This window comes from Furipterus horrens, unplaced genomic scaffold (assembly GCF_987537825.1).
Source record: "Furipterus horrens unplaced genomic scaffold, mFurHor1.1.pri manual_scaffold_5, whole genome shotgun sequence".
Classification (NCBI taxonomy): Eukaryota; Metazoa; Chordata; class Mammalia; order Chiroptera; family Furipteridae; genus Furipterus; species Furipterus horrens.
In genome coordinates this window covers 191,684,070-191,756,158 of record NW_028327175.1, presented here as the reverse complement: position 1 = coordinate 191,756,158, position 72,089 = coordinate 191,684,070, and the positions used below count along the sequence as shown (strand labels likewise).

At 41.2% G+C, this 72,089-nt stretch overlaps 1 protein-coding gene and 1 non-coding gene across 2 annotated transcripts; both read right to left on the bottom strand.

Moving 5' to 3' along the window:
• Positions 1-30,595: 30,595 nt before the first annotated feature.
• FHIP2A (FHF complex subunit HOOK interacting protein 2A) lies at positions 30,596-57,852 on the bottom strand. Its single transcript, XM_090278655.1, has 17 exons — positions 57,615-57,852; positions 51,619-51,697; positions 48,714-48,883; positions 46,754-46,858; positions 46,158-46,280; positions 42,996-43,289; positions 42,639-42,835; positions 41,496-41,610; positions 40,885-40,961; positions 40,617-40,809; positions 40,257-40,426; positions 39,745-39,888; positions 37,894-37,984; positions 35,550-35,693; positions 32,376-32,516; positions 31,910-32,013; positions 30,596-31,796 (listed from the first exon to the last, which is right to left on the bottom strand). Exons 1-17 carry the CDS (start codon positions 57,657-57,659, stop codon positions 31,691-31,693), a joined length of 2,298 nt encoding a protein of 765 aa, XP_090134781.1. The 5' UTR covers positions 57,660-57,852; the 3' UTR covers positions 30,596-31,690.
• A 1,528-nt stretch (positions 57,853-59,380) lies between these two features.
• On the bottom strand, positions 59,381-59,532 carry LOC150010670 (small nucleolar RNA SNORA62/SNORA6 family). Its single transcript, XR_016511527.1, has one exon. It is a non-coding gene; the product is annotated as a small nucleolar RNA SNORA62/SNORA6 family (small nucleolar RNA).
• Between the last annotated feature and the right edge of the window lie 12,557 nt (positions 59,533-72,089).

Genomic DNA, 72,089 nt, shown 5'->3' with positions numbered 1-72,089 from the left:
CCTCCTGGAATCTTCGCTTCATACACGTGGGCTCATGAAGCCATTAGATGCCCTCCCTTCTTCGATATGTGTATTATTTCCTTAGGGTTGCCATAACAAGTTACCACAAACTGGGTCACTTTACACAAAGAAAACTTACTCTGTCACAGTTCTGAACACTAGAAGTCACAAATTATGATGCTGGCAAGTTCACGTTCCCTCCAAAGTCTCGAGGGGAGGGCTGTTCCTTGCCTCGTCCAGCTTCAGAGAGCCCCAGGTGTTCATTGGCTTCTGACAGCATCGCTCTAATCTTGCCTCTGTCTTCACAGCATGATCTCCCCTCTGTATCTGTCTGTGCCTAGATTTCCTTCTTTCTTATAAAACGCCAGTTACATTGGATTAAAGACCTGCCCTATTGCAATATGGCCTCATTTTAACTTAACTAATTACATCTGCAATGACTATTTCCAAATGAGATCACATTTTGAGGTACTGGAAGTCTAGAGCTTCAACATATCTTTTTGGGGGACACAATTCAATCCATAACAACTGTGCATGCACATTTCTTTTAATTACAGACCATGTGATATCTTATCTCTAGAATTGTTCTACCTGCCATCCATAATAGACCCACTGGAGAATTCCTACTATCCTAGCCTGGTGGCCTCAGAAACTTCATGGGGTTCCAGAGGTGATATACCTGTATAACTCACCTCATGCTGTCATATAATCGAGGTACCTGCTTATAATTTTTAATGTGAAAAATAATCATTGAACATGCTGGATGTTTGTGTCGGTCTGATCTGTGAATGTTTTCCATATAGGCAGGCTACATGAGAAATCAAGTTATCAGATACTTGTTTGGAAAGGATGCCATAAACTGGAGGTGTAGGGGTGGGAGACAGGAGATTTATAATTGGAACATTTGGTGGCATCCACCCAGGACTACAATAAGAAGACAATTACAAAGACCGCATCTGTGATCAGTGCTTAGACGACACTGCCAGTATTGTCTCTGACAAAAGAGCTGTAGATCCTTGGCTGACCAAACCCTCCCCTGTCTCAATTATTTAGGTACATATTAATATTTTCCATCTGATTAATGTCTATCCTTACTGCTTTGGGAACCATTGGGTCCTGTTAAGGTACTTAGTAATGCCTGCTCTGATCTATTAGGAATTCAGTTATAGTTTAAACTCTGAGAAGGCAACTTCATTTCCATGACATTGAAGGAGGCGGCAGCAGCCACACTAATGAGAGTTTGTTTTTCTTCAGTTTCTTTGCCATCAAGAGAGCTGAGAGAGCATATTCTGATGGATCAGAGAGAAGGGGAGTACGGGATCCGGCAAAGGGGCTGCCTTGTTGGGACAGCAGACTACAAACTCTCGGGAATGGGGGGCGGTGACAGGAAGACCCAGAGGAAATGAGGACAAGTGAGGGTGAAGAGAGAATGAAAGCCAATCTCAACTTGGAATTTTCTTCTAGAGCTGATAATGACAGCGTCCTTCTGACTCTTCACAGAGGGCAGCCAGTGAAAACTGAGATGACCATGATTTTTTTTTTTCTTGTAAAACTGGGCTCAATTTGAGACAGAATAGAAATGGCAAAAGGCTCAATATCTCATTACCAATCCCCGTGGGTATATAGGCCCCAGAAAAGATAAATATTTGAAATAGATGATGATAATTTGTATGATAATTTGCAGTCAGCATTCCGCACATGCATTTCCATTGAGTCTTTCATTTTAAACTAGTGCTTCTGAGTGAGATTTGCAATAATTATATACATACGTATTCTGAATTCTGAACTCAGGATTTGAGGATCATTAAGCCCAAACACGCCTTCCAAAAGGAGCAGCCTCCTATTGATTTACCCAGGACAGGCAAAACAATGTCTAGATTCTCTTCCTTTTTTCTTTCAGTTCATTGAGTAAATATAGATTGAGGCTTACGCTAGCTTTTCTCAAAATTTTGCTTGAAGGTGAACCTGAGGTCACCCTAATAGCTATCAAACCCTTATTGTTTTAGAAAACTTTCCCCAGTTTTCTGTTCGAACTTCTGTCTTTGGAGGAGCCTTAACCTCCTCTTGACTTTTAATTAGCTTTTCCTCAATAACAAGAGTTCAATGAGAAGTGAAGAGTCAGAGAGTTTGCCTGGGGCATACAGGGTGCAGAAGTAATGGTTCTCTTCCTCTGAAAAAACGCCAAAGATTAATATTGTTGTCTTTAAAGTATTTTGGGGAACCAATCCTCCCAAAGGAGGACGCAATTCCCAGATCAGCCATGGGGGATTTCTGTGGATCCATGCACCTACAGTCTCGCGAATTTGTCTTCAACGACGACTCTTACGAGATGAGTCGTTCTTACATGGACTGTTCACCGACAGCCTGTTAGACATCCTTCCAAATCCCGGAGGTCAGTGCATTCTGGAGCCAAGTACTTTTCCATTAGGTGAAGAAATGTTCCTCAAGTGGAAAGGGAATCTTCCACTCGTTTGGATGCGGGGTAAGGATGACTGGCAGAAGAGGCTCTCCGTCCAAAGTCTTCATTCCAAAAGAAGTTCTTTGCTCCATTTCCACGTTGCTGAAAAACCCAATCAAGGGACTTCTAAAAATACAAACCAGTCTATTCTCAAAGAAAAATTTATTTATCTGTTGATTTATTCAACACATATTTACATGGTATCAGTGTGTATATGCTAGAAAAAGATACTAGGTATAAAGAATAACTAATTCTCGTAGACCTCACATTCTAGTGACTTAGATGAATAATAAGCAGAGAAAGACAGACAACCCAGTAGTTTCCAATCCTGACTGGTTGTTTTTTTTTTTTGTTTTGTTTTTGTTTTTTTTTAAGAGATGAATAGGATAATTGGAGGGAAACTGGGGAAGAAAACTTTATATGGGGTGATTATGTAGGGCTTCCCTGAGGTGATTTTTTGTTATAACTGGAAAGATGAGGGGGAGATAGTAATAAGTGAAGGAAGAGTCTTCCATGCAGAGTGACTGTCAAGAGCAAAGATCTAGAAGCCAGAAAGAGCAGAAGTGGAATTTTTAGAACATCCAAGGCCAGCATGTCTGACTGAAGGCTAGATGAGAGCGGAGAAGTGGATAGGAGCTTTACCGTGGGAGACCTGAAGACTCTGGTTAAGAATTTGGATTTTTCTAAGGCAATGAGGAGCCATCGGGGATTTCAATCATGTGAGCCACATGGCCTTACTGAAAGATGGTCTGTTCAATAAATTTATCCATTGACCAAAACCTTGTTCTTTAAAAGTCATTTATAGTGTTGAGACTGACACATAATGTATTCTACCAGCTCATTTTTTATAGCATCACAAATTGAGTACAATAGCTGTAACACCTTGTGAAGATTCTTGTGATGTTTTATATGGCTGCTTCTGTCTTGTCTCTGTAGCACCAACTTAAGGAACGGTCAGATAGTTAGCCACTCTGTATTACAGAGTTTATGATCAAGTCATTGGATTATAATCCAGCCAAATAGATTGTAGAGCTTTAGTCTTTTATGAATATACTTAATATCAAAAATCAACTATAACCAATAGCTTAACATTTCAATTAGGAATTTTTATGTTTGTACTGTTTTCAAGTCATGTCATTTTTAAAGTATAATTTTCTGTTTTTCTATTATTTTAGCACTTTTAAGATACTTTCTCCATATTTTCAAGTAACAAATCAATGTTTGTTATTTTTAGCTATTTGTAGCTTGAATTTATTATGTGATGTGATTGTTCTTGTCACTTTCTGGTTCATTCCTTGATTTAGACTTTTTGAGGTTTTTAACCCTTTTTAAAAATTCTTTCTTTACAATTTCATGTTTATAATTAAAGTAACTTAAGTTTGAAATATTAATCATACAGTACATTATACTAAGCCCTTCCAGGGATTCTTTCCATGAGTTGAATAATTTTCCTTTTTCAAATTGAAAGGAAAGAAAAGAATTTCTGCAAACTGCTACTGAGTTTATGTATACAATTTTTGCTGGTTAGAAATAAAAATTTTTCCACTCAATACATGGCAGGATTGTACAATATACTTCTCATTTGTTTGGGATATTCTTTAATTTAATGCTAATTTAATGTTTGAAAAGTAAAAATATTGAATTAATTTTTTAAAAAACAAGTTTGTTGATAAATCAATAAATTTGATAAATTCAGAGACTTGTTACTTGGTAATTGTCATTAGTGAATCGATTTTTTGTAAACTGGCATTTGGTAAATTGACTTTAACATAATTCACCCAAAAGCGATTCAGTTTCCATTAGAGAAGAAAAAACATTGACATAAACGTGAAAAATGTATATGAATTCAAACCTCTACCTTTTGAATCAAACACAACCTGCTTAGAGAAATCAATTGGTACTTCTTTTTTTTTTCTTCTTTTTTTTTCTCATCTTGACAGTTCTTAATGTTTTTAATCATCAAAGTTGCAGAAAATCTTAAAGTTCACTCTCAACGAGACATCTCTTTGTATGTGATTTTATCAAACTTATAAAATGTCATTATTTTCTGCTAGATTTTCAGGGCAGACTTTTCAAATGCTTGCCTTTCATAAAGAATTCCTTACTAGGATGAAAATTCAATTACTAAGGAAAATGGACAGATTCAATACAACAGAGACTTGCATTTGTTAGTGCTACTCATTAAATGCCTTCCTGGATTTTTTTTCTCCAGCAAAGTTCCTGGTATACTACCGGATGACTACCCAAAATGATGTTATAGTTGTGGGATTTTATGACTTAAAAGTAATTTAAAAATCAATCCCCTTTGCCATTTACTCTAAAACGAAAAACCACTCACTTACTTTGTATGGTTTTGAAATGTGGTCAAATGAAAAAAAGCTTTCCTTGACACCAGCAGCCTCCAAGTCAGAGGTTATACCTTCCTTTCAAGTTCCATTTCATGAGGAAGGCAAATATTTTGGGTATGTGCTTTTATCCTTTTTTATTTTTCCCCTCTCTCTTTCTGAAGCAAGGCTACAAAGATGCTTTTGAATTTTGTCCACCTCTATTATGCATCTTGCTCAAATCTTTCTATCTTTTCTTGTTCTTGTCTTTATTTCACTTTTCTACATTGTTCATCGGGCAGTATAAAAAGTAAAATGAGTTTTTTTTTTTTTTTAAAGGATGAGCAATATCAGTTCTACAGAGGAAGCAAATGTGCTTGAATTCCCCACCCAGGATAAAGCAGAATGACATACATCTGAGTTAGAGATACTTTTGCTTAGATGACAAACATTTCTTTTAAATGGGTGACTTCAAATTTCTTATTATTGTTTTTACAATATTATTTGGGTGCTACAGGCTTTTTTGTTGCTGCTGTTTTGACTGAATGAGTATGCTGGTTAAATGGTAGGCTAAAAAATTGCCTCCCTGGAACCTGTGGATTTGAACCTTATGTGGCAAAAGGGATTTTGCAGGTGTGATTGATTAAATAAAGGACTTTGAGATGGGGAGATTATTTGGATCATCTGGGTGGGCTCAATGTCGTCGTCGGCAGCCGTCCGTCTCGAGAGACGATGGTGTAGCTTCTCAAGAGTCTATCTGCACCGCCGAGAATGGCTGTGCAGTCCGACTCGGGAGTGACATCGTATCTGTCTCCTCCCGTGTTGAATCGACATCTTGCGATGACGCTGAAGCTACAGAGCCTGGGCAGGGTGATATGGAGGGTCTGCTGTTGCCCATGCAGCAGACCCCCCCTCTCTTCGCAGCTGAAGGGTCCAAGGGAAAGACGGAGTCAATACAGCTTGGCTTCAGGTGCGCCGCAGGAGTTGCCGGTGTTGACTACAACGTCAAACCGCCTTAGGGACTCCGGCTCCGGATTTTCTGTCGGGGTTTACTCCCTTAGCCTTTCCCCTGAAGAGGTATGCCGCAAGGCAGCGGAGGTTTTTTGGAGTCAGAGTTTTCCTTCTCTGATGTGCCCTGACTGGAAGATCGAACCAGCGACACTTAGCTCGCAGGCCGACGCTCAATCCACTGAGCCAAACCAGCCAGGGTTTACGAAGGTAAGGTATTCTTATTAAGGATTATACAGACTCTCCAGTTACTGCTTATCCACTGAAAATTTTTATTAATTCCTGTGCACCTCATAGTTTATGGAAAATGGCTTCTATTAATGGGAGTTGCTGCCACTCAGGCAACAAATGGGGTAACTTCTAAAGTCACGAGGAGACGCGGGGCACGTGGGCAGTCTGGTGTGGGAGAAATTGATAGCGCTCATCGTACCAGCCATCTCTGAATCACAATTATTTTTGCCAAATATTTCTTTCAAGTCATTTTTGGGAAATGGCTCACTGCCTTTTTCTATTGTATTAAATCTAAAGAACCTCATTATGTCAAACTATCAGTGATGCATTGTCAGCAGGCCGAAAATGGAGACAATCCTCTCTCAGCGTTTGGTCATGAAAACCTTCCTAACAAACCCAAGACAAACACATTTCCCTCCTACTGCCTATTCATATGAGATTAACTATTGTGTCTGCTCACAATATTCAATCATCATTTCTTACCCATTTAAGAGCTGCTCGCATGAATTAGGAAATGGAGACCAGCGACCAGCAGCCTCCAGGGTGGCTTTCCCCATTCCCAGCACTAGAAATATGACTTCATAAAGTGTAATTAGGACAGTGACACAATTTGTATTAAGAAAAGGAGCAGCTAATGCGCTCTCCCTCCAAAATAAGGAAAAAGAGTAGGAGAAATTGAAATTTATTTTCCATTCTTCAATACCCAGTCCAGGCTGTTCCTGTTTGTTTGTTTGTTTGTTTTTATTGTTCTACATTACATTATTTGCAGACCTGCCTATGCTTCACTTCTTGCATTTACTGGCTACATGGAGGGTCCCCACTAATAATAAGCGATTGAACGTGTTTGAAGGGAAAAACACAATTCCAGAAGCTCAGTGCAATTTATGAAAATGTCTTTTTCCACGTGGTTTTTGGAAAAGTGTTACATCCCTAAAGTGGAACCGCTCTCTTGGTATCTGAGTGTCTCGTCAGGTGTCTGGGGCAGAGAGGCACACAACAAGTATTTGTTGGAGGCCTTTGGGTTCATGCTATGGTGTGCTTCACCCGTGGGGGAATCTTGCAAGGACTCGTAAGGAGGTCCTAAATTTTCCTGATGGTGTTTACTATGAACTGGTTTAGTGCTCTAATGCTAAATCAAGATTTTTTAAAAAATGTCTTCCTCCCTCATTCTAGAAATGATAAATGGTCATCACAGATTCTTTTGAAAATAAAAAAAATAACGAAAGAAGATAAAAATCACCCACAGACTCAAATTCCAATGTAATCGCTTTTTAGCACTTTGGTTTATTTTCTTTCCGCGTCCTCTCTCTCTCTGTGCACACCCCCATCCCTTCCTTTATCTTTCTGTCTCTCTGATGAGGATCATGCAATACACCACTTTGTATTCAGCTTTCTCACATAATGTATTTTGAATACTTTTATTTGTCATATAGTCTTTGAACATAAAATTTTAATGAATGCGTGATATTTCGTAATGTTTGTATGTGCGTGTGTGTGTGCTCCCTAAGTGTGTCTATACACAGATACAGACACATATGTGCATGCACACACACACACACACACACACACACAGCTAAATTTACTGCTTACTGCAGTAAGGGAGAGAGATGCTGGTCAGCCACAATCTCATCAAGCAGAACAACCGGATACTTTTATACAGGGTTTTTTGGGAAGTGTGAAGTTCAGGGATTGGCAGCTTTTCAGGGGGCAAAAGTAGATTGACATAAGCTCCAGAAATGTGGTTATTCTAGCATGACTGCTGCTGATTGGTCAGCATGGAGAAGGATGTTTATTGGACTGACCGGCTCACTTTAGGATGTATGAGATCGTTGGTTACTGGTTGGCTTGCCAAATGCATGTTCCCTGCAACAAGTCACATTGATCGATAGAAAGGTTTTATAGCTGGTTATAAGTGGTACTTGTCACCATGATTACAAACAATGAGCATTCTCGTAGGAACAGGTGAAATGTTTGTATTCTCCATGTCATAACTTATTAATCATTCTTCGATTGTGGGATAACTAGATAATTTACACATTTCCTACTACTGTAAATCATGCTGCCATGACCATCCCAACCAGCCTTTGGGCACAACATTTAGGAAATATAGATGCATAAAAATTTTTTTAAAAGAAAATGAAAATCATTTTGAGCCACCCCCTGTTTATGCTTAGTACTTATCCTTCTGGTTCGTTTCCTGTGCTCCGGAGATCTGCATGAATGAACACAAGTGAGAGATCCTCATGGAACCCTTTTCCCACTTCTTTCTTTACCTGATTAATTGTCACTGTATAGTCTCATTGAATGACTGAATAATAATGTGTACTTATATCTGTATATGATACAGTTATTTCGTTTTTTTTCTGTTGTTGGATATTCAGGGCTCCTTTTCTTTTTCTTTTTTTCATGCCTGTGTGCCTATCTTCCTGCTTTTAAAAATAATTTTATTATAATTAGCATTATTGTATTATTTTAAAATGCTATCATAAGTAAGGACTTATTGCACATATTTGTACTGAAAGGTTTGCGCATACCTATATTTGTAGCTGTAGGATAGATTCATGGAATTCAAATTTCTGGGTTAACTAGTAGGCCAAAGTTTTAAGACTTTTGATAAACATGCTGCAAAAATAGTCTCCAGAAAGCTTTTAAAAAATTTAAGCTACCAGCAGTACTACATGTGGATGCCCATTTTCTGCACCCTTTGAAATACTTTTTGTTTCAATATTTTCCTGCTCTTTGCCAATTTTCTGAAAGAATTAATATCATTGCTATATTAATTTGTGTTTCATGGAGGTTTTCTTTTTTTCTATCAACTTTTTGTTCATAAACTATGTTCTTTTCCTGTAGGAAGGCTTATGTTTTTATACCTGATGGTTAAAATATTTTATATAAATATATTTACCCTTATGGCACCTCAAGTATCTTATTATTTGCTTTAAATTTTATTTTTGGTGTTTTTAAAACCTCTTTTGGAAAATTTCAAATTTATTATATTCTGTATACAACACTAGAGAGAATAGTATAATGAACCTCTATGAATTCATTAGCCAGTTTCAGTGATTATTATGGTCCATCTTATATCCTTTCTTGTCTTTTATAACTCCATTCTTCCTCTTACACTCTGATTACTTTGAAGTTAATCCCAGCCATGAAATAATTTCATCTGTAAGTACTTTGTATGAATGTATTCTAAAGCATAACAACAATATAACTATAACCACCCCCAAACCTGACACTAATTAAGAATACCTTAATATTATTAAATATCCAGTTATTATACATATTTTATATGTATTTTTATACATAGTTTATACATATTTATGTATAATCACAAAGCACTGGATGTCAAGAGAAACTCACAAAGATTTTAGCAAGTATGAAACTGCAAAAATAATTTCAAGAATATAGAAAATCTCTGACCTAAAGAGGACCAAGTCTCAAAGTTAAGTATAGAAATCATCACCCCAGGGAGCATTTAAAATATGAAACATCTCCATTTTCAGCTTACGTGACATTTTCCAGAAAGCCATGCATCATGAATCTGGGGCTTCTAGGTTTTTACTATGAGCAATACGTAACCAGGGACATGCAGTTAAGAACGCTCCATAGACAAAGACCCTCCCTCTAGTGTCTATCATTGGTTAATTCATCTGCATGTCATGTTGGCAAGGACATTAGACTGATCTCCTGACTCCTTTTCCCCTGAGAGAGTCTCCTGGGTAAAAGAAGTGAATGGATCACAGACTAGCCACTTTAAAAGCTCATTGGTATTAATTGGGGGTCCCAAAGAGATCTATACATTACAATTGATTCATACATCTCTCTAGTCTCTTATAACTTTGTACATTTCTCCTCTGTTTCACCTGGTAATTTTGGGGGAAAAGAATATGGTAGACAATCTCCAAAAATAGTCATCATCAATTTCTTCCCTCCTTGGAAGCTGCTCCTTATATTAAGAGACAGAGTCTGGGCAGGCTTCAGTGACTAGTTTTACCAGTAGAATGTGGCATAAGTGTCTTTCTAGGGCTTTTAAAACAAACTCATAATAAACCTTACACCTTGCCTCTGTCTTTTGGAACCCAACTACCCTATGCTATGAGACACCGAAGCCACAGAGACCAGTCATGTTGCATACGTACTATAGCCAGCAGGCCTACCTAAGCTCCCAGGCCCAAGCCAGCATTAACTGCCAGCCCATCCCATTGATACTTCAGACAGTTCTAGCCCTAGCCACCCTCTGCATCCTCACAAGGGACCCTGATATAGAAGTGCCCAAGGGAACGCTGTTAACCTCCAGAACCATGGAAGACAATAACAAATTGTAGTTTTATAGCAACCACTTTGGATATGACTCATTGTGCAGCTAAAGATGATTAGAACCAAGAAACTGAGACATTTGTCCTATAGATTTGCCAGCCACATCAATTTTGCTGATTGCGTCCCGGCGGTGGCATTTAACATGTTCCTCTGTCCCTTATATTTCCTATACATTTCTGGTTATGTCTAAAAACTAGAGTTCCATTATAATTTTATTTTGGCATTAATGTTTAATAGGTGGTTATGCAGCCATGGAAAAATGTGCCTTTCTCATCTTTGACCACGAGGAGTGCAATTGCCAGATCATGAATGTGCTCATGCCAAGGCCACACTTCCTGTGCCCTGCCTGCTTCCAGCCAGTGACCAAGCGCAGCTGCAAGAGCAAGGCACACCCATTCCTGGGGTTGTGGAACTCCTCCAATAGGCGACTTTGGCTCGAGGGCTCTCCATTGGCCTTGCCAAATTTTCTTAGACTCTTTCACTCAACTTCCTTTGTTCCTGCTTTCCTTCAGCCAGGGTCAGATCTATATCACAGTCTGGTGGCTCCTCCAGCTTTCCTTGGCTCACTCCTCCTTCACAGACATTTGCCCTAGTAAATTACTTGCATGATTAATCCCATTTCGGCCCGTGCTTCTCGGAGGACCTGGACTTACATGGTGCTAATGAGAGGGGTCTGAGAAAACTGTCACCCGGGAGACAAAGGTGTATTTTTCATTGATAAGTGGGGCATGGACGGTCAATATTGCACAGATAGCAGCTCAGTTACTAAAGATGTCACCTGTGGTGATGCAGGAAAAAGTGCTGGTGGAAGGAATGAATTTTGAGGGTGATTGACAAAGGGGATTGGAATGTTAGACTAGAAAAGCAAGAGCTCATTGTCCAGGGGCACTTTCTCTGGACTTGGGACTTAACACCTCTGTAGGACAAATGCTATTTTCTTTCCCCTCATTCTTCACTCATGACACTTGTGATACTGTATTTGTAGGGGTTCCACACCAAGCAATTCCACCACACCAGCTGGGTGTCCTACAACTTAACTCAGCTCAGACACTCTCTACCTGGAGGGAGCACCAGCCCACAGACTCAGGGCTCAGTCCCATGAGGTCACCTCCCTTCAGATGCCAACCATCAAGTGCCAGCTTGCCACCGTACTTCTGAAAAATTGGCTGTGAGTCGGGGTTCCCACGACCACCTCCTTGGGTTTGGTAATTTTCTAGGATGGCTCACAGAATTCAGGGACACACTTACTTGCATTTACTGCTTTGTTATATCATAAAAAACACAAAGGAACAGCCAGATGAAGAAACACCTGGGGGTAAGGTCAGGAAGGGCACCAAGCACAGGAGCTTCTTCTGTCCCCGTGCAGTTGGGGTGCGCCACCCTCCTGGCCCATGCATGTGTGTACCACCTTGAAAGGATTTTTACGGGGGCTCAATCAATATTCTTGCAAACATTTCATGTATATTTAATCATTTAATGCAATTATAATGTAAAAATGTAAAACACTGTAGTTATTGGTATTGTTATTTATGGCCACAACTGTGGTCTATCTTGGAGAGGCGTCGCTTTCCTATTTTTGAGGTGCTTCTGGCTGTTTTGGACGACAGTATTCACACAGTACAGTAACCGTGGCAACGTGCACATATGTAAATGTATCTACCTAATCTTGCAAGCAGACCTCAGAAGGACAGCACTGTGGAAAATGTACAGAAAATGACTCAACGGTTTCCCTCTGTGGCACAAAGCTGGCAGCTATAGGAAATGCGTGGAAGGATGGCCTGGGGGTCAGACAGATTAATGAGGGTTCAGATCCCACCCCCACCCCAGCTGTATAGATCTTAAGAAAATTCTTTACTTCTGTGATTCTCAGAGTCCTCATCTGTAAAAATAGAAGATAGCATCTATTTTGCAGGTTATTCAAAAACAAAATGAGATAAAGTCTGTGGTAACACCTAAGGCTATATTTGGTTCACTGTAGACATGCAACAAATGTGGGTTTTCTTTTTTTCTTTCTGAGAAAACTTTAAAGAACACTTTGTAGGTAAAAATAAAAATAGTAATAAATGTTTACTGAGTATCTGCTACCACGGACTCCAACGTGCACCGCTGATGCTGGCGAGGCCGGGTGACCTTCGGCGGGTCACCTAACCTCTTGATGTTTGTTTCCTTCCTCGTCTGCAAAGTGGGGATGATAATAATAATTCTCTCAGAGAACTGTTTTGAGAATTACATAACGCATAATATGTGATGCGCTTAGAATAATGCCACACTTCATAAGCACTTAGTGTTGGTTGCTTGGTACATGCTATTATTTTTATTTGATCAAGACGCTGCATGAGACACTAGATGAGATATCATGGTTTAGCCCACTTCCATTAAGAAAAGTGGGGTCTTCACCCTGAGAAGCCTGTCTAGCAGAACTGTGTTCATGACATTCTTTTATATGACTACAAAGTTTCTCTTGGACAACCAATCCTGATAGGTAAGGTAAACTATCAGGATAAATAAAGCCCTGAGGTAAGCAATGCACCACGGTAGCAAAGCCTGGCATTTTCTCTACACTCCCTAGTGGAAGAAGTGCCTGGATCTTGCAGTACCCACAGCTCCAGGAGAGAAAAACGAGGGAGGATTATTCCCGAAGGGGCTTCCGAAGGCGCATCAATACAATTAGTGTAAAGGCAACAAAGCTGGACTAATTAAGTGTCATGAACAGCATGGGGAATAGGAGCGAAGAGAACCACGGGTCCATCTGAGACAGGAGGCAGTACAGCTGCTTGATTCTACCTTGGCTTTGTCGGCATAGAATTTTTTAATGTCAAGATCTGGCACATCAACACCCAATATCATTAATTAATATTGACTAAGTGTCCAAAATCTGTTGGGGGCTTCAGAGCAAGAACAATTCCTAGTGTTAAGATGGGAAGAGGACAGAAAGAGAAGCTCACTTATCTTTTCACATTCATTTTCCCCAGGGAGAGGAGCAGTAGGGGAAGCCGTGGACTTATTTAGGGGCATTCATACAGGGGAATGGAAACGGTCACCAAAATGGTAACACTTGCAGCTGACATTTATTGAGCCCTTGCCATGTGTCAGGCACTGTCCTGGTACTTTACGCATTTAATACAGGTGATTAATCCTCATTCCCTAATGAATAGGGCTCGCATTGATTAAGCGCTTAGTAAGCCTCTGGCACTGTTCTGTGTTCTTTTATACACACTCTCATTAAATCCTTAAGTGGCCATTTTTTTCAGCTGAAGAGAAACAAATTCAGAAAGTGTAAGTCATTTGCTGAGGTCTCAGCCCTCATAAGTGGCAGATTAGTGGTACCAACCGAGCTTCGCCGGACCCCCCAAAAGTCATGCTATTTTTTTTTTTTTTACCACATTGCATTCTTCCGATAATATTACAGAACAAGCCTCAAAGTTGAAATAGTAGATGCCTTCCGTGGGCATTCACTTTTTGTCCAGAGAATATCTCCTTCCTCCTGGGAAGGGCTCATTTGAGCCATGTGGGGGCCACCTTCTTTATTCAGATCCTACCTTGTCATACCATGAACCTTCCCCTAAGTCAGCTTTGTTCTTAAGCTACTTCAAGTTGAGTTTCTGAGACTTGCATCCTAATGTATCCCAATTCAGCCACCACACAGTTTTAATGATGGGGCAGGGCGTTAATTCATTCTTGGCATATTACACAGTGTCAGGGACATATTGCCATGCACATGATGTGACTGTAACCAGTTGGACCTTCGTCTGTGAATGATGGAAACCAGTCTCTTTACTCTCATGTTACACCTTTTCTGAGGGAAGCATGATTTGACCTGTAGTATAAAAAACCTACCCCCGGCTGGTGGCTCAGTTGGTTGGAACATCATCTGATACACCAGAAGTTGTGAGTTCGATTCCCGGTCAGGGAACATAGCTAGGTTTCAGGTTCAATTCCCAGTGGGTTGTGTGTGTGTGAGGCAAGCAATGAATGTTTCTCTCTCACATCATTGTTTCTCTCTCTCTCCCACTCTGTCTCCCTTCCTCCCTTTCTAAAATCAGTAAACATATCCTCGGGTGAGGATTAAAGAAACAACAACAAAGAAAACCTATTGTGTTATATAGATGTTAAGCTGGGATGGAATATTGCCTTTGTTTTCATTCAGTAGAGACCACTCAGATGCCTTATCTCTTTTGCTCTCAAGTAGAGGCATAATCAAAATTGTTTAACAGTAAATAATTGGGGCTGTAGGGGTAGTGGCTTGGGGTTGGGGGAGGATGTTCTAAAAAGCATGATGTCTTTGAAGTCAAGGAATGACGCCAAAGAGGGTAAGATACCCAGGTGAAAAAGATAAGAACTAACACAGTTGGCAGAACCACCCCAAGTCTCAGCTCTTGGTTGGTTGTGTTCCAAGGGTCCCTTGTGAAATTGAGTGCATAAAATGTGGAATATCTTCCTATAGAAAAAATCTTATATAAGGACCTGCTACTCCAGGTATCCTCTACAAAAACTATTTAACTCTGTAATATCACAAAGTGATCCCAAACCCTCAGCCTCCAAGGCCTTGGCCAGTCTGGCCCTGGCTCTCCTTGTCAATCTCTCGGCGCCCCTCCTTCCCTTGTCCACTGATGCTTTCTCACTGGCTTTCCTTAAGTGCCTCCCATGCTGCAGCCTGTCACAAGCCTTTCACAGTCCCTGGTCCCTCCCCCAGATTGCTCTTTCCTGCCCCACTCCACCTTTCACCTTCACTAACCCTTGGTCCTCCTTCTGGGTCCGGCTCAAATATGACTTGCCCAGGAGGTGTTTTCTGGCGCTCAGACCAAGTCTTTGCTCCCAGCAGTACTACAGCATCTCCTGGCGTGTCCTTTGTAGTCCCTACTGCACCAGCAGGAATTTATTTCATGTCTGTCTCGTGTCTCTGAGCCTGGGTCTTCTTCTGTGAGATGGAGTATGTATAATGCAAGGTTGTTATGATAACAGGTTGTTATGTAAGCAAAGAGCGTGGCACATAGTAGGTTCTCCAACCAGGTGCCCTCCTGTCCCGTGACAAGAACAGAAATGCTGTGGGCCGGGTTCTGCCTTGTCCTTCACTTAGAGGTGCCTGCCTGAGGCTGCTGCTGAAGTTTCTCCGTTTCCCGGGAGGTGATGAGCAGATGCTGCCCAGCTGAGGCTGCTCGGAAAAAGGGCCATGAGCATCTCTTCTGCTCGCAGGCAAGCAGACACGTGCACACAGCAGCGCACGGTGCCAACTCGGGTCAGCAAGCCTTAGCTCGCGTTTGGGCCAGACAGGAAGAACTGCAGGCAGCATCTGTGAATGGAAGCCATTAGAACAAGCAGAGCACTTGCGCGCACACACACACACACATGCACACACGCACACACACACACGAGAAAGATGTACTGACTAGGTTTTGACTGTCTTGGAAATGGACTGGCTGTTACAGTAAACATACAAATAAACCATGTCATGTTTGGTCTTTCCGGGAGAGAGAGGGAGGGAGAGAAAGAGAGTCCATACGTGTGTGTCTGTGTCCGTGTGTCTGTCTGCTGTGTCCGTGTGTGTGCATGTGTGCCTAGCAGAGCTCTGTGATGCCCTGGAATGGTCCTGTTTGGCAGGTCCCCTGGGCTAGCCATCCTTGCAATGTGCCCATCTTCCTCCTCCCTCCTGCTGAGGCTCTGCAGCTGACAGGATGCTGTCAGACTGAATTAGTGACTCTGTGAACCCAGCTTCCGTGGCTAAATGACTGGGACAAAAATCTCTGAAGTTTCTTCCATCCTGGGAGGCTTTTTCTAAAATATTTATTACCAGGAGGCAACGTGGTAAGCCCAGGGGTTTGGAGATCTGGGTCAAAGACCCCGAAGGAGGCTGTTACTGGCCCGCTGGGTAGTCTGGGGTGTCTCTAAATGTCTTCTTTTTATCTGCAAAAAGGAGCTTTAAAAGCCCTGTCTACCTCATAGAGCGATGGCAAGGAGCCACGATGTAATCGGTGTCTCAGCCCCTGAAAAAATGACAAACAACTGGGATTGTTCTTCAAATATTGTTCCAATTTATCTTTCTTACCCTTAAAGGCTTCTGGAAGCCTCTCTAAGAGTCTATGACCTAGTAATCAGCTCGCATTTATTTGCAGGGAAGCTTCTGTAAATCAAGGGCATAAAAAGGGACTCAGCTCAGGAAAGCATTTCCGCTCCCTGGGAAGATGCATTTCAGGCCCAGGAAAGGGAGCTGGGAGCCTGAGAGGAACTTTCAGGCCTGTTGACTTCACTAAAATGCCCACGTGGATTGAGGCACCGTGAACGAAGTCTCTAAGCCGTCCTCTAGCCAGGCCGGTGTGTCCGGCAGGTCAGCAATCTGCAGTTGTCTCCAGGGATTTCTGTTACTTGCCTACTTGGGGTTTTCCCCTGGCCTCTGTAAGAATGGTATTTCCACGCGGTCATTGACATGGGCTTGTACAGAAATAAAGCCCCTGTTGCAGCTACTGCAAAGAAAGGGAGAAGGACTGACAGGGAAATGTATGAGCTAAGGAAGCCTTTGTCTCGTCTCTGAAACAGAGCCTCCTACAATGCTGCCCCAGTGTCTGATGCCCTACATACAGAGTCACCAGAGTTCTCCCTTAAATTACAGACACCCGAACCCCACCCAAGACACACTGAGCCCCAGGGAAGGGACTCTGCGAATCTGTGTTTTTAACAAGCCCCTCGGGGGATTCAGTTGCCCAGTGAGGCCCAAGAAACAGTGAACAGCAGCCTCCCCTAGGATGTTTAGTGCTCAAAGGACCTTGGCAATCGCTTGGTATAACCCAGGGCTGGACCTGCAGGGGTCCGGGGTGACTGGCTGTTTGGCCTCCTGAAAGCCAGTGTTATTTAAATATGTATTCCTCACCGGTTTTGAGGAGAAATATCTGGTATGAAGTGGAGGAGACTTTTTTTTTTCCTGCCTGTAGCAAATCTGCTCTTGACCCAAACTTGCAAACTTAGCTCTACAACGGGACAGTGTGTATGATTCCATTTACATGGACTGTCCAGAACAGACAAATCTATAAAGACAGCAAGCCGGTTTATATAGTTGGGGGTTGCGTGGGGGAATTGAGGGTGACAGCTAAGGGAATTGGGATTTCCTTTGGGAGGTAATGAAAAAGTTCTAAAATTGATTGTGGAGATGGTAGCCCAGCTGAAAAGACTGAAAGCCTAGTACACTTTAAATAGTATGTGAATTACATCTTAAGAAAACTCTTCTTTGAAAAATACCAGCCCAGCTTTACTCTGAAAAACCAAAACCCTGTAGTTAACCATGCCCGTTGCTCCTTATAAGGCAGCTGAGCACCATCTGCTGATACTGGAGGAGGGGGAGACCCCCTCCTAGAGATTCAATAAATCTTCTGTGAGGCCCCGATACCCGTATTTTGGACAAGTACCTCTAGTGATTCTGATGTAGGGTGTATGTATACACGCATATATTTGGAAACCACTATAAAATGGTCTATTTCAGAGACAATTTTTCTCTATCACTACCTTTCTAGAAAAATATTAATGCCCCAGTGTGTGTTGTGTGTGTGTTAGTGTTATCATTTCCATAGGGATTTATTTGCCAGTACGTTAGCCCTCGTATAATTCTGCCTTTTACAGGTGAAATCAGTTCTCTTCTCTAACCTGATTTTGGGAGCTTACCTAAGTTGAGTCTCAGGGGAAGGAGGTAAAACAAAGATTAAAAGCTTTTCTGGGCTTCTTGGAGACACTTTAATGCCCAGTTTTAGGAGAGTTCTTCAGTTGTCTGAGCCTATAGTAGGAGCAGGTCATTATACAATCATGAGCTGCCTGAGATGTCCTGGCATTGTGGAAACAGTAAAGGCTTTGGTGCCTGAGTTTGAATCCAGGTCTACCTTTAATAACTGCTCCTTTACTCTCAGCCTGTAGAGATGGAATATTGTACTTGGGTCATAGAATGATTCTGAAGAGTAAGGAAATACTGACTATGGGGAACCTGGCACACACTCTCTGCTCAGTAAAAAGTAGCAAATACTACTGTTATTTAACTCCTCATTTCATGCATGTTCCGTTTCCTTATTTGGACTCTATGCTTGTTTGAGGACAGTCCTTTGATTCCTACACAGCTCTTGATGTAATGTCTCATATGCAAAAGCCCTGAGAGAGCGGAATATTGTGGAGGACACCCGTGTGCCACCTGCTCAGGCTCTTTTTTCCCGGGAGCTCCCCTGCCCCCACCACCCACCCACAGGGTCACAGAATTGGGCTCCCAACAGCTTCTGTAACAGTCTGACCACGCCCCCCCCACCTCCCCTCTTCTCAGCCACAATTGGTTGGACTGGATGAGGACACCCAGCCCAAGCTTGGCCAATGAGTCCCTTTCCTGGGAATTTGTAATTGGATCCTAGGGATTCCACCCTGTGTCCCCAGGCCCCTTGGGAAAAAAAAAGATGTAGACCTAACAATAGTATGGAGCTGTTTTCTAATAGAAGCATAGAAACAGGACTTAAGGTGTGGTGCAGGCATAAAACAGATGCTTTTGTGTTCCACTGTAGTTGTGTGATTTGAAGGATATTCACGTGGTATGATTCTAGGCAGCCATTCATAAGGCTTCTAAAGAATCTTTTAAGTCATTTAAAAAATGTTCATATTATAATGCTCAGGTAAAACAGATAAACAAAATTATGTAGCCCGCACAGAGTTAAAACTATACATAGATGCATAAAAGACTGAGAAGTACATTAAAATGTCAGTAGTGATTAAGGGGTTGTGGATAATTTGATTTTATTTATAAACACTCTGACTTTTCAGGAGAAGTCTATATGCAGGGGTAGGGGAGATACCAGAATAAGTTATGTTCTCCCTTTTCCTTAAAACAATTAAGCTCCGCTGGCCTCAATTTTCTCAGAATTCTAACTATTTTGATATCTGGTAAGCAAATATGCACCCAGCTGCTAATAACTTATTAGGTCCCTAAGGGCATTACTGAAAAATGGGCTTCCAGAGAGAGGCAGGATGATTTCATGCAGAAGTTCTCAACCTCTGGTCCCTTTCAGAGCTAAGCTAAGCAGTGCTCCCTCTAAACCCGTCATCAGTAGTGACTTCCCAATTTGCAGAAGAAAACATCATCGATAGAAATTTCTGAAATTAACTTTATTTTCAGAAACAATGTTTCAAATAGAATCTTGTAGAGCGAACATTAGACTTAATGGAGAGTTTTATAAATATGCAAATACCACTGCTCCATCTTCTAGAGAGTCTTTTGTGGGTCCTGGACAGCTATAGCTTTATTAAATTTTTTAATGGTCCTCAGCTTCGGCCAGGATTTGGAACCACTGAGTGTATCTGATTAAATGTAAAGTTCGATATTCAGTTATTTTGTTGTTAAAAGCTTAGTATATCCATATTTCTTAGGACTTCAGAAGGAACTTCAGGATTTCCAAATGCCCTACTAAATGAAATGAATTTGGAAACTGGCTGGAACTCACCGCCCAGTGGGACAGGGACTGTTTGGAGACATCGCCCTCCAGTGGCGACATTGGGGAATTGCTCAGCCCTGCCTTGGTTCACCCTTCACCAATGGGTTGTTTCTCCACGAACAGGCCCCAAAGGCTACTCTGATCCTTGCTTGGCTGAGCCTCCCAGGAGTTGGCATCCCTTTCAGCCAATGACTGGTTGGGCCTCGGCCTGCCCTTTGAAAGCTCCTTTGAGTTTGCTTCTTTCTGACATGGCGGCGACCCACTTGGAACCATAAACCTGGGACAAAGTTTGCAGACTGGTTCTTAATTGTCAGGATAACAGTAGATAAAAGCTGCTGAGTTGCTTATTGACACTGGAATGCTGACCCGAGCTAGAATTACTCCTGTAACTTTATAGGAAAAAAAAAATGATGTCAATAGTTATAGGGCATGAGAAGGAGGGGAAGTATAAATATTTAGCAAACTCTTAAGAAGGTGCAGCTGAGCTTTTCCCTTGTGTGGAGGCAGAAGTCCGAGGTACTGGGGGTAGGCTGCAGGGAGTGGCAGCTGAGGGAGGAAGTGTCACCAGGCTGCACAGGAACATGGGGCCAGATTGTCGAGCTGGGTCCTGGAGCCAGCGTGTGGGGAGAGACGGGTCCCTGTGATGTGCAAACTTGATTGCACATCAGAACCACAGAGAAGCAGGTCCGGAAAGCTTCCGCCAAGTCCCGTTCCCTCCAGCTCTGACTCAATCAGCTAATGAATCTGGGAGGATTTTAAGAAGCAGTTAGAGCGGCCCGTTATTCATCCGGTGCCTCCTTGGTTACAGGCGTGGCGCGACAACATTGTCGCCCCCTTCAGTCCTCACAGCAGCTCTCTGAGGTGGGTGGTATCGTTCCCATTTTACAGATGAGAAAACCGAGGCTCAAGGAGGTGGCGGTGGTAGGGGCCTGAAGCCTCAGAGCTGGGCAAGAGAGGGAGCTGGGACTGCAATACCAGCTCAGGGTTAGTGCAGGAAGGTGATCACTGGAAGAAATCAAACCCTTAATTACTAGACCCAGTGTCAAAGTTCAGAGCAGGACCGGAATAAGTCAATGGATGAGCAAGCTCAGTCCAAACAGTTCCTTGGGGACCTTCTGTTCTCCTTGAGGACAGACCTGGTCCCAGAGCCTGGGATGGTGCCAAACCTAAGCTGGCGGTGAAGAAGCAGCTGGGCCTGAGGTGGGGCTCTAGGGAGGAGGGAAGCAGGGGGTAGAGAGAGCAAATGGAGGCAGGGATGGAAACCAGGCGGAAGCTGCAGAAACCTCAGCGGGAGGTGGGCGTGAGGGAGGCCTGCTCAGCGGGGCGAGTGTGGGGACAGGTGCCTCTCCTCTGCGTCCTTTTTCAGTTTTTCTCCCTGGGCTTCTTCCTTTCTTCTGCATCATTTTGTATTCCTCTCTTTCCTCCCCTACATCCTTTCTTCCTGTTGCTTCTCTTCTCTGTTGGAGGAGCGGTTTTGTCTTCCTTCACAGATCCAAGGCATACACTCACAGCGTGTCCCATGCCCCTCCCAGGGTGTCAAGGACAACAGGCAATTATTTAAGTAAAGGAAAAATCAGATCCGTCTGCAGTCCACACCCACCGCAGCCTTCCCTCCCTCAGTGCCCGCAGCCCAGCGGGGCCCTCCCCAGCCGGCCCTTCCCGCGGAGCTGAGATCATCTTGCTCTGCCAAGAGCAGCCTGCAATTCCCTGTGGCAACAGCACTTACCAGTGTCTCATGTTCAGTACAGACGAGCTTCTGAGTCAGAAAAGCTTTCAAGATCCAGCTTAAGATACGTAAATGCTGCCCTTTGCCGAGCAAACAGAAGCGTTCGAAATGGATGCGGGTTTTCCTGTTTCACAATAATTGTGTTCTCATCGGTACAGATTTAAGCAGACCAGTGCTGTCAGACGAAAGGAAAAAACCTGTACATAAGGACTTCAGTGGCCTAGAGAGTCCTAGGTCACCTCCACAGCCTGAGTTTTCCAGTAATTTTTAAATGAAGAAAGGCCAAAATCAGGTCATAAAAATTGTAGTTGATGGCAAATGCTTATTACCAGCAAGTTAATATATTTTTAACACAAAAGATCCAATGCGATGTAATTGTCCTAGTTACAAGCTAATTACAGGATTTGTAAAAAGGTGTAATTCATAATCCACCCACCGGAGGTCATGGGACACAGGTAGAAAGCAGTATTTTCAAAACTTCTTTCGGTCATGTCAGTAGATGATTCCTTTGGAAATAACCTAAAATGTCTAAAAGTAAAATCTGTTGTGTGGCCACATTTGAGCTAATAACACTAGTGACCGTGGAGATTTCCCTCCAGTGAACATGGGCACTCTTGTTTCTGAATAAACTTTATTGCTCCTCCCATTCTGAATATCTTCTAGTATATCTCTGTCCTAGCCTGTCTCACGATGCTCAGGTTGGAAAGGGCTTTAAAAATAGCACGCGTGTCGTCCAGCTGCCTTTCTTAGGCTCTCGGGACCCAAAGCTGCATGCCAAGTTCATGCCCTGCGGCAGAGCTCAGTTTCTGAAATGGCCCTGGTGCTCCTTGAAGAAAGTGCTGATTCTAGGACCAGGGCAGAAGATAAGCCTGGAGTGTCGGGCAATGCCAGAAAGGAAGAGAGGGAGGAACGCTCAAGCACACACAAGCAGAACCCCTACATCGATGGGAGTATGTCAGGGGGGCCCAGAAGCCAACTGGAAGAGCTCCCAATGGCCAAAGTTAGAACATGTGAGCAACAGAATCTATGAAGTATTGGATTATGATCCAAAGTATAAAATAAATCTCCATGAGTCAATTTGATACAAAGGCTTCAATAGATAAATAGATGGGGGTGGGGAAGACACAAACCTTCCTTGCAGATTCTTCCTTTCTTCTTTCATTCCTTCCCTCTCTCCTTTCTTCCTCCCTTTTGTCAAACTCATTTGTGCAGACACTTCACTCTGAAGAAGAGAGAGTGTAACTCCCCAATTGCTAAATGTGGGCTACATACACAGAGTGACTTGCTTCCAATGAGGACAATATGGAAGGAGGTGGGGAGTCATTTTGTTGTGGGAATGGAGTCAAAGGAAGATAAAATGTAACACTGAATCAGGCCAAATGTGTCTGGGCAGACTTATCTGAGTCTGGATTTGATGTGTTTGCTCGCCCAGCTGGAAGTGGCTGTAGGCATGTTCTCGGTGGATTTAATGAAAGGTCTACTCCTTGGTGGCCCGCAGTCAATGAGCTGAGAGAGCAGAACTTTCTAGTGTATAATGCATAAAGCTCATTCTAAGACTTGGGCAGAGAGGAATGCGGATTTATATGGGGCATGGATATCCAACCATATGATGGGGTCCAGATGACAATCTCTTCACTAAGATACTAAAAACACATACAGCACTAGCATCCTTGAAAAGTTCTGTGGTGGCTTTCTTCCCAGGGCTGCAGTTAATAGTGAAAGACACAGCCACTGACATGGATCCAAACAGGAAAAATAAAAATGTATCATAGAGATTTTTGCAGAGAGGGTTTAACGAGAGATGCTTATTACACCCGTGAGGGGGGGTGGGGGCTGAATGAGGGAGAAGGGTCCTTCCCTGAGGTCATCCAGAACTAGAAACCCAGGACGAAGCTACTGCTAGGGTTGAGAGAACAAGGAAGAGGCTGGGGTTACAGACCCAGAAGCTTGGGGCTCAGGCCGCCGTGAGGGGGCCCTGCCAGCCTGCTGCTGCTCCTCCTGAGAGCCCTGATGAGGCTGTTCTGGGAAAGTTCCAAGACGCACAGAGGCTGAGACCAGCTGCTGACCTGGTACATCAGGAGCAGCAAGCAAACTCAAAGAAGGAAGTTCCTTCTCCCCTCGTCCTGCTTCCCCTTCCCCAAGAAACCTTTTCTGACAAAACGTAGGGGACACCAGTTAGACGAGGAGACATCTTGTCTGTGGAATCCTGGCTCAATAGGAAAAAGCTGACTTTAGAAGAACGGATTCGGAACTGAAGGACGCTGGCTTAGTGACCTGCACAGAGCTGGCGTGATCCCCTCCACTTCTAAAGCAAACCTCTCCAAGACAGGCACTTTCTTGAAATCTCCTCTCCTTGCCAGAGCTAGACAGGGTTTTAGTAAATATTGGCTGACCATCATGGATGAGGTTCCTATAATCCTGAGACAGTAAAATCCATTTTGAACCTCAGACCTCAACCTTTACAAACACGGTGCCTGATGGTAATGCTTCATGTATCTAGCCAGGAAGCTTTGTTTCGCTCCAAGAAGGGTCATTTTGCAAAGTCATGTCAGGAGAGCGAGCTTTGCCTTTTGAACAAGTGGTAGCTTCTTGCTATGAGTGGTCTGATGTATAGAGGTACAGAGGACAGCTTAACTGCTCCTGTGAAATAACTTAAAAAAAAAATTCATTGCGAGAGACAGGGATCAGCTTCCCTGGTAATAGGGATATCTGAAGAGTCTGCACATAAAACAATATAAGGCAGGGTCTGAGAAACTTGCAAGGGCTTTCTAAAAATAACCCAAGAACCAATAGAAAAGCTCAGCATTTACATATAACCAACATTTTTCTTAACCCGCAAAGGCTGGTAGTGAGAATTTCTGTTCTAAGAGTTAATGGTATTAGACGAGTGATTGATCATACAGCTCACTGGAGGAAGGGCCCAAATACAATAGTTCTGTATCAGCAACTACAGCAATGGCAAGCTGTATAATGAGGACAAAGAACTTTCCTTAATGGCCTTAAAATGGCATTGCTACCAAAATGCTCAGCCTGGAATTATCCATGCCAAATTAATTACACTTCTCTAGTCTTTTTCTTCCTGCTGAAATAAAAATAATAATAAATGAGCAACACTGCTTGGCAAACTATATCACAGCTTTTTTCTTTGAAATACTCAGAACTTAATATCAATTATATTATACGCTACGCATGAAAAGACTCCAGTTGTTAAGAACTGTGCAAAATTATTTTTATTTCAATGTCCAATTCCAAAGAAAAACACCCAGAAATTGCTACACCCATCTGCACTTGCGACCTTTATTGTTTTCAGGAGATGGTTTTGAAACCAAATTCCAGTGAGTCATATGTTCCTCCCAACAGTATTCTCAGGGAAAGGTTTACGTGGAGCTATTTTCTATTGAATCTTTTCAAGAAAGATGTGGGTCTTTAAAAAATAAAGTGGAACTTGTTTATGTCAAGGAGGGTCAAGATACGAGGACGTGGGGAAATATGTATATCCTAAAAGTAACATTTTATTCTCAACTTTCATTTCTGTCGGAGCCCAACACCAATGTGACTTAAGGAAAAGATGTCTATTTCCTAATCATTTCTAAAACAGGAGGGAAGGTCGCAGGACCCTCAGGCAGTGGAAGTGGCCACAAAGATTATAGAAGCACAAAAATCTCCATGACTTGCTGCCGTGTTGATAAGAGCAACAGGAGAGAGATTTAAGGAGGAAGGCGTATTTTAAACATGGAAGAATGATGCTTAAGGGCTGGCTCATTTGTTTTCCTCTAGAAATCTTCAGCCCGTGGTTCTCTTGGGAAGCTTAATCAATTAAAACCCTCATGCTATTCTATTTGTGAAGAGAAGGAGGAATACATTTATGGTGTTATTACATAAATGAATCTCAACTTCAGGGCTTTGGAATATATCTTTATGCAGGCTGTAGTGAATTTGTGTGCCATCTCATCTTTCCGCATGACAGTGGAACAGATTTTATGATTCCTTCCTCATAAATTATAGGCCTGAGGCTGTAACAGACTTAGAGAAGCTTTGTCTTTGTGTTCCCGAGTTTCACAGGCTGGGCATGTCACTTGTTCTCCGCGCCCCCACCCCCACCCCCCCCGCCCCAAACCACCTCTGGCTCTTCAAGTTTGCAGTTCTGGTTCTAGATCCTAACTTCAACATACATTTTGAAAATGAATGGTTTGTTAGGCCCAGGATGTATTTTTGGCTTGTTTGGATCCTCTAAACTGAGCATGATCCCTGGAGCCTGGAGCGTATCATTGGAATTAAATATTTTGTTAAGAATGAATAGAATGATCACCATGTAACTGAATGTGCCTAATGCAGGTACCATTATGAAGCCAACAGCTATAAAACTCAAAGGATGTCTTCTGTCTCTCCTCACCCTCACCTTCTCAGATGAGAGCAAAGTAACCCATGGCAGGACTCGAATTTCTGACAGTCCTTCTAGGTCCTACTTTAATGTCTGGCTTTGGTTACTCAGTCTAGAGATTTATCACCTTAATACCCTGCCGTTAAAAAAAAGGTGAAGTGCTTTTGGTTCCTTGACTAGTCTAATTATAGGGAAGAGTAAGGTCGTCATATAAACCTGTTAAGCATGCTGAATTTCTGCTAGTCCTCAGACTCACCTTTGGGAGGTCAGGTTATTCCTTGAGGTGATCTCAAAAATACTCAGGGTCAAGGGAGGGAAACCAAAGTCAGGTCTCTTTATATTGCTCCCTGGCAGGTGGAACTCCCCACCAGCCTGATCCCAGGCTTAAATTTTGGGAGTGGGCGGGAGTTTTTGGATGAGAAGCCAGTGGCGGTCTACACAGTCCATCTCTCCACGTATATCCAACACGTGGCTTCTGAATTCAGGGCTCCTGTTGCCATCGACCCCAGCTGGTTCTCTCTTCATTAAAAATGCAGCTACCTTGTGCCCGACCCAGGCAAGAATGAAGAATGCGGTCAAGGGAGCATTAAATTAGAGCAAGAAGGAAGGTCGGGTTCTACAGATATATTTTCTAAACCAAGTCTTACCCCTAACATTCAGGTCTTTTTCTAAGCCCACTTAAAGCTTTTGGTTTTAATATTTCAATGGGCTTTTTGCCTTTCTTATAGACTAATTCTCGAAAGAGATCATTTAAATTGGTAGTTCATCACTATTCATCCACTGAGAAAATATGGGCCCGAAAGCACAATTGTGTGGGCTGGTGCTGTATGCCAACCTCAGCATGAAGGGGAACAGTTACTCATGGTAAATATAACAGGATACGGAACAGTTTTCCACCTCTTTGCCGAGCTGACTTTGTGGTTATGCCTCGTCAGGGTATCTGGCGTTTGTCCTCACAGGTAAGAATATAATTCAGTCGGCTTGAGCTGTAGCACCTTTTAGATGAGCTGCAGCGCTGCTTGGTTCTCCCTGTGCCCTCATTTGCTTGGGCACCATTTCTTAAGCAGCGCTCACCAGCGTGCCGTGTGATGTGTTTGTGTGCGCGCACCGGGTCATCGCCGAGACCGAGTCCTTGAGGGCAGAAACTGCTTCTCCGCGTTTTCCAGCACCTTAGAACCTGGTTCACATGAAGTTCTCAAAAACTATTTGTTAGGTAAGCCAAATTATAGTTTCATTTTGTGTTTGGATGACATAGGTGGGTCCTACGTCTGATACGGTTTTAGAAATGCTATTATAACACAAAACTCGAATGTACACACAGCAGTCAAACCGTGAGCAGTGAGTGTATGTGAAACAGGCCTCGATGAGCCTCCCCGATGATGAATCCCCTGGTGTGGGCAGTGCACCGCACCGCATTGCATGGTGAACCGGTCTCCTGCGAGCGAGGCCCATGGGCAACACCTTCCTAACTGGCTAAGACCAACTAAACCCTATTCCATTTCTTTCACGGATCCTTCGGCAGCGAACCGTCATAAAGTATGTTTGCTTTTTTTTTTTTTTTTTTTGAGGAAGCGGTATGGCTTTTACTTGAGTCACTCTTAACAAAATTTCAACCTTAACAATTTTACATGGATTCTTTAGATTCCCTTGAGATAATTAGTCTTGCAGGAGTAACACTACAGAATTCGTAATTAACAGTCTGAGCCAGGTGTTTGGACTGGGGCTCTGAATGTGCATCCTTAAAATGCAGTTTCCAGCCCTGGCTGCTGTGGCTCAGTGGATTGAGCGTCAGCCTGCGAGCCAAGTGTCGCTGGTTCGATTCCCAGTCAGGGCACATGACTAGGTTGCATGTCAGGTCCCCAGTTGGGAGCGCGAGTGAGAGGCAACCACACAGTGATGTTTCTCTCCCTCTCTTTCTCCTTTCCCCTCTTTCTAAAAATAAACAAATAAATAAACAAAAAGCCGTTTCCCCTGACGTAGCTCAAGGTAAGAAGGGTAATTTCAACTCTTCATCACTGAAACCTTACCTCCTGGCACCCTCGCAATCTGCGACCCTCTTTATTTCCATCTAAAACGAGTTGGAATGATACTGGCTGAAAAGAATCATGGGCAGGTGGGCTTAATAACTAGATTCCCCTCTTTCTGGTTGTGCCATGTATTTTATTTCATGTTTCTTTCAGTTTTCAGTTAAGGGGGTTTGGCAAATACTCAAGTGAATGGAATGAGCCTAGAGTCTGTTTTAAATGCCAGTTAATAAGTTTTCACGTGTGTTATAAATACATAAGAAACAAAGCTTACACTGAATTGTTTTTCTACGACTTGTACAAACATTCCTTCCTTTAGGGAAGTGATCATTAAGGAGAGGGATGGATATATTCCAATATATATATATGAGGCTTACCCAGGGTTTTTTTTTCAAACTGCACATTACCCACCTCAAATATTCTGATATATTCCTTCTCATTCTTTCACTGGCATCAGTGCTGTCGTGACCTACTAACTGTGTGTCATATGCCCTTTTGTGGGTGTGAATTATTGTTTTTGACTTACCAGTGAATAAATGTTTCCAGTTAGAATTCTACAGGAACACAAGACATTTTGTTTAAATTACATGATTTATTTTTAGATTACCCCTCTTAGTCCTGCATGCATTGTTAGCACAAAAAGGTGGGCTTGATCACAAGTTCCTCTGAAGAGATAGTAGGTACACAACCACCACCTGAAGTGTTTCTTCATAGATGGCCCAAGAATTCCAGGCCTTGGTAACACTGTCAGTAACCTACACAATGTTTGATAGAAAAATTTACCACATGTCATTTGTTTAATGTAAACAAGGCAATAGGCAAACAGAGTATTATGGTAACACTATTTCATAGGGCCCAGAAATATGATTATCTATCATGTTTTAACACATCAAGTGTCACAGTGACATGCATATTTTGATTAATTGTACAACCCAAAATACAATTACCATATATTTTGTGGTTTTAGCATTTCACTGTAACTTCTGTCAATACCTAAGAACTTCATAATTAAGTGGTAATTGTATATTAATGCAATAATTTATGGAAATATGTTACCATGGATTATGAAGGTAATTCCATAATTTGTGCCCTGTAAAATTAAGTGTAACAATCTTTACACTAGCAACAGTGTAAGCAAGCTAAGGATTTTTGGTCCTTTTATAGATATATATATATATATATATATATATACACATATATACACACATGTGCACACACAATGATGTACAATTAAACCCCAAAGCTATGAAGCCACTCATAGCTTCCATATTGCACAAACATCTATAAAACAATAACATTACATAGTTATAATGTGAGGACTACAATGATAAATTGGCTAAGGACAAATCTGAGTTCTATCAAGTCAAGAACGTGGCTCATTACTAAAAATAGCCCCAAAGACTATATTGTTAGAGAGAAAGATTTTTAAAAAAATGTGAATACCTATTTATACCAATGTGAAGCAAGGCTACAGCCGAGTTTGGAATTTGCTTGTGGCAATCAGCTGTTAAGATGGTACTTTCTACCCAACACAGTGCGTTTTAGTCACTGCTTTGCAAGTGCCACGTAATAGGAATATTCAGCTTCTGAAAGACAGTCAGAAAAACACCAACAATGTAGTACAATATTTCACTAACAAATCCAGCTCACTATGAGAACCTGTGCCGGCTCTAGAGCTGAACTAAACACGAATAAAGGAAAGAAAGGGGGGGAGGAGGCGGGCAGAGGAGGGGAGAGAGAAACTCAGAAGAGAAACAATATACCTTAAGCTTTAGCTGATTACAAATCGAAGTTATTACAATAACTTAGAAAAATATGTTTTAAGAAGCAGCATACACACAGAAACGTAAGAGTTAAAGCTTTTCTGAGCTTGGTTTCATATATTAGCGATAGGGTCCCACTGTGAAATCAAAGATAGAATAGCATTTGGTTTGCGAGGTCACATCATTGCTATGAAAACATTAAGAAATATCTAATATCTCTTAGTGCCTTATTTTAAAAACGCCTATATCAAAGCAGACTAGAACTACAACTAAAACTGAAGAGGTTGCAGTGTTCCTTGCAGGGACTGATGAATAAAATACAGCACACTTAACGATACTTTCCTTTCATTAAAAGCCACTTAAAGAAAAGCACGCACTAAATAACTATCTCCCACTTTTGTATTTTTGTTGTTTTACTTAATATATTTCTTAGAAGGAGCTCACAAAGATTTGCATTAACTGAGAAATTTAGTCTTTTTGTTGTTGTTTTAACAATGGTAAGTGTTCTAAAGCCAAGAATATTCATAATCTTTTGCTATTTTGTTCTTAACAAATAGCAAAAAGCTAACCATGAAATAAACCAGAAGAACGAAGACGACACGAAGCAGCAGGTGCAGCCGTGGCTCGGCGCGTGTGCCGCCGCTGTCGCTACGCAAACACTACGTCAGACAGTTTCTTAGAAGGGGCGGCGACGATGGTTCCTCCGAAGCCAGGACGTCCGATAGTCTGCTCCCCCAAATATCAGTAAACAGACAGAGGAAAGTGCTGCTGCTTAATATTCCAACTAAAGAACGAAGAAGCAAGCTTACGAACAGCTGTTGGAGGGGTGAGCATCACAGACGGGGCGGTCGGGGAGCGGATGAGCAAACGCCCCTCTGTCCATCAGTCCACGCGGGCTGTGCGCGTCCCTTCCACTCACACGCGTGCCCCACTGGCCCAGATTCTCTAGCATGTAAACAGGACAGACTGGGTTGTCTGTTCGTTTCAAACTCTCTTTACAATAATTTAAAACAAAAGACTGAACAAAATTTTTTTGCAAAATGTAAACATGAGGGAGGCCATTGCATTCTGATTGTTGCCTAAGAGTTATCATCAGTCGGTTCCCGGCCTAGACACCACCACTCGTTTCAGTGAGAAACATCGGATTATGAAGCGATCTGATGACACATGTTTCAAAGAGGACAGGAAAAGAAAGGTTCTCAACCCAATACATATATATGTTGATTAGCTTAAGACAGTACTATGTTCGCAAGCACTACCAATGCTGAGCCCAAAGTCACCGTTACTGCAAAAATGACATGGTTTAAGGAAACTGGGACCCATACATGAAAATTAATCACTTCCATGGCGATGTGCACAAGAGTAAAAGAACATTTCTTTAAAAATATACATATATTAATCGAGAATTTTATCATCATATTAAATTGTTATTCTTAGAAAAGCTGAAGAAAGTCAATGGTTCTCTACACATTTTTATCTCCTATTAGTAACTCATTTGATGGTCCCTGAATTGTATTTTTTATTTTTGTTTACAGTTTTTCATATTTTGTTTGGTAAGAATGCTGACCTTAAAAAGTTATAAAATTAGGTTTTTTTTGCTACTTATTAATCCAAAAGAATATAAGCATCTGAGTCCCAGAGAAAGTCAGAATACCTTGCTATCTAAAAGGATATTCAAATAACAGAAATATCAAAGTCATGACATCAGAAATTTTGCAGCTTTTCACATAGGCATTGGAAATGCTTATTTCCTGAAGTTCCTTTGATTGTATCCTGGATTCAAGGACGTGCAAGTTTATATATAGAACCTTTATGATAAAGCCAATGAAAACAATATTATACAGAGTTTTACTGCAATTGTCCACTCAGTGGGCTCGTGATGGTTCTGTCTAGTTTATAGCAATGCTTCATTTAAAAAGGCTTTTTCTCCTCTCCTCGCTGGGTGGAATGGAGTCTTTTCTGATGAAATGTACACAACAGTTCTGCTCCCGTGGTCACTGGAGAGGCCCTGCTCACGACGTGGAGGAAGCATGGTATTTCACAAATGCAATCGCCGCTAGCTCCTTACAGAACTCTTCCAGCACAATCACACCCTCCAGCAAGGTGAGGTGGTCAATTCTGGCAAGGGACAAGCATACAAGAAGTCCCTTCAAGATATCAGCAGACTGTCAAGTCCTCGTGGACTTTTTAGATTAAAAAAAAAAAAAAAAGAAAGTAAAACACTGACTTACAAAGGGCCTTCAGGTTCCAAACCAAGTAATCGCTTTCTGACAAACAGAAGCTTGGGAGTAAAGTCTTGAATACGCTGGATTCTAACCATAAGGTCCCCAACAACCTGCATCCCAGAGACAAAAGGAACATGATTCCTAAAATCAACTACATAGGGATTTTCAGGATGGAAAAAAAAAAAAAAAAACAACTCTATTTCCTTTTATTAAATGAAGACTTTCACCTTTTACTATTCACATAACCATCTTTGACAAAAAACATTCATATCTATCCCTTAAAATATAAAAGTTATATATATCATTTAAAAGAATGATTTTTTTCCTCTACATTTTATAATAAAATAATTACTTCAAAAGAGTAGATATATAACATTTTTCTTTACATGGCACTGATTACATGAAATAATATTAAGATGTTAACTGGACAGGCTTATCAGTTCTAAAGAATATAACCAAACTAATAACTCACCCGGACAATTACAGAGAAGAGAGATCTACAGCCAGAAGCAAGGTTCACATAAGGATCCAAAAGGTATTCATGGACGTGTGGGTGAGGGAAGAGGGAAAGTCTAGACAACACTGACGTGACTTGTAAATTCACATCATATGGCTGGGGAGGGGTAAAAAAACAAAACACTTTCAGCGTTATTTATAATGTATATGACTGAGCACTTAACTTACCATTTTAATTTGTCTTTTCAAGAATGGAAAAATCGAACATCTTATTCCTCCCTCCACATGCTCTTCTACAATGAAAATACCTGCCACTAAATTATAATAGCTCCCACCATCTTAGTCAAAGTGCACATAACATAGTCCTTAACATTTTTCTAAAAAGCGTGCAAATACGTAACATAGTCAGAAAGTCTGTTATATGCAGGTTGTTTTAATTAATGAAATGGTTCTAGAAGTCACCAAAACCCACCAAAGTGTCGTATGTAATGTTACGTACAAACAGAGGACATGGCACGTTAAGTATAAGACCAAAGGCGGAAGGGAATGCATTAAAATCTTGTAAAATATAGTAGTTTTAGAAATAACATTCCTCATCTCTTATTGAACTACCAATAAAATCACGTCACAGAATCTTGTCAACAGAATGAAAGTACTTGGGTACAAATGACTAATATGCTTCAAAGTGAAAGAGAAGATTCAAAATGGTGATTATTTACAGGGATCACCTCATTCACCGCAAGAGCATTAACTCTCCCAAAATAATTGTGCATCTGTGTAGAGTTCCTCATACTTCTTTTGTATGTAATGTCTCAATTTTACTAGAATTCTAGTCTGTAATATTTATTTTTCATGGAAAGTAGCGTGGAGGTGCTTTGAAAAGAATGTCAAAAGCAAAGCAAAAGACATACTACGCAAGAAGAGTTATTACTGTGCCTAGAACTTTTGACAGGAATCCCTCATCCCTTTCAGTGAAGGACACTGAGTGGCCTAAACGAGCTGACTCCGTGGGAAGGCCAAGAGGCACCAGGGTGGCCAGTGAGTGAGAAACATACGTTGCAGCACTGGGAAGGGAACCGTGATTCTAGACCAATTTACTATTGACCGTGGAATCTCAATGTTTTACTCTCATTCACTGAGCAGCTTTGAAGCCATTGATCATAATGACTACCACTTAAAAAGCGAGTATTTGTCTTCAGAAGACAACAAAGGCCTCAGCATGTGCCAGAGGAGAGCCAAGATCCTGTGATGTGAACAAAAACTCAAGTCCTGTGTTCCAAGTCCAATCTTAGTCATTCGTACTTACCACTAGATTCGTGAACACAGAATTTCTCAAAGAAGAAAAACTATTTCAAGCTCACTTATTCCAAATCTAGCCCTTCAGCAATTTAAGCAATGCTCCAACCAACTGAACCACACCAGCCAGGGTCAGGTTATTTTTTAACGTGAAAATGAAAATAAATTTTAGCTAGACAGAAACTGTTCCACCGTACTCTAAAATGGTCTCTACTTCGTATTGTTTAATAACCTGAAAACAAATTGGCGTTTTTTGATGGTAATAACAACCTATTATTTTAGACCCTTTTATTTTGTACTTTATACAGTATTTACTTCGAATAAAAGATAACTAGGTTTTTCTATATGTCAGATGGACTTGGCCCACTTTTGACTGAGCTCACAGTAAGTACAAAGTCTGAATTTTAGGGCAATAAACACTGACTTAACAGCATACTGATGTCACCAGCAAACTCAGTCTCAACTCTTCTACTGAAGGCCACATAAGCAGATATTCAAAATAATAAGATTTAAGTTAAATTTGTAAAGAGCTCAACAGCTTGATAGTCTCTGAAATTTCCAATATCTGCATTTAACAAGTGTATTTATTTTTTAAAGTATTAAAAAAAATTTTTTTTCATTTAATTCTTGTTAAGTAAATCTAAGTAGGAGGTTAGGGTAACTTCACTTTAACAATAAGAAAATGTGACAAGTGTCTAACGCAGTTACCCAAGGTCCAACTTTCCTCTGTCAGGGCAGGACAAGAACATGGCCTCCTACACTGTCTGAGATTCTTTACGTTCTGCTATGTACCTTACTCAGCCTTTTATCCACAGTACAGGTTTAATCCCAGCGTGGTTATCCTGACCCTATGTACTAAGGTACATACTAAGGGGTATATACTAAGAGAAAGTATAAGCTGGATTTAAATGCTTTGGTTGTTAAGTATAAAACAAACAAACAAAATACTAGAAACGTAGCATATGCTGTTAAGAGGTTAAAAGAAAAAAAGGACTTTATCTCTTTACTGATTACTACTGGAAACAATACTGACTAAAGTCTAACCTGGTGGAATACCTCTTAAGTGATAATTTCTTTATTTGGCTTTCTGGTTATTAAAGACAGCCTGCCTACATAGTACATTTCTTTTATAACTCTCTAAGCTCACATAAACATTTAACTAAAATGCTAAAAAAGACCAAGTACTTTAATATACAATTCTAAATTAATTCCAAATTGGTTAACTCAGTTTCTATTTTGAGGCAAGTATCGTGCCAGGTTCTTTTATTTCAAGTGCATATCCCAGTGTGTAAAGCCCTTCAAAGCTCTATCATCACTTTGTTTATTTGTCAATGAGGGAGCGAGTGGGGGCGGGGACACCTGTAATCCCTAATTCATTTTCTTGTCAGTGGGACACACACAGCAAGACACCAGCTGATGGTGACCTACCCGCACTGCAATAAATAAATGCACCTTTTACAATTTACCTCCCCCTTATGAGAATGAGTATCTGTCACAAGTTCTTTGTCGCAAGAAGTGTACATACTCACGTACTACTGTTCTGGATCGAACTGTCTGCATTTGTACTAACTGTACGAGAGGTCTTCTAAGTTAGAAAACAAAAGCACTCTAATCACCTCCAAATCATGTTCAAGATAGTAAGACAAGGGCCTCTAATGAGAAGTAAAATAAACAATTCTGTAACAACTCTCAGGCCAAATAAAGGCTTTTAACATACTGAATGCATCGGAAACACACCCATTGTTGACAATCAAGCTTTATGAAAAAGGCGTCTAGTGGAAAAGCTAAGAAAACAATAAAACTACTTTACTGAAGCTCTAAACTAAGAGTTGAAATGAACTCATAATATATGGTAACAAAGTAATATGAAAATAAGTATTTTAAAATTTATTACCTGATCAAGAATTCTTCCCATTCTATCGAATAAAATTTTCAAAAAGTGACCTTCAAAGAAAGCAGCTTCTAAGTTGCACTTTTCCAGTGCTTTTGGAGAGCCAGGCCACTCCCACCTCAAGCAGATGGCACAGTAGTCCCGGAACTGGGGAGAAAGCATGGAGATCACTAACGGAGAACTAACCCAAAACAAATTGAGGGCAAACAGAAATGGGTTCCTCAAATAGGAACACACAAGTCCATTTGAATGCTGAGTGTCTGCCATGTGGGAGGTGCCATGGGAGACAGAAAAATGGCTCAGATAACACCCTAACCAGACACATAAAGATTATAATCGTTCGTACCAATAGCTACTGATGAAAAAATAGGTATATTTTAAGTTTACCGAAGCACCTCTTTAACTACTTCTCTCCTTTAGAGGGCTGTAACCCTTTGCTGATTTTCATTACACACTTAGAGAATACTTAAAAAGCACAGTAAGTCCTAGCCACATTTTCGAAGCTATTCTAACGTGAGCTGTGATAGGTGAACAGGTGCACACCACCCGACAAGGCAAGCCCAGCTTCCCTGTAATGCGTTTGCTCTGACAGGACACAGAGGTGCGGCCCGAAGTGCGGCTGCAAACTGCTACCATTGCATTGCATACAAAAGCTGAGAGCAAGCACCCAGAAGCTTTTATTGCAATTTAAATGAGTAAATTCTATGTCCGCTGAATCTAATAAAATAATCAGGGCTTATAATTTGTTTTTTTCTTTGCATATTTCTCGTAATTCATTTTTTTAAAAAGAAATCCTCACCCAAAGATACGTTTATTGACTTTAGAGAGGAAGGGAGACGGGGAGGAGAGGATGAGAAACATCGACGTGAGAGAGAAACATCGATCGCTCCCCCCGCCACTCCAGGAGATGCGCTGACAGGGGATCAACCCCACAACCCAGGTACGTGCCCTGACCGGGGACAGGACCCGCAGCCTTTTCGGTGCACGGGACGAGGCTCCAACCAGCTGAGCCACCTGAGCCATTTTTATTAAATTTTACAGAAGTGATGATCTCTGAGATGGAAAAAAACAAGAAACTGGTCCTTCACTACACAGAGTTTATTGCTGGAATAAACAATATGAATTTTTAAAAGCATGACAATATCTCACATAATAAAAAATTTTTAAAGTCTTCCCTGCTACGTAATTTACTTGAATTGAAATAAAAGAAATTTATAGCAACATTTTCTTCCATATTCTTTCCCTTTTCAGATTCTCCTCCATAAAGCAAATTACTTTGACCTCTCTAATTTGGAAATTACCTGAAATTAAAACAAATTATATTCTCATCGGGAAGCACTAACTTCATCTTTGTAAGAAAAAAAAATTTTAAATGATTTTTAAAAATCCAACTTCTTCAGTATCTTGTGAGTTTTAAACTATTTAGCTTTCAATAGACAATTTTCTTTATAAAACAACATCCTAATATTTAAGAAAGCATTTTCCTATTAACACTTCTGAAATTCTGACCTAGATAGTAATAGTTTAAAAAAATAATAAAACTTTACAGAGAGAATAAAAGCAATTTAAAAGTCCTGTTGGTAGTGCTGAATCCGTATTATTTTACTGCCTTTATTGTTACATGAAAGCACATTACGCTAGTTATTTATGTAGTAGTGTGGACTTGAAGTCAGGCTTAAAGCATTATGAATTAACTATAGGCATAGACAAGTTAATTACATATATTATAGCACACTTAAATCCTGAAGATGTAAATGAAAATTCAACTTACATTTTTCTGATTTGAGATGTTTCAAAATTTGGAATTTTGTAAAATGTAAATGCTCCAGAGTAAAGACGATGGAGAGAAGAACACTTAATTTAATAACTAAGGAGCAGTCTGAGGAAGAAGCTAGAACGCAGGGGAGGGAGGAGGGAGTGAGAGCGTGGCCGAAGGGACAGCCTTGGGAGGTCACTGGGTGTGGAGGACGGTGGCAGCGGAGGAAAGGAGAGCCTGGGGGTGGGAGCAAGGCCGGTGGCAGGCAGAGCACCGTCAGATCACGGTTTGGATCCACAGGGGAAGGATTTGGGGGAGATAAGACACTAAGTGCAGAAAGAAAGGAAAAGGAAGAGATGGGGGGAAGGGGAGGAAGGGACTGAGTTGGAGGGAGCATTAAAGAAACCTTGAGACACAGTCAGTGACATGCAAAGAAGGTCACTGCAGAAAGTTAAAGCAGCGAGAGCGGGGCTCACTCAGGTCTGCAGAAAAAGGGAAACCTTTGGGGAGGTGACTGGGCACGGTGACCAGGTGACCACGTGCGTACATTCTCATTAGATGTCGTTTCACAGAATGAGTGAGCAGACTTACCTGCCTGTGAGCATCTCGGAGGTAGGTGTCATAGCCAGTGCCCTCCACGTGGTAGGATGATTTTGCCTCATCCGGTACCAGACAGAGAAAACTGAAATGGAAAAGCCACAGTCAGAGGCGTAAACACTCTCACAGCCCAGTCTCTTTGTATTACAATATCTAGCGATACCTTCAGTTTAGTCAAATGCTAATGCAATTGGGAACTTGGAAAATAAAATCATATGTTCTTAAGTCCTTCACTTCAATTACTCTTACTGGTTAAGTACTCTTTCATGACAGAGAAGGAAAACTCTGACTCCAAAAAACCTCCGCTGCCTTGCGGCATACCTCTTCAGGGGAAAGGCTAAGGGAGTAAACCCCGACAGAAAATCCGGAGCCGGAGTCCCTAAGGCGGTTTGACGTTGTAGTCAACACCGGCAACTCCTGCGGCGCACCTGAAGCCAAGCTGTATTGACTCCGTCTTTCCCTTGGACCCTTCAGCTGCGAAGAGAGGGGGGGGTCTGCTGCATGGGCAACAGCAGACCCTCCATATCACCCTGCCCGGGCTCTGTAGCTTCAGCTTCACTGGAGAGGACACTCCAGCGTCATCGCAAGATGTCGATTCAACACGGGAGGAGACAGATACCGTGTCACTCCCGAGTCGGACTGCACAGCCATTCTCGGCGGTGCAGATAGACTCTTAAGAAGCTACACCATCGTCTCTCGAGACGGACGACTGCCGACGACGACTCTTTCATGAAAGGCTTTATTTAAAAAATTACTCATTCCACTTAAAAGTAGAAGTAAGCCTAAAATGACTCTTTTTTAACATTACAGCACAACGACAGTGCTGTGGTATTTGTTAACCTCAGGAACCCGGCTTTTAAGCGAATGAAGTTATTAAGATTTTTATGCATCCTAATTTTACATCCTGAGCAACATGCAATTCTCTCTGGTCATGTGATGGAACCAGGCATATCAGCAACAGCTTCACAAAGTAAGAAAAAGAAAAAAAAAACTATCACAGAAAGGGCACTTTAAAGAAAAAATGTAAAAATACAAACTAATAAAAAGGAATATCCTTATGCTTAGCGTATATGAATACATGTCAAATAAGTAAGATGTGTCAAACTAGAGATTCTCAATGTTGTTCTAATTGGGAATTACTTGAAATCGTCGTCGGCAGCCGTCCGTCTCGAGAGATGATGGTGTAGCTTCTTAAGAGTCTATCTGCACCGCCGAGAATGGCTATGCAGTCCGACTCGGGAGTGACACGGTATCTGTCTCCTCCCGTGTTGAATCGACATCTTGCGATGACGCTGGAGTGTCCTCTCCAGTGAAGCTAAAGCTACAGAGCCCGGGCAGGGTGATATGGAGGGTCTGCTGTTGCCCATGCAGCAGACCCCCCCTCTCTTCGCAGCTGAAGGATCCAAGGGAAAGACGGAGTCAATACAGCTTGGCTTCAGTGCGCCGCAGGAGTTGCCGGTGTTGACTACAACGTCAAACCGCCTTAGGGACTCCGGCTCCGGATTTTCTGTCGGGGTTTACTCCCTTAGCCTTTCCCCTGAAGAGGTATGCCGCAAGGCAGCGGAGGTTTTTTGGAGTCAGAGTTTTCCTTCTCTGTACTTGAAATCATTTATATATAAAAAGTAGGGTAGTTGAAAGGTCATATACTGTCACTTGTTTTTATTTCTACATGAAGTAGAGCCTTTCCTCTTTTTCTACTGATTGCTGCCCCAAAGCTTTCACTTGCTACATAAGCAGGACAAAAAGCTGACATAATATATCTCTGTTAACAATCTAAGAGTGGAGCTATTACCTGTTAGAAAGACAAGGTAAAGAGATGTCAGTCAAACTTATATAGCAACTCACCTATTTACAATTTTATGGACTTCAGTTTTCCCATCATTTTTGGGGTGGTCTGGAGTAGCAGGAGGTGAAGAACTAAGCCACTCTTGATTTGACAAAGTGTTATCTGGTGAAATGTCAGTAAATAATGGATCTTCTTCCAGATCTCTAAGTTTAATTTAATAATGTATAAAAAAATTTTATTATATTTTCTAAACCAAAAGATTCTCTGAGTTCTTAGAAATAATTTAATTCTTACATAATTTTGTTTACAAAAATTAAGAAATAATATATAGTTGAAAGAGAAATTAACATTTTATACTAACATCAAACTCAAGGATACAGTGATTCATTAGCTTTAATGAAAAGACAATACCACTTGTAATTTAAAGGGACAGTAACATCAAGACAGCCAAGTTTTATTTTTAAAAACCTTTTAACGGTCAGAGGTCTTTTTATGAATAAGGAAGAGAAATAAAGAGAGAATTATGATTTTACATGAAATGCTAAACTCACAGAGTTGGAGAGAAACTTACACTGCTCCTGCTATCAATCCATTCTCAACCACATCTTTATCTTCTGGGCACACAGGTTTATATTCTGTATAATTTCTTTCTTCAAGATTTCTTAGGACCAAGTTGTAAAGAATGTGCTCATTGGGCTTTTGTAAAAGATGTTCAAACATTCTTAGTGTCATTATGCTTATCTGAAACAAAAAATGACGCAGGCTAACTGAAAAATGTCTTAAAATAAATCATTCTTCTTGCCATCCTAGAAGCCATGCTGTCAGTCTTTAAAACCACATAAAAAAGAGGCTGCATTCAGAACATCACAGGTGTATTAAAATAAGTGTCTCAAAGACTCGAAGTCAAATTCTAAGTGATTGCATAGCTTACCTCATCTGATATGTGATCACAATGTTCGATTAACCTATGTCTTAAAGGATGTCTGTTAATTTCTGCCAAGGTTTCTGGTTCCCTCTGTTCTCCAAGGATAAAAAACACCATTTCCTGCAGCAAAACTTCGGAGGTTACTTGCCGAACAATGCGATGAAGCATTGCAGTTGATGTCAGAATACCCATCTCAGAACTGGCATAACAAACAGGTAATTAGTGGGCAGAAATACCATGAACATAGCAATTTTTTTTTTAAGAGGCTACTCACGTTTGCATTAACTGAGGTTCCATAACACCAATAAAAAATCTTTCGTGAACGGCTTTGGCAAGAGCAACAGCAGTAGTCTAGAATACAGTACAAGCATCGTTATCTTCTTTTAATGGAAAAGAGAGATTAATTTGTAATATCAATAAATCAGTTTGCATCCTCCATCTGAATTAATGTGGAAAACAAACTTGCCTATTTGACCATCTTGTTGATGACATACGAGCCTAGATTAGATGTTAGTTATTAAGTTAACATTTTACCTAAGTCTCCAAGAACAAGACACGATAAAAGTATTATCCTGATCACCTTATGGTGGTAACATCTTCCCAAAGAGGAGAAATGAAGGGAGGCCAATTTTATCTTATGAAGGGTTGTACTATAATACTTAAAGAACATAAAAGTAGAATTTGAATTGTAATTTATTCTAAAGTTACACACACACACAAATACACACACACACACACATTTGTTTATTTGGTTTTACTTATTTTACTAACTTTGCTATCTTAAGACAATTAAGATATATTTGGGGATATGAATTAAGGGTTCAAATTTCACTTAATAGATATTTATATTTTTAAATGATCAATAAATAATAAAAATATTCGAACCTTTTGTGCTTCCTTTATGAGTTGATCACAATAATCAAACCAGGAAAGAAATGAAATTAAGGCTCGTTTTCCTGGAAATGCTGAAGCATCTTCTTTATAACTATATGAGTCCAAACTGTAGGACACAGAAGAAATGCTAAGTCCAAAGTCATCGAAAAGCATTAATTCAATTCAGTACACATGGAAAAAATGAAGGCACATAAATGAATTTACACAGTATGATATATTTACACAGGCTAAGCAGCATGACTTCCAGAAGAGTGTTTTATAAAAGAAAGCCAAAAACGAGAGAAAACCTTTTAAATAGAAGTTGTAAATTTTTACTCATTACATGGGAAGAGACGGACTAAAGCAGAAAGGAGCTGCAGGAGACAGACTGTTATATACAGCTCCTCATACTGCTGCCATGACCCTGAGCAAGTGACAGGAATGGAGAGTCAGAGGATCTCAGTGCTGGGAGAGAAAAGAGGTAAAGAGGGTCTGGAGAAGGAACAACTGTGGCCTGCTTTTCTTCCTGCCGTAAAGCTAACAAGAGGGTCTGCCCCACAGATGTTGACCGAATACAGCGTGGAAAAGAAAAACAAGTAAAAACCAAAGAAGGGTCAAAAATACACAGAAAAGCAGTAATAAGTTATTCTGTTAAAATATTAGACTGCTTGTAGGTGGTGGCATTATGGGTGATTTTATTTATGCTGTTTTATATTGTACTTTTTAGTAACTTATAAATGTTCTGCAATAATCATATTTTCCTATGAGAATCAAGGGAGAGGGCGAGCCCACAAAACAGACAAGACTGCCCCCGGGGCTGTGGAACTTATTTATATAGAAGGAGATAACTTTTTTTAGGATTTTAAAAAAACATGAAGTTCTTGGTCTTAATGTAATTAAGGTCTTACTTGATTATTATAATGGACAAAGGAAAAGGAGATTAAATAGAACAGCTGAATCACTCCCATACTCATTCATTATCACTAATTTATAACAAATATAAAACAAGCGTCGCAAAATAATCCCATTTAATGATCACTAGTAATGTTAACATTTTTCAAAACGAAAGGCTCCTATACTGCAAAACAGAAATGGATTTCAAAGTGTAGGGGTAAGAAGTCCCTCTTATGGAAAAACAAAAATGATATTTCTTACCCCCAGTTGATTGCTTCCACTGTTTCAATATCTAAGGGGTCCACAGACGGAGGTAGGGCCTTGTACAGGGAGGCAAGTCTGTCGGTCAGTAGTTCGCACAGGCAGGTGCTCTGCGTGAGGCACCTGGCGGCCGCAGGCTCTGGCAGGCTGGCCAACAGCATCAGGCCCTCGCAGGCTTTCACAGCGATCCGGCCGTCCTGAGGGAGAAAACACACCCCGCCAATTCTCCAACTTGTTTGAAAACATGTAACTTTAAAGGATCTGCTGCTTACACTAAAATAAGGTTTTTTTTTTTTTTTTTTTAAATGTATGTAACTGTGGTCATATGGGGGGTGGGAATTAAAGGTGATGACTCACAGGACTTCTAGTAAGGTTTAACAAAGAATTCACTAAATTGTAATCCTGGTTGGGACGAACAACGGTGGCTTCTGGCAGGGAAGTGACACTGAGATTATCCAAGCTCGCGGACAGGTCGTCCGTCTGGCGACGAGGCCCGTCTTCCAACTCTGTTTGCCCTGAGCCGGCAGCACCAGGCAGCTCCTCTGGCCCACGGGGCTGTCCCGTGTCTGCTGACAAGGAATCTTGACCTTTTAACGTGTCTTCTGGAATTACATTCACAGCTCCTTTGGAAGCCAATGATTTCAACTTATTCTGAAAAGGAATACATGTTTTGTGAGATTCACAGCAAATGCCTTCTGAAACAGAAATCGTATTTTAATGGACTTTCCTGTAATTAACATTCACTGTCTAGCCAGCAGAGCAATAGACAAGTGTTTTGATAAACAAAAATCCTCAGACTTTAACAAACTATTTCAGATATTTTAAAACTGCAGAGACATTTCTTTTTTTTTTTTAAGAGGTGAGCAGCTTGCTGGGCCTGGCAGACACCCCCCCCGGGGTCAAGGCAGAAGACAGGCAACTAAGAGGAGGTGAGCAGCTTGCTTGGCCTGGCAGACACGCCCCGCCCCCCGACATTTCTGATATGCCTTACATTATCTACAAAATGTTTCCCACTGACCATGAGCGACGAACCACATTACTGACAGGTATCCAACTACTACTGAGAACAACTGATGTTAGTGGGAAAAAAAGATTCTGGAGGTTTCAATTGCAGTTAATTTTCTCATCAATTGCAGCTAATTTTCACATCAATTGGCTACTAAGATTATATAGCCTCAACGTGGATTCTTCTAAGATGATTTTTCTAAGTGTTTTTTTTTCTCTATACTTCTGCCCTATATAAAAAGAACTCGATACTCTGAGGACATTTTTATTACTGTTTTTGAGGATAAAAGTAAGATTTATTTGAAATTCTGGCTCCTCCCCCTACCATACACATACCCAGACACAAACAGAATCTTAACTGAAGCAAATTATTAGTTTCAAGGCAAAAGTATCTTGCTTCCCATTTGAAGTTAAGAGCAAAAATCAAACCACACACACAGGTCTGAACTCATCATAAACCAGCTTCTCCACAGAGCCTATCACAGTATTTTGCCCATCACAGAAGTGTATTAAATGCAGGATGAATTCAAAGTTCTACTTCCCAAGTTACAGTTATTATAAATCACCTTTATTACTTTTAAAAGAATAGCGCAGACCAATCTTCTTAAGAAACTGAGTTCACAGCACATATATTAAAAGAAAACAATTCTACGGACTAAATAAACACTCCAAACAATTTCCCAATTTCTTATAAAATCATGGCATATCATAGTGTTTATGAATGTTATACATTTCATCAAAATACTAATAACGGTTAGGAGTGGTATCTCAGATAAGAATGGCAAGAGAAAGAATAATCTTAGAACGACACTCCTTAAACTAATGTTTCTCAAAGTGTGACTCAAGACAGTTTTCATCCTGGTCTTCTGTGGGGCTTTATAAAACTGCAGATTTCTGGGTCCCACCCAGGCCCGCCAAAAGGGAATATCCGAAGCTCCCTAGTTTATAAGAAACTGCTGCCTTCACTCTTGCACTTTGTTTCGTATGGAAACTATTTCCTTTCTTCTTGAGATATTTCATTGATAACCACAGCACATTTGTACACGTGACCCCGGAATCACGTAAACCCAGACTTCTCTGCCAAACTGCTGGTTTGCAATACCTGCTAATTATTTCCATGAGGATATATATCATGATGATTCAAAGCATCCAGAACCAAAATACCATCTTCCCCTCAAAATAAGCCTCCTCAGGCTCCCTTCTCTCCATTAGCGGCAGCTTACTGGTTCAGGAATGCAAGCATCCATCCCTATGTCCTGCTTCCTGCCCGAGACCCCAGAGTCCACCTCTAAGGTCTCCTGAATATGTTCACTTCACCCCGATCCACCACTTCCAACTCAGTTATAGTCCTGTTACTTACTGTCTAGGTTCCTCATCAGCCTCCAAGTCAAGTTTCCCTGCTTTTCTCTCTCCTCTCGAAGGAATCTGCTGTACAAGATGCTGCCACCAACTTAACTTCTTAAGGCACAGGTTCCACAACAGAATAATATCCCTGTTCAAAAATCTTCACTGGCACCCTGGCTGGTGTGTGTGGCTCAGTGGATTGAGCACCGGCCTGCAAACCAAAGGGTCGCCGGTTCAATTCCCAGGCGGGCCAGGTTCTCAATGAGGCAACCACACATTGATGTTTTTCTCTCTCTCTCCCTCCCTTCCTCTCTCTCTAAAAACAAATAAATAAAATCTTTAAAAAAAAAAATTCCTTACTGGCTTCCCAACAATTGCAAGGAACCACAAATTCTTCATCTTGTCATCAAAGCCTTTGATAATTCCTGGTCTGTCTGTCCAGGCCCCCGTTTCACCACCTGTCCTAATCATACTGCTTCCTGAGCACACCATCAACTTTTCTGTCTTCATTCCCTTACTTAGGTTCGCCCATTCTTATCTAAACATGTCAAAGCTCATACCAAAGAAAACCTCTTCCATGACGTCTTTCCTGTTGACCTAGAGCAGATATAATCTCTTCGTCCTATAAATACTTAAGAAGCATTTATTCTGTATTTTTCTTAGGATACTCACCTTACTCTACCTTAGATTAGGTACTGTATCTTAATATTTGTCTTACCTTCGCCATCAGCAACCTATAAACTCCATTCAGGCAGTTTCTAACTCATTTAGTATATGCTCTTAACCGAGAGTAGATACATATTTTAGCTAATATAAATCTAACACACATTAGATTTCAGGGGTACATGCTTTAGGACAGCAAAGTATGTTTGTGACTCTGTACTTACAAGTAATAAGGCTGCATTTCCCTAAAGACCCATTCATTCAGTAAGCACTGATTACAGTCAGCTGCATTGTACTAGGTACCGGAGAAGCTGTGGGGGCCCAAAGATTAACAGAACGGAGTCCTTGTCCTCAAGGAGCTTACTGACCAGCAGGAGAAAGTAAAATGCATATCAAAACTCTAATACCAGGGAAACTATAATAACTGACATCGGAAGCATACAAATAGTCAATTCTCATAACAATTTTAACATAAGCATGCTTTGAAGATTGATAACTATACCATACCTCCAGAAAAAAATTAACCAGATAGGGATCTTCTTTCAGTTTTGCACATACAATACAGAGAAACTGGATTTCTTCATTTTCCGTTGGTGTTGCAAGGACTTCACCACAGAGTCGAATTAATTTCTGTCAACAATTTTTTCAAAAATGTTTTAAGTTAGGTTATTTCTTACAGGTATGTAAACAGCCATCTATTTACCTTAAGGATATTTAACATTTTCAAATAATACAAATTGCTCACATTATTCAGCTACAACACTATTTACAATCACTGATATCAAAATAAGTTTACTGGTAGTAAATTTTTCAATTACATTACCCTAAAAAAAAATTAATGAGGTATATAAAAAAACTCTTCTTGAGAGCTCATGGAGAAAAGTTAAAGGGAAAATTATGTATAAAATTATGAAATAGAAATATAAAGATATGAAGTACACTTAATACAATGTCATATATCAAGAAAGCTCAAGTATTTTCCAGTCTGCGTGTTATTTTTAGAATACCTTCCTGTATTGTTCTTACTCTTAGAAAAATTACGTAAAATTATACCTTACCGAAAGAAATCAAACTGACTGACTTGCGTGAGGGGAGCACAGTACCTGCACGGGCCGGTGCACGTTGATGTGTGGGAGCAGCGGCTGCCTGATTCTTCCCAGGAGCTTGGTGTAGAATCCCAGCACCTGCTGTTTCATGCCTGGGGGGCACTGAGCAGGGAGGAAAGGAAAGCAGACAGGAGGAGAACCGACAATATAAACACACTTCCTCAAAAGCTTAAAATACAGGAGAGACAACGGATATGAATGTATTCCACCCTCAAAAGTCAATGCAATTAGCCAGGAGAAAATTCTCAATCAATTATTAATGGCATATTCTAGGAATAAAATGCCATCTGGGCCTATAATGCGGCAGATGGGACCATATGGTGAGAATACGCTGTTCAGGTAAGAGTTTGGTTCAGGCAACGTCAACCTGTTTATATTCTAAAGGCTAAGGTAACATGAAACAATTACAGTTAACTACATGGCAGAGCAAAGCGAATCTTGTTACTGATACTAATGACAGGTAATCATTAACTTTCCAGCATATAAATGAAGGAATAAAGCCTAACACATATATGTAAATAAAAGGATTCCTATGGTATAAACACTTGTGATTTAGTCCAATAGTTTCAAATTAGCTGCAAAATTATTTTATTATAGGCAATTAATATGTAATAAAGAAGTTCATATAATACGCCAATTGTTTTAAATATCTGCTTACAAGTAGGTAAACCTGATGATTACTCATGTTGTGAATTAAGAGAATATGAATTAATGTAGTATGTTCTATATTTAACCTACGTATACCGTCTCAGAATGAAAATACAGTCACAAAATGAGTAGCATTTCCAAAGCATCATCACAGACATGATATCCAGAAATAGTATAAACTATAATCTTAAGCACAGTATTTTCTAAGATAGCAAGTACCTTGCATTATTCAGATAAAATACTGATAGAAATAATCACCTATATCAAAATAAATTCACTAGTAGTACAATTACTAACATTTGCTCAAAAATCAATTACTATTTACTCAACTTAGTGTTATATATAATCCCACTCTTCAAAGGACAGGAAAGAAGAGGGGGAGGAAAAATGAATTTAAAGGTATTAGGGAGATGTGTTGCCTTAGAAAATGGAAATTGAATGAATTCAACTTAAAAGTGAATTGGTATTATAGATTAGTTAAAAGGAAACTGTCTTTAAACTATTACTCAGAACTCTATTTGGTGGTTAAACATACCTATTAAACTGTGGTTTTTTTTCCAGTTTGATTTTCACATATATTATAGAAATTCACAGAACACAACCACAGATTTTTAGAGTTAAGGAGGGGACCTCCTTGCTCTTAAAAAGAGGAGGAAGATTAACCAACAAGACTTGCTGAAGGTCATGGTCTGTAAGTGACAAAGCAGGCTTCCTAACCTGAACTCAAAGTTCCTCCCCTATCCTCACAGCAGTACCTGGTCTGAAATCTACCTTTAAAATGAGACATTTGAAAGTTTTGTGACACAGAATATTATTTATACAGTATCAGCTTTGCAAAGATTTCTCAAGTTTTGTGACACAGAATATTATTTAAACAGTGTCAGCCTTGCAAAGATTTCTCAAGATTCATTAGGCTTAAAAACTTGAATGGTCTCCACTTTTTAGTAGAGTTAATGTCAGAATAATCAATGAAATTCTCTTTCAGGATTATGAAAAATAATTCTCATTTTTGTAATCCGATTTCCTTTGGGTTCTTTCTCATTTCCTTTGATTCTGAGTACATGGACTTGAGATTCTTTTTGTAGATGTTTACACTGTAATTCCAAGCACCCTAAGTACCAGGTGCTGTCTAGAGCATTTGGGGGTTTTGCTATTTCCATGGAAAGTATATTCATGTAGGCCATACAATTTTCTTTTCCCACAATACTGAACCTAAATCCTGCCATGTAGTAGTTGGCAGCTTCTTTATCTCTAAGACATGAATACATGCACTACATGCCCAGGAACATGATGTGGATTAGAAACTTACATCAGCTTTCCCTAAGGTATATAATGTTTCCAAGATCTTGTGATGAAGCAAGTATTCCATACATGGCCCAGTCTCTCCAAATTCTCGTTCTTTTTCTTCTTGTACCAATATATCTAACATCTGTTCCAGATGTGATGGAATATTTGTATCCGTCACCGGGGCTTTGTCATCTAAACAATAAAAAGTGCGCGTCACACATTCAAACATTTTTAAGCTGCATATTTAAACTAAATATTTCATTAAATATTTTCTTAAGTATTAAATTGCATATTTTAAACTGCATTAGGTTTACAGTTATGAGTACGTGAAACAGTTTATTCTTCTGTTATCCCTTATTATTTGCTGTGTTATTTTCCATACTTGCCGGAATTAAAATCCTCGCTCCTAAGCTACGCGTAGGTCTCTGTGACTTTGCACGGGCTATTCCTCCTACCTCTGCCGTCCTCCTCTACCGCACGGCCTCCTACTCATCCTTCAAAACCCAGGTCAAACGCTGCCTCCTCCTATTTCTTCCTCCTTTGCCCTCTTTCTGGGCTTGACATAAACTTATTTGTCCCCTACTTTATTGTAGTGCACTCACTTGTTACCAGGTTGCAAAAAATCATTTAAAGCAAGAACTTAAAGCCTTTCTTTAAAGCATTTCCTTAAAGCCAGAGAGACCAAAAAAACTCACAAGGGCTAAGAACAGCCATTAGAAAAGGCAGCTCCTCTCAAAATACTTTCCTGTACATCTGCTGTCTAACATCCAAATAAAATTAGAAATTACATTTAAAGGTATATGTATATCTATCTACCTACCTATATAGTCTGATTTTTATTCATTGCACAAATATAAAGGATTTTTTTTTCTTTTAAGACAAACCACGCACGACCCTATCAGCTTGCCAAATCAACCACTATCATTTTTTCCCCATGTTTCCTTTCAGTTAAATGGCGTGTGTCCAATCTGCAGATCCACCCGTGTTTACCTATACTTCCCTCAAGGGAGCCCACAGTGCTAGGTAGCAATGCTACTGAATTTCCCTACTTCAGAGGTTGCCAAACGTTACCCACAGGACAAAGCCAGCTTGCTACCTATTTTGATAAAGCTGTAGTAGAACAAAGGAATGTTCACTTTTTCACATATAGTGATGGCTAGTTTGCATTACAACAAAACTGAGTAGTTGCAACAGACCATATGGCCTACATCCAGTGCCTTACAGAAGTTTGCCAACCCCTGACCTAATTTATTCGTGTTTCCCTATATTCTCTCCATCTTTCCTATTCACTGAGAAAAATAAAACCACCAGATGATAACTCCTGAAGACTCCCAACACCAACCACATCTACCCACTTCCTGCATATTTACACAGATGTTCTGCTTTCTGCCTTAGTTTTCTCGAGAAACTGTTCACAAGCCTATTTAAGGCTAAGCCTCCGCTGTGCGCTAGATCCCGCCCCCTTGCCTACTCAAGGGTATTGCTCAGAAACGGTCCCATCTGACTCTTGTACCACCGTTCCCTCCCTGCTAGGTCATTCCCACCACATGATAAATTGCTGTGTTCACCACCTTTAAAAAAACAAATCACCCCCTTTTGATGTCACATCTCCCTCTGGCTGCTGCCCCATTTCTCAGCTCCCCCTTACGTCACCCTACCTGGCCCTGGGACACCAGCCTCTCTGGTTTCCTTCGCTACTGTCCTCATCATCCTAACGCCTAAACACTGAGTCCTAGGGCTCAGTTCTCGGACACCTGCTCTCTCCCGTCTCCCCTGACCCCCTAGGCAACCTCATCTAGCCCCATGACTCAATGTCACATCCCCAGTGTAGACCTTGCCCCTAAATTCCAGAAGCCTATTTCCAACTGTCTGCTTGATACAGCCCACTGGACAATGAGCAGCTCAAACTTAATTACGTGGTAAACTCTCTTTCAAACCTGCTGCTCCTGCTGCCTCCTCGTTCTCAGCAAGCAACCTCTCTATTTTTCCAGTTCAGCTGCCTAAGCCAAAACTTGGGACTTATCCTTGATTCTTACTCTCTTACTCTCATACCCAGTACCCAACCCGTCAACAAAACTCCCTTCCCAATGCACCAGAATACAATCACTCGTTAACACCGCCACCCTGGCCCAAACCCCCGCCGCCTCTCAAACCAGGGCAACAGCCCCCTCGCTGTTCTACCAGCTCCACCTCTGCATCCCCTCGATCTGCATTTTCACAGAAGCCACAGTGATCCCCGTAGAACAGATTCCGCTGCGCCTCTGCCCAAAATCCCCTGGTGGTTCCCACCCTAGAGTATCGGCCGAAGTCCTGACCCTGGCTTACGAGGTCCTGTGGGAGTCTGTACCCTCCACCTGTCTCCGGCTCCTTCACTTTCGGCCTGGCCACACTGGCTTCCTTACGGTGCCAGGACTCTGCTGAGCACCTGCCTGTCCCAGCCTCAGGGTCTGTGCGCTCGGTCCTCCTCCTGGAACTTTTCGCCACCCCCCCCCCCCCACTGCCTTCCTCTCTCCCTCCAACTTCATCTCAGCGCTGACGTCCCCAGACGATGAGGATTTCTCTAACCTAAAACAGCCATCGGCCTGACCTGGCGCTCACTTCTGCCCCCTCAGGCTGCTTCACCTTCTCTTTAGCCCTCAGCATCTGACACAGGATATGTATTTGTCTGTTTATTGTTTGCTTCCCCCAATCAATATATTAGCTCTGTTATGGATCTTGCCTGTTTGATGGTTCTATCCCCGAGTCCCCAGAACAATGCCTACACATAGTAGGTGCTCAATAGGCATATATTTTTAACGAATCTAAAAGAGGAATTAAAAGTACATGGTTTATAAATTTAAATATAAAATAACTTTGAAAACGAATCTGAAATACATTTTAGTATTTCACAAATTTTCTGCTTCATTAGCATTAGAACTGTTTCTTACCGGAAGTCTCTATGTAGTAATGGGTAATTGCCTTCCAGTGATACACGAAATCTTCTTGTAAAGGCAGAGAAGGTGCTAGCTGCAAAACATACACAAAAAGACCACAACTAAGAAAATGGCATTAAAGTCTCCCATAAAGTATAACTCTGTATTTGTCTATTAATCATGCAAAAGCAACATAAAAATAAGGGATGCACTTTAATTTACTCCCATATGTCAGATTTCAAAGAGAAACAAAATTAGTCAGGTCCAAGAAAGTAAACACGATTTATTAAGAAACCGGAAAAACACATTTATCAACATCATTATTAAACTACAGTATTGTTTTGTTACCTCCCCTTAAACTAGTAACTGCATATAGCTTCAAAAGTAACAGTGTTAAATGAAAACACACAATATTCTATTACTAAAGTATCAGTGAAATGAAATGATCAATAACCAGGGATCTTTGGACCCAGGACTTTGACAGGCAGAACAGTAAAGGGCAGCTACGTAATCAGTTACACATCACCACGGCTAGAACACACACCAAAGTCAACCCTGTAATCAGATTAAAACTGTCCCTTACTCTTAGTGACATATAGATGTCTTTTCTTTCTTAAGCCTAGATTAGGCAGAGCATATTCTCAGCAAAACAACCATGTGAGCAAGACACTACCAATTTCAAGACCACAAAGTCAAAAATGTTTTACATTTTAGCATTGAAATTTACTTCAGAAGGTTTAAGACCAAAATTATATCCCTTCGCCAGACCTCCAAGTATTTCAAATGTGTGTTAAATGGATAGAAAGACGGTGCACCTTCAGCAACGCTTTCTTTTGCCGAGAGAGAGAGCCCTTGTATTGTCAATAAATATCAGTCAGAAAATACCAGCTTACATAAGAACAAATAGGTTTCTATTCTGGAAACGTAGACTCTGGCAGAGGATCTTCCAATTTCATGTACCTCATCTAAACAGATGACCTAAGAGGTCATGTTACTTCTGCGCTCCCACTTGTTCCCTTCTGATTTCTTGGTGTCCTCAGCAGAGAACTCAAAGTTTGAAACCCCCTGAAAACAACTCCCAAACTTTTGGGCAAATTATAAACACTGGTTTCAATGCAAAACATGAAATGGATTTAGGGGGGAAAGGACCTGAAAAATTTTCAGCAATCCTCATCTTCGCTACTTGCCCATCTGTACCACTCTGAATAATACCTGATTAAGAGAACATAAATATTGGTCTCATTTTCAAGTAGAACGTCATGAATTTTTTCAAAAACAGTTTAACATCTTTAACAAAGGAGGTAAGACCTTTGGGATCACTATACTTCAAGAACATGGAGAGAGAAATTACTTGTGGGAGATTGAAAAAAAGAATGAAAAAGAAAAATAAGAATGGAAGTGTTAATCTGGGAAAATAATCTTCCTGAAATTTTTAGATTAAAAAAATCTGTTTTAATCAGCTGCTTGTTTTTAGAATCTCCTTCAGAACATTTCTTGTCTTTCAGACCTGTTTGCACACACACACGCCACCTTTATGCACAGTTAAATGTATTAACAATTGGGACAATCCCAAATAAAATTTGGTGTTTCAAAAACGTACCTAGCTTCTTAAGTATAAGTGTTGTAATTTGTTGAATTTTTCAAAGGGAACCTCCTGGGTATATGAAATCACGACATCCTTGTCCCAAATTATTTTACCCATGGGACTGAACTCTACTTCCAGGGGAAGTCACTAAATCAGAGGACTTATGGGATTCCCGTCAGGACCTTTGTTATTACAGTCAAGTTCAAAGGAGGATGCTGCTGCTTACTTGTGAATACCTCTCTTCCAGGAGTTGGATTTAAAAGAAAAAGAAACCTATTTAAGTAGCCAGTGAAAACAGTTCTAAATTGCTAATAACTTAGTTGAGTAACAATCTTGTTGAAACATGAATAAATTTCCTCATTTATGTAAAATTTCCTTGTAAACTTACCGCTTTCATTACTAATTCTAATATGCAAATTACCGGCTTTATCATTGCATAAAAACATCTTTGCTCTGGGTTAAAAAGAGGGAAGAGATGTGTGAATCCCTATGAGGGGCTTCTAATTTGAGTTTGAAAATACACGCAACCGCTATCTCAACCAAAAATGGACAGTCCCCGCCTAACTGACCAATGCTTTCTCTGGAAGCCTGGCCAGACTTCCTGCCTCGGATAGGCTTCTCTACACATGCCCGTGGCACCCTCCCCTGAGCTCCCTCCCCCACCCCTCCTAGCCCTCATCCCGTATTTGTGTTGGGTGAATTATCCATCTTCTCCACTAGACTGTAAACTCCGTGAGGGCTAGGACTGTGTCATCTTCTTCATCCTTGAACCCCAGTTTCCAGCTCAGGAATGGTGTACCATAACTATCTGGTAGCATTTATTGAGTGAATAAGTGAATGACAGAGCTGTTGCTACCGTTTAGTAAGTAGTTATGTGTCAGGCGGTGTGCTGCGGAGTTTACACTTACTCTGTGGTCTTAAATTCTCACAATAAACTCTGACTTTTCCCAAACAAACTCCTACTAAGACCAAAAGCCAGGTAACTGACTTGCCCCAGGAAATACACTGCGTGACTATACACCTAGACTGTCTTTCTCCACAATGCCTGCCACACAAATGATCTAAGATGATAATGCACATGAGAAACAGTATTTTCAAAGCCACACCTGCTTACTGTCTCATGTGTATCACGAATATTCCATGCCCAGACCTTTTAAAGTGCTTCTTCCTCTCCCCAGCTTTTCTAACGCCTTTCCTTTCTTCTCTGCCTCCTCTGAAGTCCAGCTCAAGTCTCACTTCCGCTAGGGAGCCTTCTCCAGCTTCTCCAGTCCGAAGTGCCTGCTCCAATTCCTCCTTTGGAGCCCACTGGCTGAACAGCCATCCAAATAATAATAATGGCTAACACTAAGCACTTACTGTGTGCCAGGCACTGCGCTGAAAACTCCAGGTACCATACCTCATTTAAATTTTCAAAACAACTCTGAGAACAGGACTGGGATCCTTTTCTGTCTGGCTCTAAGTGCTAGGCCACTCTCTTGTGCCCTGATCTACTTCAGCTTGTGTATTTATTTGTTTTGTCTCCCAAATTAGGCTCTAAACATTGTGGGCAAGGACACAGGTACCCTTTGTGTTTCTTGCACTGTGCCATGCTTTCACGGCGGGCTTGTTAAATGTGCTGAAGGACTGAAGTTAGAATCACTTGTTGGAGAAGAATAAACTTCAGAAAACATATGTTTTCATTCCCTGGGCAGAGTAATTTTTTAAAGAATTGCTGGTTCCTAAAATCGTCATTAACTCCCAACTATCATATCAAATTCTGAAAGATGACTTCCCTGTTCTTGGAATAAGTCTGCCCTCAAAGGATGGAACTGACTGGAATTTAAAAGGAACCAGTCCCTGGCAGATTACCTAGCACAGACTAGGCCCTCAACAAATACCGAATTGTACTAATTGGAAAGTATTTTATTTACACTTTGGAGAATGTGTACTAAAATGAACCAGTCCAACCTCTAAACAACGAGAGGCCTGATTTCAGATCTGTGACATGTGGCAGCTAACAAAAGGTTCATTTCATAATGCTGACTGGCCAATCATTTCTACACTGAAGGAAGACAGTCATTTCTGAAAAGAGGGGCAAGAATTAGAAATTTTGCTTTTGATCCGAAACTCAAAACACAGTCTATCAGCTTAATAACACATTTTCAAATACTAATCTTTGAAACTATCTCAGTTTCTTTTTTCTTTCTTGTAAGTAGTTAACAGGAAGTGAGAAGAAACCATTAATTAAACAATAAGGAAAACTCTACCTTTAAACCTTATCTAAATGAATATGTATCTGGTTAACCCTAAAAAGCCACTTGAAGGCTGATCCAATTGAATAAAGAAACTTAAATGTAATAATATCAAAATGGGAAAGCATTAGAGTCATACAATGACACAACTGAAAAAGGTCATGTATAATCCTGATAATTGTTAATTGTAATACTGCATCAGATAATACTAATTGAGCATACAAATTAAAAGGAGCACAAAGAAAAGCTAATGAAATGAACTGAGGAATGGTAAGGAGTTTACGAAAAAACTGTTGAGCAAATAAATAGAACTGAATAAATGGAAACCAATCGCAGGATAGGAAAAAATATTCCTCAAGTACCACAAGGATGGTTTATTTATCGTTAGGTATCAGTTCATTCCCCAGAGATATGGTTAAAAGAAAAAAAATTAGTATGCCAACATTGTTCATGAGTTTTAATCTCCTATCGAAGTAAACTGGGAAGTATCGCAGCTGAAAACATCAACTCTAAGCCAATTAAAACACCATATTTCTAAATTCAATGTGTTAGTTCTGAGGACCAAGTGAATACAACCCACTCTAAGTTTCTCATTCCCTTCAGCAAAGCAGAGAACCTAGATATTACAGAACCCGAGTCAGACAATTTACATAGATAATTTGGTAGACGGTAACATATACAATTATAAAAAGATAATGAGGACAGAAAACATAGGCCCTGGGGACAAAAATGAGCCATCTTTTTCTAAGTAGTTATCTCTATAAATATGAGCCTGAGAGGTAAAGGATATAAATAACATAGTATATTTTTATCTCCAACTATCTCAATATTAAGCTGTAGTCAATATTTAAAATTAAAATGATTGTTGGTGTTTTCAGTTAAGGAATAACGAAAAATGTGTATGTCACCATTTTTACAAATTTTAGTTAAATTCGTTTAACAGGAAGATGCGGCCGACTGTGTCTGAGCAAGAAAGGACAAATGGAAACTGTCTCGGAGTCTAAAACAGTCACCTGCCTCATGTGCTCTGCATTCACGAACACTTTCTCGAGTGGATACACACGTTTTCCCCAAGAACCTGTAGTAAAGCTACACGACTTTAAAACATTCCCCACCTGTCACTTAAAATAAATCTACCAACGTTTGTTTTCATTACTGAATTTTAAAAATGTATGTTATTTTTATTATCTGGCAATAAAAACTGTTCCACTATAATTGGTCGTTCTTGTTTTAAAGCTACGTGGGTATTAATGCGCTCTGCCACACAAGCTGAACGCAAACAAGAGAATGACATTTTAAACGCAGCCAAGTCATCGTTTCTTCACAGGAACACAATTTCCCATGTGGGCAGGTCTCCCAAAGTAAAGTAAAGCAACTCTAAAGTCAGGCAATTAGATCTCTGATTATTCAAACTGCGGCAAGACATGCCCAGTTCCTTGTCTGTTGGGACATCTGAACAACGTGTGTCCGCGCAGAGGCCAATGGCAGACAAATCCAGAACGTTCAGGAAGACGCGGCAGGAAAGGAAACAGATGGTCGGGGCCCCGCGAGGGCCCGGGCCGCCTAAACCACGCTCGCTGAGACCCCTCGTTCCCTTTAGTCGATCAGGTGCAGCCCCAGGCCCGCCACAGCACAAGCGGGCGACATTACGGACCGGGGTCAGGTGGGCTGCGACCCCGCCAGAGTCGCCCCAAGGTGGGAGCACGCCTTCCTGCTCACCTCCCACCCCCAAACCAAACAAAACAAAAAAACAAAACAAAACAGAGTTGGGCCGTTTCTTTTGTCTTGCTCAATGCTGACCGTTTATTGCTGGGGAAGGGTGACGGTCAGGGAGCCAGGGGGCGCTCCCTGGGGCCCCGCCAGGTGCTCCCCTGCTCCACTGTCCCCCTCCGAGGAACCAGGAGACCCTCGGCCCCGCCGGCAGGGCCGGTCCTCCCGGGGCACCCCCGCCCACCCTCCGGATGGGCGGACGGAGCCCCGCTGGCCCCCGGCAGGAAGGAGAGGAGCGGGCCTGCTCCGAGCCCGGGCCCGAGGCCCCGGCGCCCCGACGATCCCGAAGCCCCCGCCCCGGGCCTCGCCCCTCGGGGAGCCGGGGCTGTAGCGGGCCGGGCCGGGCCGGGCCGGGCCGAGGCCGGAGGGGCACGTAGGCCGCCGTCACGCCCGGCCCGCTGTGCGCCCACGACGCGCGGCCTTACCGCCTCCACGGCGTGCTGCAGGATGGAGGTGAACTTGGAGAACATCCTGTCCCGGGACTGCAGCAGCCTCTCCCGGGACGACCTCGACAGCTCCTCGATCCGCCGCCGCCGCCCCTGCTGCGGCTGCCGGGGCCGCTCCAGAGTGAAGGCCGGTGCGGGGCGCGGCGGGCGAGCGGAAGGCCGAGGCAGGACGGGCCCGCCGCTTCAGGTAGAGCGCACGGGCGGGGCGCTGGCTCCGGCGGGCGCGGGGACGTGGCGGGCGGCGGGGAGGGCGTTCCGCGCCGACTCGGGCCCGCGACGCTGCTGCTGCGGCGGCGGCGACAGCGGCTCCGGTGGGGACACGGTGGCAACCCGGCTCGGGTTCCTTCCGCCTGCTCTGCCCGGCACGGCCTGCAGGGGGCGCCGTCGCGGCCCGCGGAGGTCCGGGCCAGGCCTGCCCTGCGGCGGGTGCCGGGACACCCGGGGGCGGGACCGGTGCGGAGAGGCCGCGGGCCCAGGATGCGAGCCCGGCCGAGCACAGCCGCTGCCCTACGGGGACAGGGGCGCCCCAGACTCGCTCCTTCTTACATTTTTAAAACGCAGCCAGTCCCACAGTTGTGTTGTCAGTGGCAGTCATTTGCCGATTTTGTAGGGAAGCGTAGCCATGTATGTATATGATATCCCGGGTTCGTCTTTAAGGGCAGATACGGAAAAACGGTAAGAAAAAGCACAGTATTCCTAAAGCAAAGTGCGCTGCGGATTTAAATACTAAAAAAATTAGAACAAGTCAGCTAACGCTGGTGAAATGGCTTTGCCAACTTTAAAATATATTATTATTAATTATTCATTATTATAATAGGAAGCCCCAAACGGACAAATGGAAAGATGGGCCCGTTAATAATTTGTTACCTGTGTTACCTTTAGAGGTGCAATGAATTCAGTATAGCATTTTTTATTCAGTTTACCGCATGACCCTGGAAAACATTAGCGAGGGAAAGAATCGGAAGGGATTCTAGGAAACGCACGGGACCGATAAGTGGAGCTACAATGTAAGCACTGGAATGGAGGCTTCTTAAAATATTACGCAACAGTGTGTATTAGTCAAGCCTTGGAGAAACACAGTTCGGGCTGGCTGGTGAAATTCAGGGCGGGTTGATACAAATGATGAAAATGTTCATATCCTGGAGACATTTGTGTTTGTTTTTGCTAGTATTGGTATTTTATTAAAAGGGCCATTAAGTTCTTGATAAGATGAGGGTGGAGTAAGTTTTGCACAGCCAGTGATGAAAATATGTATGTGCCGTTGAACTGAAAAAGGCAGAAGAGGCAGTGCAGAGTAGGCAGAGGCAGTCTGCAAAGCTAGGGAGGAGTCCAGGCTGAAATCCCAGCTCTGCGCCTCACTGTGGCAAGTTATTTAACCACCATGTGCTTTAGTCTCCTCGTCTATAAAATTGGGAACAATAGCACGAGGTTGTTGGGACTTTATTAATATGTGTAAAACACATTAACGGCACCCAGTCCATAGTAAGCAATTCATAGGTATTTGTATTATCATTATTGTTATTAGCAATAGTAGTATTGAACCACAAAAAAGTCGGGTCAGAAATCAAGGTTTAAAGAGGCTTTCCTTCTTCCCTCCCTTCTCCTCCTCTCCCCTCCCCTCCTCTTCTCTCTCTCCGCCTCCCTCCTTGCCTTTCATTCTTTCCCTCCCTCCCTCCCTCCTTTCCTTCCTTCCTTCCTTCCTGCCTTCCTTCCTTCCTTCCTTCCTTCCTTCCTTTTTTCTTCACACTTGTATTAAGGATTATTATCAAACTCCATTCACTGGGCTAGAGACGCCTGTGGTGTTAGCAAAAAACTTGCCCCTCACGTGCACACTACCTACACCCGTGAGTTCATCGGCCACCAGTGGCCTCAACTCCAAGCTCTAACAATGTGCATAGGGAGGAGACTTGACCTAGACTTGTTTTCTTTTCTCCTCTGTTTATGTTACTTGTATCCTTGCATGGCAGGTAGATTTGACCTAATTTTCTGTGTACTTGGCCCTCAGACTTCTGGGGTCATCTTCCATTGTTTGCTAAAAACTGAAATGTGCTCCTAACCACATTTTGGCTAATTGTGCCTGCTTCAACCAACAGTCCATAATGGCTATTATTATTATTATTATTAGCACAGTTTAAGATGGTTAGTCATATTATTAACCATAATTATTTTCCTAACTGTCCTACGTTTATATGATATTTTGCATTTTCATGCCTTACAACCACTAATTGTATGGGGAGGTCTGTGTAAGAGGGACTTTTTAAAAGTTGTTTGCATGTGATGATGCCTGTCTTTGTATTCTCATAATAGACACAATAAAATACTCTGGATTAATAGCGGTATTTAGAATGATGATTCATCTACCTGATATCTAGGTTCCAAGACACACAAGGTGAACTAGACTTGCACTTGCGCAGACACCCTGTTCTCACCCCGGAACGCCCCCAGTGACAGTAGGGTTATGAGCTGCCTTATGCATGGGCAGAGGTGAACCTGCCTCTACAGAGTGTGATCTGAGAATGCTTAACGGAAGCTTCCCCTGGCCTCCAAAACCCTTATATAAAACCCATCCTTCTCAGTGGATTGAGCGTCGGCCTGCGATCCAAGTGTCACCGGTTCGATTCCCAGTCGGGGTACATGACTAGGTTGCACATCAGGTCCCCAGTTGGGGGCGTGAGTGAGAGGCAACCACACAGTGATGTTTCTCTCCTTCTCTTTCTCTTTTCCCCTCTCTCTAAAAATGAATAAGTAAACAAACAAACAAACAAATAAATAAAATATTTTTTAAAAAAAAGAAACCTTCCTTGCCTGGAAGTCCTCAGTTGGGAACTCTATTTCTTTATTCCTTTGGCTTAAGCCAAATAAGAAATTCAGTTCCCGCTAAAACTAAATACACTTGGGAAAGATAACAGACACATTAAACTCTATCATTCATTATACCTCAGGGTAAATGAATTTGTTAAATTCTTTTCTGAATGGAGTTTCATCAGTGAGGACACAGAAAAAAAATCCATACAACTGAAACTCAGTTGGGATGAGGTTGAAAAAAGACACAGAAAGAGGAGATGGAGTTGGGGGATACCTACTTTCAAAGTTTGACAGACTTCTGGTTAAATATGTGGATTGAATATAGTAATATTCCCTCCCCAAATGTCATTAAAATTAAGGAGACTTTTCAAGGTATTGACCAAAAAAGACAAATAAATTAAGAGAGGAAATAACAGCAACACAATTTTGAGAATTGGAAAGTTTTTGCTGAGGTTACTGATGTGGCTGACCTAAAAAATAAAAAAACAAAACAAAACGCTGAATCCTAAAGCAACAATGAAGAAACCCAACAACCAAAGTGATATATTAATACATTCACAGCCCTGGCTGGTGTGGCTCAGTGGATTGAGCGCCGACCTGCGAACTGAAAGGTCACCAGTTCGATTCCCAGTCAGGGCACATGCCTGGGATGTGGGTCAGGTCCCCATTTGGGGGCGTGTGACAGGCAACCAATCAATGTATCTCTAGCATATCAGATGTTTTTCTCACTCTCTTTCTCCCTCCCTTCTCCCCTCTCTAAAAAATAAATAAATAAGTTAAAAGAAAAATACATTCACAGAACCTCTCAATGGCTTGGAAATTGCTGGCATTTGGTACTCTGATAGTGCAAGTAACAGTGGGACCAAAAATAGCAGAATGAACTGGAACTTTGTTTAGACCCTTCCCTACTCCACACACATGTGGTGATTCCTAGCACTTCCTCATTCTATGTGCCTATTTAGCCCTACAGAAGACATGCATTTTTGTAAGCTTAATCAGGTACTGACTCCAACCGCAGCTGTTATCCCGGATGTGCTTTCATTGCTGAAACAAGTCAAGATATCCTCGGGCACCTGGCTTGCAGCTACTAATAGGGTGAATATATTTTCCTCTATACCTGTTAATAAAGACCAGGAATGGCCAACTGTTCTGTAAATGGTCAAATGGTAAATGTTTTAGGATTAGCAGGCCATGGGTCCCTGTGACAACTACTCCACTCTGTGTTGCAGTGCAAAAGTATCCATAGACAATATGTAAATGAAGGGACATGAATGAGTTTCAATAAGATGTTATTTACAAAAATGGGGGGGTGGGCCAGACTTCGTCTTTAGGCCATGGTTTGCTTACCTTTTGTAAAGGTTATCAAATATAGTCTGTTTTCAGCAGGCCGGGCCAGCAGTATGTCTTCACTGCCCTAGCTGAGAGATATATGCACTCCCTACCCCTATGCCATATTCTAGTCTGCGGAGACCCTGAGCACTCTTTCATTCCACTGGACATCCTGCTAGTCCAATATTGATGAGATTCTGCTGATCGCTGGGCAGAAAGGAACAACAACTCTATACATGTTCTTGAGATACATATCTGCCCAGAGGTGAGAAATAAATCCCACAAAAATTTAGGGGCTTTCCACCTTGGAGACACTTCTCGGGGTTCATTGGTCTGGGGCATGTTGAGGTAGCTCTTCCACATGAAGGACAAGCTGCTATATCTGGCCCCCTGCTACCGTGAAGAAAGAGCTACGATATCTACTGGCCTCTTCGGAATTTGAAGTCAAAACATGCCTCATTTTTGTGTGTTGCTCTGACCCATTTATCTCAGATAGCCCAGAAAACTGCCAGGTTTGAGTGGGGCCCCCAAAGCAATACAAGATATCATATCAAGTCCAGGCTGCAGTATAAACTGCTTTGCCCCTGGGCCTAATCATCAAGCAACTGCATTTCAGTTCACTGGATAAAAAAATAATCATTAAATGATTACCTACCTTATGAGCACAATTAGTATAAAAATAGCAAAGAATGTCTTCTACCTCACAAATAAAGATAGCATTTTTTTTAAATAACAGGTTCAACTGTTATAAAAATTTAAGCTTGTATATATACAGAGGAAAGTGTGATGTGTCATTCAGATAAAATAAACAAGGTCATTTTATCTGTCACAATGCCAAGTCACAGAATAGAATATTTAGGAATTAGAGGCCAATCTAACTGTCCTGTTCCATGCAACCTTCTAATCCCTGGAAAGCCATACATTCAATGAGTAACCAATATAAAAAGTAATCAGTGATTTCATCTACATTAAAAAAAAAATACCAGGTCTTTCAAATATGGTGAGGATTTATCAGCTGGGACTAGCTGTTATTTCAAGTCCTCAGTAGCCACATAACGGCTATTGAGGAGGTTAAGGAACTAAAAAGCCATGGTGAAGGATGGGTCACCCGTGAGGACATGGAAGTCTGAGGATGGTGGCAGGACTTGGAGTGAGAAGGACATGTAAGCCAGGGACTAAGTCACAGTGATGGGGATAACAGTGACTAGGAAGTCTATAGGAGGAGGGGAGGTTGGTATTGCCATATGGCTTAGAGCTAAAAGGAGTAGGAATCTGTACAAAAGGGTGAAAAACAAGGTCCGGATTGGGAAGAGAAGAGGTCACCAATCCTTAAGATCATCTAGTCAAAAGACCTCACTCTACAGATGAGGAAACTGAGACCAGAGACCATGCTAGCCCACCTCCAGCGTGTCCCCAAGGATCACACCCTTGTGCGGTCCTTTCCCATAGTGTGCCGGGGTTACTTCATATGAACAACAGAATACAGGGAAGGGAAGTTGCTTCTGAGGTGAGGTTATACAGGATATTGCAGCCCCTGTCTAGTTGCTGTCACTTTGGAGGAAGCCAGCTACCGCATCATGAGTGTCTTGAGCATCCTATGGAGAAGCCCACGTGGTGAGGAGCTGAAGCCTCTTTCTAGCAGCCGTGTGAGTGACTCAGAAGCAGACCCTTCAGCCCCAGCTGAGCCTTCCAATGACTGCAGCTCTAGCTGACATCTGGATTGCGACCCCTTGATTATCTCTGAGCCAGAACCAGCTAAGCTTCTCTTAAATCCCTAACCTAGAGGGACTGGGACATAATATATGTTTGTTGTTTTAAGCCACTACATTGAGGTAATTTGTTAAGCAGCAATCCATAAATAATACTGAGAGTGTTTTGTAACTTACTCATAGTTGCAAAGCTAGCCAGTGGCTGATTTCCAATAAGAACAGAGGGCTCCTGGCTCTCAACTCAGTATTCTGTTAGGTCACATTGTATTCTGGTGTATCTTGGACTTCTTTTGTACTGGACACACATGCATTCAGGTGGTGTTAGTAACTATCCAACAATGTTTAATGGATCATAATTCTGTTTTTTCACAGGCAAAATAGACTGAAAACTGGGCCATTGTTCCTCATGGAATGCAGAATAAAATTCAGTAAGGTAAATATTTACTTTGTCCTTAGCACATAGTAATGCATAAACATTTCTAAAGCATGCTTTTATCTTTTTGTCACAATTTCTGGAAGGATAGAGATGACTAATTCAATTTTGTGCAATTGCTTAGTGATAAAACCAGAAATGTAATTTCTACTGACTTCTTTTAACTGCTTGACAAGAATGGCACAGAGTACCCAGTATTAGTTATATCATTTAACTACTTCAATAATTCTGGTCTTCCTGTGCGGTGAATTAGTGACAGGATCCGATGTCTGCATCTCTATCTATTGTCTCTAAATGTAATATTCAGAGAAGGGCAGGTTGCCAAAAAGGCACTTTGTGGCTCCTATTTCCTTGCTGTAGAGCCTGCCATTTCGATGCACATGACTGTTACGTTAGAATTTTGTGTGCCCTTTTGACTTACACTTTAGGTTTCAGTTTTTAAAAATGTAATTATACAATATTCTTATTTTTTCCTTTCTTAAGAATATAGCTAGAAAAGTAAGGGGAAAGTAGAAAAGTAGATTTGGGTTTCAGTAGAACATGGATATTTTAAAAAATTGATCTGAAGTGTGTTCCAGATTCCAGTTCTGTTAACTCCTATAATATTTCAGATGTATTTCCAATTATTCCTCATAACAATCAGTAAGTTATTTTGCTGTCATATAGCCTGGCATTATGGAGATTCTTTAATGTTTTCATGTTTTTTTCTCACTATGCTTGAAAAAATATAGATTTGCCAAGTATTTCCCAGTATCAGTTATTGTCTTGAAAATCATAGAAAGATAATTTTCATTCCCTTGACATTTTAGTACTTTGCTGGTTATAATCCAGCTAATTATGTGTGGCTTAGCTTGCTTGAAATAAAATACTATTTCATATTTTATATTGAATACATCAGTGATTAATATGTAGTTTGAATTTTGTCTTATAAAAACTCAGCATAGTTTTGCATGATCAGCAAAAATAGGAAAACAGCCCTGGCTGGGTGCCTCAGTTGGTTGAACATTGTCGCCTGAACCAAAAGGTTGTGGATTCTATCCCGAGTCAGGGCACATACCTAGGATGCAGGTTTGATCCCCAGTCTAGACATGTATGGGAGGCAACTGATCAATGTTTCTCTCTCACGTTGATTTTTTTTCACTCCCTCTCTCTCCCTAAAATCAGTAAGTATATCCTCAGGTGAGGATTAAAAAAAAACAAAAATGTGTCCTTAATTGATGGTACTAATTTTTCTAGTTATGTTCTCATTCTTTAGAAAACTCAGATGCTCCTAATCAAACTTGTTTATAAATTCCTTTGATTTTTCTGACCCCAGAGATGGTTTTTAGTAAGAACTCATTCATTTATTTGACATTTATTGTTTACTTAATATGTGCCGGGTACTTTTCTTTGGGTTGGGAATAGGGAGGTGAATAAACATACAAAGTCTGTTTTCCTGGTCCTTGTGTTGTAGTGGGGGGAAGTGTCAGTAAGCAAATAAACAAAACAGACACATAAGATGTCAACAGTGATTACAGGCTATGAAGAAACAATAACACAGGATAAAAGGATTGAGCGTGACAGACCTGAATGAGGAGTGGGATCAAGAGTGAGGAGTGGATATATGTCTGAGGCAAAACCTTTCCAGAGAAAAAGGCAAGTGTGGAGGAAGCCAACTGTACCTAATGCATCAAGAAATAGCCAGGAGACCGGTGTAGCCGTAGCAGAGTCAGCAAGGAGGAGACGAGATCCGTGGGGAGACATGAAATCCACGCAGAACTAAGGGCCAGATCTCAACCAGGCCAGGTGAGGAGTTTAGTTTCACTGTGATCACTCCCTGCTGCCATGTGAAGGGATCATGGGACTATGGTTGGGGAAGCAAGAAGACCAGTCAGAGGACTGTCTTGGTCTGGGTCCTCTGAAAAGCCAAGCTGAAGTGAAATGTGCTGAGAGACTGATTAGGAGGAACCCCTGTGTGGGGACTGGGAGACGGTGCCAGAGTAGGCGTTGAGAGTCTTCAGACTGAAATGCATGTCTGACGCAGGCGAAGGGTAGAAAGAGGACAGGAGAGCTGGATGGAAGAGTGAACCTGTCATGCAGTTCTGTGAAAGCTTGGCAAGGCCAGCGGGGAGTCCTTGAGCCAAAGTCACCCATCAGAGAAGTCCCCCATCTCCCAGGAATGGGACTGCCCCAGGGTTACTATTGTGCAGTCATTAGCTGGAAGCAGACCTTGGGACGTGTGGCCTCAGTGTGAATAGAGGGATGGATTTTAGATTGCAGCAGCTGGGGCTACCAATGAATTACGCTTCTTCCCTGGAAGATCTGAGAGGCTTATTCCCATGGCGATCCCAGAGACTTTTGCCATAATCTAGGTAAGAGATCATGGGGGCTTGGGTTAAGGAAGCAGGTGAATTTTGACCTATGTATTCATCTGGATGTATTTTGAAGGTTAAGTTGACCTCTTTTGCCAACTGATGATATGGAGTGGGTGGAGGGAGAAGGGAAAAGATGCCTGCATGGATTTTTGTTCTGAGTATCAGAAGAATAGGGTTGCCATTTGATGAGATGGGGAAGATTATGGGAGTCTTTCACTGACAGGAATCAGTTCCTGTGCCCATTTTTAGTTTGAAATATTGACTAGACCACCAAATGGAGATATTAAGAAGGCAGCTGGATACACAAGTCTGGAGTGCCATGGAGCATTCCAAACTGGAAATATATTTGGAAGTCATCAACATGTGGACAGCAGTTAAAGTCATGGGCCTGGATTAGTTTACCCAAGGAGTGTATACAGATGGAGGAAGAAGGGGTCAAGGCCTAACAGGGGGAGGAGGAGGACGCCACACAAAGACTAAAGAAGGAGCAGCCCGTAGGAGATGAGAGACCCACAAAGGAGCGGTGTCCTGGAAGCCAAATGCAAAACGTTTTCTACAGGGAAAAAATGTCTGTTTTCTACTTCTCTGGTCTTGATCCCTATTACATGGAAGTTCTATGAAGTGTTGCTGTCTTGCTAAGTGGACCTGTTAAGTAATGAAGAAGAAAGCAAAACCTGTCTCCACCATTTGCTGTGTGTTCTTGGGCAAGTGTCTTACCCTCTATTTGCTTCTGAGTCCTTATGTCATTATGGAGTTAAGAGGACTGAGTGAGTTAATAGTGGTAAATGACTATTGGTACAGTGTCTGACACATGCTAACTGTTCAATAAATGTTATGGATTATTACATAAGAAATACTGCAATTAACAATCAGTTTTACTATCTCTCAAGTTTTCTAATGGTAGCAGCTAAGAAGTAAAGGTTTAATGTAGATCCTTTTAGATTTCATTTCGCTGACTAGGATCCTGATGTACTTGTTTTTTCTTTATATTTCTCTTTCATATTTATTTTTTCTTCTATATTTTGAAATAAAAGTACATATAAGAATATACACAATTCCTTATATTTAAAGCTTTTAAGGCAGCTACCAGTGTGTGGCTGGCCAGAGAAATAAGTTCAAAATAAAGAAAAATAATTTCGAAGAATAGTACATTTTAAGTCTGTTTTTTGGGGGGGAACTGATCCCTTTGGGAATAAGGTGAAAGAAAGCTTTCCCCTGAAAAAAATGCACATGCAAACACACACATAATTTTGATTACAGGTAGGCAGAGGGAGTTTGTGGATCTGTAAAGCCAACCCATGAATCTTCCAGGCAGCCATGAAGCCAGGCCTTGAATTGACTACAAAGTCTACATTCTTATAAGCTTTATTTTCTTCCTGCTTGTTTAGTGGATCCTCTTAGCAAGATCTCAAAACATCGCAAATTTTAAGCCACTCAGATACTCCCAGTTAAAACAAGAAGAAAATTCCCTTAGAGAAACTTCTAAGTCAGTTCAGTTGGGGAAAAATGTGTTTACAGGGCATGTGACCTGTGCAGTCAGGGCCCTGCTTTTAAAAGGGTCCCTTGCTTAAGTTAATGCTATGCTATTACCATTTGAAATCCTTAATCATTTTTGAATGAGAGGCTCCACATTTTCATATTGCATGGGGCGCTGCAGGTTATATAGCCAGACACACACACACATAGACATAGAGCTTAAGCTCACTAGAATTTTTCTTTCGCCTCCTCATGCAACCACAGCAAAAATACAACTAGACTATAAAACAAATATCACCCAGAATCATCAGAAGATCGAGCTGTATGGAATCCGACAACCAAGGAATTAAAGAAGCCACATTCATCTAGATGGACAGGATGGACAGGATGGGCAGAGATGCAGAGAGAGGTGGGGGTGTGCAGACATGGAGCCATGGAATGGACGGTCCCACACCCATGCATGGTAGGTAAAAGTCAAGAGGGATACCTGGGGAGAGAGGGATCCCATCCCCACATCAGACCACCCAGTGCAGGATTCCAGTGCCAGGAAGATAAGTTCCCATAACTTCTGGCTATAAAAATGAGTGGGGGTTAGGGTGGTGGAAAAAAAATGGTGAGATTCTCAGGGTCTCATCTTAAAGGGCCTGTGACGGACTCAGGACTTATGCAGACTCACTCCCTCTGGGCTTCAGCAGCTAGAAGAGCACCAGTGGCACACAGGGAGAAACTGAAGTGTCTGGCATCAGGGGAAATGCTGGGGGACAGCTTTCTCCCAGACAAAACTCTAGAGGCCAGGCAACAGCATTGTCCCCTTTCTGAGCCCCCTCCCACGCAGAGCCACAGAGTGGTGACACCATACGAGAGACTCTAATCAACCTGGTAAATACGGCTGGCGCCACCCTGGTGATTACCTAAGGCTCCATCCAACTTACCAGTGCGCTTTTTCACAATAGGCCACACTACGAAGACAGGGAGTCAAAGCAGCTCTACCTAATGCATAGAAACAAACACACGGAGGCTGCCAAACTTAGGGGACAAAGAAATATGGCCCAAGTGAAAGAACAGAACAAAACTCCAGAAAAAGAACTAAACAGAGATAAGCAATCCATCAGGTACAGAGTTAAAAACACTGGTTATTAGGATGCTCAAGGAATTCACTGGGTTCTTAAAGAGCATAAAAAATAAAAAAAATTTAAAAACCCAGGCAGAAATGAAGGTTACTCTAAGTGAAATAAAGAAAATTTTACAGGGAACCAACAGTGGAGTGGATGAAGCTGAGAATCAAATCAATGATTTGGAACATAAGGAAGAAAATTCAATCAGAACAGCTGGAAGAAAAAAGAATCCCCCCCACCCCCCCAACCCCCCCAAAAAACAAGGATAGGCTAAGGAGCCTCTAGGACAACTTCAAACGTACCAACATTTGAATCATAGGGGTGCTGGAAGGAGAAAAGAAGGAGCAAGAAATTGAAAAGTTATTTTTAAAAATAGTGAAAGAAAACTTCCCTAATTTGGTGAAGGAAATAGACATGCAAGACAAGGAAGCACAGAGAGTCTCAAACAAGATGGATGCAAAAAGGTCCACTCCAAGACATATCATAATTAAAATGCCAAAGGTTAAAGATAAATAGAGAATCTTAAAAGCATCAAGAGAAAAGCAAATAGTTACCTACAAAGGAGTTCCCATAAGACTGTCAGCTGATTTCTCAAAAGAAACTTTGTAGGCAAAAAGGGGCTGGCAAGAAGTATTCAGAGTGATGAAAGGCAAGGACCTAACAACCTAGACTATCCAGCAAAGCTATGATTTAGAATGGGAAGGGCAGCTAAAGTGCTTCCCAGACAAGGTAAAGCTAAAGGAATTTATCATCACCGTGCCATGATTATATGAAATGGTAAAGAGACTTATTTAAGAAAAAGAAGAAGGTCAAAACTATGGACATTAAAATGGCAAAAAATTCACAGTTATCAACAACTAAATCTAAAAATCAAACAAACTAAGCAAACAACCAGAATAGGAACAGAATCATAGATATGGCAATCATTTAGAAGGCAATCAGCTTCGAGGGGGAAGGGGGAGAATAGGGGAAAGGTACAAGGATTAAGAAGTACAAATTGGTAGGCACAGAATAGACACGGGGTTGTTAAGAACAGTATAGGAAATGGAGTAGCCGAAGAGTTTATATACTTGACCCATGGACATGAGCTAAGCGGGGGATGGCCAGAGAGAATGGGAGGGTACTGCGTGGAGGTGGGCAAAGGGGGAAAAATTGGGACAACTGTAATAGCATAACCAATAAAATACATTTAAAAAAAGAAATATTAAGAACAGTAAAAAATAAATTATCAAAAAATTCACTGGAGATAAAATATTTTCCAGTGTGTCTTCCCAAGGTAATATTTTTTATGTTAAGTTATGTGTTCTCATTAGTTTTTATCTCCTTGAGGTAATATATTATTTAATTTTTATCTGGTATTATAATTTTGACATTCACTTAGTAAGTCCAAAGGTAAGATGTGACTATGTAATAAAATTACCATAAACAATATTAAAAGACAGACAAAACCGGAAGCTCTATATTCTAGGCCTAGAGAACCACCTAAGGAAAAAAAAGATTTTGATGTGGATAGTGAGCAGGTACTCAGGCAGGGCAGAGCAAAACGGGCCTAGAGACGTGAATGTTTTATATGCCATCCTAAGATACTGCTGTCTTCTCCAAGGCCAATGGGAGAACTTTGAAAGGTTTTAAGCAGCAAAGTATGGTCAACATTATTACTATCTCCGTTTTTAAAGATGATCAGATTTAGCACATAAACTATAGGCTGCCCAATTAAATTTGAATTTCAGGTAAACAATAATTTTTCAGTATAGGTATTTGGGACTAACTTATACTACAAACATATTATTAACTGACAGCAATTTTAAGTGTGAGTTCTGTATTTTATTCGGCAACCCTATCATTTTTTTTTTAACCTAGTAGCTTCTCTCTTTTTTTCTTCCTTCCTTCCTTCCTTCCTTCCTTCCTTCCTTCCTTCCTTTCTTTCTTTCTTTCCTTCTTTCTTTCTTTCTGTCTTTATTTATTTATTTATTTATTTTACATTCAGTATTATTTTATATTAGTTTCAGGTGGACTACTGAAACTACAAAGTGTTTCCCTGCTATATCCAGTACTTATCTGGCACCAAACAGAGTTATTAAAATATTGTTGACTGTATTCCCTGTGCTGTACTTTACATCTCCATGACTGTTTTGTTGCTAGAAATCTGTACTTTTCTTAAATACAGTGCTTTACAGACGTTTTAAAAGTGCCACTTGGCTTTTCTTGCCAACTGTAGGTGGCAGTCTAATCAAATAATTTCTTGAGAGCTGCTTGGTGAATCCAAGTTTAATACTGTATTATTTACCCTGTATTGTTTAATAAGCCTATTAATATTTTAAAAATATTTTTAAGAATATTCTATTTTTTTATATAAAAGAAGTTTTAACAAAAGAGAGATAAATTTTAAATTGTTCAAAACTAAATATAATTCAGTCCTTATTTTTCCACAACTTACCAACAGATTCAAAGCCCCTAGTGGTCCAATTCTAGTAAGCTACAGTGCCTTTTATACTTCTAATGGCATTTTGAGAAATTTGTAGTTTTTCATGATAATGTAAACAGGATTTTTTCCTTATATATTTTGGCAGACTACTTCTGATATATAAGGTAGCTATTGATTTCTGTATGTTTATTTTGTTTTAGACCATACTCTATAGTTTAAGTAGTATTACTGTAAACACTCTTGGATTTTATAATAGACAATTAGTTATCTCAAGTAATATATTTTTCTCTCTTTAAAAAAAACAGCAAAAAATCTCTTTCTGCTTTAAAAATATAAATGTAGGACTTCAGGCCAGGATGGCTGCATAGGTAGACATGCAGTGTCTACCTTCACAACTAGGAAGGAATACAACTACCTCAAAACTGGAGACAACCAGAAGTTTCAGAAAATCTACCTACATGGAAGTCCAACAAACAAAGATATAAAGAAGAAATACTCATCCAGACAGGTAGGAGGGGTGGAGCCAGAGCGGAGTGTGGTGGCAGTGGTGGTGACAGTGGTAGTGGCCAGCTGGTGGAAAGCGCAGTCACACTTTTTTAAAAAGTAGGGAGGGACACCTGGGGAGCGCTCCCAGCACTAGACCAGACCGCATAGCTCATGGTTCCAGTGCCGGGGAAAATAAAGCCTCATTGCTTCTGACTGTGTAAACAAGTGAGGGTAGGGGTGGAGGAAGAAACTGCAATTTTCTCAGCACAGTCTGCTTATTTAGAGGCCCCCATGGTCCTAGAATGCCTGCAAACCCACCCAC

Coding starts and splice junctions, on each gene's coding strand:
- FHIP2A (XM_090278655.1), bottom strand. CDS start 57,659: ATGTTCTCCAAGTTCACCTCCATCCTGCAGCACGCCGTGGAGGCG. Junction 46,859..48,713: donor ATACCTTAGGGAAAGCTGAT/GTAAGTTTCTAA, acceptor CTCCCTGCTCAG/TGCCCCCCAGGCATGAAACA. Junction 40,810..40,884: donor GAACCTCAGTTAATGCAAAC/GTGAGTAGCCTC, acceptor TTGTTATGCCAG/TTCTGAGATGGGTATTCTGA.